Source organism: Phacochoerus africanus, chromosome 7 (genome assembly GCF_016906955.1).
Source record: "Phacochoerus africanus isolate WHEZ1 chromosome 7, ROS_Pafr_v1, whole genome shotgun sequence".
NCBI classification, from domain to species: Eukaryota; Metazoa; Chordata; class Mammalia; order Artiodactyla; family Suidae; genus Phacochoerus; species Phacochoerus africanus.
In genome coordinates this window covers 46094673-46166761 of record NC_062550.1, presented here as the reverse complement: position 1 = coordinate 46166761, position 72089 = coordinate 46094673, and the positions used below count along the sequence as shown (strand labels likewise).

At 41.3% G+C, this 72089-nt stretch overlaps 1 protein-coding gene across 6 annotated transcripts; it reads left to right on the top strand.

The window, feature by feature from the left end:
• Window positions 1-26878: 26878 nt before the first annotated feature.
• On the top strand, window positions 26879-62494 carry RESF1 (retroelement silencing factor 1). 6 transcript variants are annotated; one of them, XR_007135855.1, is made up of 6 exons: window positions 26879-26958; window positions 28263-28368; window positions 41601-41665; window positions 52281-57328; window positions 59102-59243; window positions 61755-61773. XR_007135855.1 is itself a non-coding variant. In XM_047787262.1 (6 exons), the coding sequence occupies exons 4-6, from the start codon at window positions 52339-52341 to the stop codon at window positions 61916-61918; spliced, it is 5238 nt and encodes a 1745-aa protein (XP_047643218.1). In that variant the 5' UTR covers window positions 26880-26958; window positions 28263-28368; window positions 41601-41665; window positions 52281-52338; the 3' UTR covers window positions 61919-62494. The 6 variants fall into 6 exon arrangements, 5 of the variants coding, with proteins under 5 accessions (XP_047643222.1, XP_047643218.1, XP_047643219.1 ...); XM_047787262.1 differs by having other exon boundaries at window positions 26880-26958; window positions 59160-59243; window positions 61755-62494; XM_047787266.1 differs by lacking the exon at window positions 61755-61773 and having other exon boundaries at window positions 59076-59238.
• Window positions 62495-72089: the final 9595 nt, after the last annotated feature.

Below are 72089 nucleotides of genomic sequence, written 5' to 3'. Positions count from 1 at the left end.
AAAGAAACTCTTCATATTGATTTGTCGTAGCTTCAGTCCACATATCTTGCTTCCTCTAATATCTCAAGCTCCATGAGGTCAGGGTTTATATCATGTTTTATTCCCACAGCACATGTGGTGTATGTGAGGTAGGTGAGACTGCAGTACAAAGACTGGGTTGGAACAGGAGTATGAGAGCGCCTGTTGTGGCTCAGCAGGTTAAGAGTCCGATGTAGTATCTGCAAGGATTCTGGCTCCATCCCTGGCCTCGCTCAGTAGGTTAAGGATCCAGCGTTGCTGAAAGCTGCAGTGTAGGTTGCAGCTGCAGCTCGGATTCAGTGTTGCTGTGGCTCTGGCATAGGCTGGCAGCTGCAGCTCTGATTTGACCCCTAGCCTGGGAACCTCCATATGCCACAGGTGCAACCATAAAAAGGAAAAGAATAGGAGTTCCTGTCGTGGAGCAGTGGTTAACGAATCCAAATAGGAACCATGAGGTGGCAGGTTCGATCCCTGGCCTTGCTCAGTGCATTAAGGATCTGGTGTTGCTGTGAGCTGTGGTGTAGGTTGCAGCTGAGGCTCAGATCCCACGTTACTGTTGGCTGTGATGTAGGCCAGTGGCTACAGCTCCGATTAGACCCCTAGCCTGGGAACCTCCATATGCTGCGGGAGCAGCCCTAGAAAAGGCAAAAAAAAAAAGAGGAAAAAGATAAAGGAAGAGGAGTATGAACTTTAGACTGAGCGACAACAGACCATCTGGTGGGGTAAGAGTTAGTAAAGGGTTGATGTAAACCAAGGAGAGGCTGGATGCAGGAAAAGATTTAGGAAGAGGTAACTGAGGATCCAAATTTGATAGAACTCAACTGGTAGGCAAAATTTATTCTTTTGGACAACAAATTTCTATCATATTTAAAAAAAAATCTACCTTTTATTTGGCATTAGTTCAGTGGATTGGAAATTGTAGAGTCCTCTTGTGGGGTCTTAGTAAGGGGTGATGGTTAAACATAAAGACTGGTCTTATGAAAAGAGTCCCTCACAACTGAACTTAATAAATCCCCGGGGAGGATTAGAAGACAGAGGACTCAGGTGGCAGCATTATTTAAATGGCTACTTCTGAACATAGCAGACAGGAGTAACCATAATTAGAGTGCTTACTCTAGGAGGGTCCCTAAAGGTGCATAAATCCCCAAGCCTTACCTAGGACATCCTATGGGTAATCAAAATCACAAGGTGTTTTTCTTTCCCCAAAAGATCCTCAAAAAATTTTGTGAATGTCATATTGAATTAAAAAGCAGGAGTTCCCGTTATGGCGCAGTGGAAACAAATGCAATTAGGAACCATGCGGTTGCAGATTTGATCCCTGGCCTCGCTCAGTGGGTTAAGGATCCGGCGTAGGCTGGCAGCTGTAGCTCTAGCCTGGGAACCTCCATATGCTGAGGGTGCAGCCCTAAAAAGACAAAAAAAAAAAAAAAGAATTAAAAGGCAGAAAGTCCTACCTCTCATTATGTGAACCTCTCATTATGTGAGATAATAAACTTCCTCATGATGATAAAAGAAAGGAAAGGAAAAGGGAAGGGAGGAGGGAGGGAGTGAATGAGGCAGGGAAGAGAGAAGGAAGGTAATTTTTTTGTTCTTTTCTTAGGGCAGCACCCATGGCATATGGAGGTTCCTAGGTTAGGGATCTACTTGGCCCTACAGCTTCCAGTCTACGCCACAGCCATGCCAGATCCGAGCCGCGTCTGCAACCTATGTCACAGCTCACCGCAACACTGGATCCTTAACCCACTGAGCAAGGCCAGGGATCGAACCTGCAACCTCATGGTTCCTAGTTGGATTCATTCCTGCTGTGCCATGATGGGAACACCTGAAAGATAATTTGAAAAGGAAGAGAAAAGGGAAGGGGGATTTCCTGTTGTGGTACAGCTGTTTAAGAGCCCGACTAGTGTCCTTGATGATGTGGGTTCAATCCCTGGCCTCACTTGGTGGGTAAGGATTTGGCCTTGCCACAAGCTGCAGAGAAGTTCACAGATGCAACTTGGATGCTGTGTTGCTGTAGCTGTGGTATAGGCCTGGGAACTTCCATATGCCTCAGGTGCAGCCCTAAAAGAGGGGGAAAAAAAGGGGGGGGGGGGCCAGGAAAGGAAAAAAAAAAAAAAGGGAGAATCAGGGAAGGAAAGAAAAGATAAGCAAAAGGATAAAGCAAGCAGCTTAGAAATGAAAAGTCGGGAGTTCTCTGGTGGCTCAGTAGGTTAAGAAGCCAGCATTTCACTGCTGTGGCTCAGGTTGCTGCTATGACATGTACTCTATCCCTAGCCTGGGAAGTTCCACATGCCTCAAGCATGGCCCCAAAAAAGGGGAAAAAATGAAAAATTACATTTAGTTACTTGACAGATGTAGAGAAGAGAGGCTTAGAGTCTGGATTTCCTTGAGAAAAATGCTCTGCCATTTACCGACTATTGTACAATGCTGTGACTTTAGCTTGGAAAATTACCTGGAAACCACCTAGTTCAACTCTTTGAATTTTTTTTTTTTTTTTTGTCCATGCCCAATGAATGCAGAAATTCCTGGATCAAACCTGTGCCATAGCAGTGACCCCAGCCACTGCACAGACAACACTAAATCCTTAACCACTAGAATACCAGGGAACTCCTTAACTCCTTAAATTTTTAAAGTAAAAAAAAAATCAAATGCTCAAAGGTTAAATTATTAAAGTTAGTACCAGAGCTGGAGCTATAATCTAGATCTTCTGATTCATAAACTAATGATATGTACAGTACAATATGCTTCATTACACACTCCAACCTCAATAGTGAATGGATAAGAGAGCACATCTTTGTTTAGCTACATCCTAATAATTCTGTGTAAGATGATCTCTCTGGATGAATTCCTGAGGATGTAATTAATATTTCCCAGTAGTACTAGCATCAAATTTTCAATTCCTTATACTCCTCCTATGATAAAATTTTGCTAGGCTTTGGGAAGAAGATAAATCATTTATGGATAGCTCTGATAAATATATCCTTCTCTTCCTATGTATTACAAAGTAATGAATGGATTTGCAGCTAAAGTTTTTAAGAAAAGATGGCTTTAGTGGCTTAAGCATGACTTTTCCTGTTAGGATATACTATTCATTTGCAGGGGTAAAAGACAGAAACCAAACAGGAAATGAGATTGATTTTATTTGGATCAAAGTATCTTAGCCAGGTTGTCTTGCCTTAGATTTTTTTTTTTTTTTTTTTACCTTTTGTGCCTGTGGCAAATGGAGGTTCCCAGGCTAGGGGTCAAATCAGAGCTATATAGCTGCCAGTCTATGCCAGAGCCACAGCAAGGCCAAATCCTTAACCCACTGAGTGGGGCCAAGGATTGAATTCGCATCCTCAGGGGATACTAGTTGGGTTTGTTACTTTTGAGCCATAAGAGGAATTTCTAGGAAGTGTTCTAATTATATTCTTTTACATATAGCTGTCCAGTTTTCCCAGCACCACTTATTGAAGGGACTCTCTTTTCTACATTGTATATTCTTGCCTCCTTTGTCATAGATTAGTTGACTGTAGGTGTGTGGGTTTAAGTCTGGGCTTTCTATCGTGTTCCATTGATCAATATTTCTGTTTTTGTGACAGTACCATACTGTTTTGATGACTATAGCTTTGTCGAATAGTCTGAAGTCAGGGAGCCTGATTCCTCCAGCTCAATTTTCCTTTCTCAGGATTGCTTTGGCTATTCTGGGTTTTTGTTCTTCCAAATTTTAAAATATTTTGCTCTAGTTCTGTAAAGAATGCCATTGGTATATCTTTCCATCTGTTTGTATAATCTTTGATTTCTTTCATCAGCATCTTATAGTTTTCAGAGTGTAGGCTTTTTGTTTCTTTTCTTCTTCTTTTCTTTTTCTTGTTTTTTAGGAATCACCTGAGGTATATGGAAGTTCCTAGGCTTGGGGTCGAATCAGAGCTGCAGCTGCTGGCCTACACCGCAGCCAGAGCAACGTGGGATCTGAACCAAATCTGCGACCTATAGCACAGCTCACAGCAATGCCTGATCCCCAACCCACTGATCGAGGCCAGGGCTCAAACCCACATCCTCATGGAAACTAGTCAGATTCATTTCCACTGTGCCACAAGGGGAACTCCCTTTTGTTTCTTTAGATAAGTTATTCCTAGGCATTTTATTCTTTTTGAAGCGATGGTAAATGGGATTGTTTCTCTAATTTCTCTTTCTGATCTTTTATTGTTAGTATAAAGAAATGCCATCAATTTCTGTGTATTGATTTTGTACCCTACAATTTTACCAAATTCATTGTTGAGCTCTAACGATTTTATGATGATGTTTTTAGGATATTCTAGGTATAGTATCATGTCATCTGCAAACTTCTTCCTTTCCAATTTGGATTCCCTTTTTTCTTTTTTTCTCTTAGACCTTCTAAAGTCATGTTGAATAGTAGTGGCAAGAGCAGGCATCCTTGTCTTGGTCTGATTTTAGCAGGAATTCTTTCAGCTTTTCACCATTGAGAATTATGTTAGCTGTGTTATCATATATGGCCTTTATTATGTTGAGGCAGGTTCCCTCTATGCACACTTTTTTGGAGGATTTTTATCAGAAATGGGTGTTGGATTTTTTTCGAAAGCTTTTTCTGTATCTATTGAGTTATTTATTTATTTATCTTTTTAGGGCTATACCTGTGACATATGGAAGTTCCCAGGCTAGGAGTCGAATTGGAGCTGTAGCCACTGGTCTACACCACAGTCATAGCAACGTGGATCTGAGCCGCGACTATAAACTACACCAGAGCTCGCAGCAACACCAGATCCTTAACCCACTGAGTGAGGCCAGGGATCAAACGTGAGTCCTCATGGATGCTAGTCATTTTCATTAACTACTGAGCCATGATGGGAACTCCCCTATTGAGGTTTTTGTTCTTCAGTTTGTTACTGTGGTGCATCACACTGACTGATTTGTGGATAATGAAAAATCCTGGCATCCCTGGGGAAAATCCCACTTTACAATCCTTTTAATGTATTGCTGGATTCAGTTTGCTAGAATTTTGCTGAGGATTTTTGCATCTGTGTTCATCAGTGATATTGGCTTGTGATTTTTTCTTGGGGGTATCTTTGGTTTTGAAACCAGGGTGATGGTGGCCTCAAATAACGACTTTGGGAGTTTTCTTCCTCTTCAATTTTTAGGAATAGTTTCAGAAGGATAGGTATTAACTCTTCTCTAAATTTTTTAAAGAATTCACCTTTGAAAGCATCTGGTCCTGAAGTTTTGTTTGTTGGAAATTTTTTAATCACAGTTTCAATTTCAGTACTTGTGATTGGTCTGTTCATCTCTTCTTCTATTTTTGTCTTGGTCTAGTCTTGGAAAATTGTATTTTTCTAAGATTTGTCCATTTCTTCTAAGTTGTCCCTTTTATTGGCATTAGTTGTTTGTAGTAGTCTCTTATGATCCCCCCCCCCTTTTTTTCTGTCTTTTTAGGGCCTTACCCTTGGCATATGGAAGTTCCTAGGCTTGGGGTAGAATCACAGCTGCAGCTACCAGCCTACACCACAGCAACAGCAGTGCAAGATCCAAGCTATGTCTGTGACCTACACCACAGCTCACAGCAATGCCGTATCTTTAACCTACTGAGCAAGGTCAGGGATCGAACGTGTGTCCTCATGGATACTAGTCAGGTTGGTTACTACTGAGTTATGTTACTTTGTATTTCTGTGATGTCCATCGTAACTTCTCCTTTTTCATTTCTAATTCTTTTTTTTTTTTTTTTTTTTTTTTAAGACTGCACCCACAGCATATGGAGATTCCCAGGCTAGGGGTCCAATAGGAGCTGTAACTGCAGGCCTATACCACAGCCACAGCAACACAGGATCCAAGACACGTCTGCGATCTACACCACAGCTCACGGCAATGCCAGATCCTTAACCCACTGAGTGATGCCAGGGATTGAACCCGAAACCTCATGGTTCCTAGTCAGATTTGTTTCTGCTGGGCCATAGTGGGAACTCCCTCATTTCTAATTTTATTGATTTGAGTCTTCTTTTTTTTTTTTTTAATGTGTCTGGCTAAGGGTTTATCAATTTTGTTGCTCTTTTCAAAGAACCAGATTTTAATTTCATGATCTTTTAAAAGTTTTTTTATTGAAAAAAAAAATTTAAATTATAGTTGATTCATAATGTGTCAATTTCTGCTATACAGCAAACTAACCAGTCTTACATATATATATATATATATATATTCTTTTTCTCATATTATCTTCCTGCATGTTTTTTTTTTCTTCTTTTTTCTTTTTTTTTCCTGCATGTTCTATCACAAGAGACTGGATATAGTTCCCTGTGCTGTAGAGTAAGACATCATTGCTTATCCATTATAAATGCAAAATTTCTTTCTTTCTTTTTTTTGTTGTTGTTGTTTCTTTGTCTTTTTGCCATTTCTAGGGCCGCTCCCGAGGCATATGGAGGTTCCTAGGCTAGGGGTCCAATCGGAGCTGTAGCCGCCAGCTTATACCACAGCCACAGCAACGTGGGATCTGAGCCATGTCTGCGACCTACACCACAGCTCACGGCAATGCCGAATCCTTAACCCACTGAGCAAGGCCAGGGATCAAACCCGAAACCTCATGGTTCCTAGTTGGAATCGTTAACAATTGAGCCATGACGGGAACTCCGAAATGCAGTATTTCTTGATTAAACTAGATTCCTCAAGTAACAATCCTTTATTACCTTACCTTAGGCTTGATGGAAACCTCTCAGTTACAGAATTAATTTATAGAAAACATAACAGCTTGTGAATGCTTTCAAACTTTTCAGTATCAAAGATTTTGCAATTGAAGTTGCATGCCAAGAGCTCTCAGAATGTATGGACTTGTAAAATAGCCAGGAACAAGATAAATAGGGTATAGTAACAAATCAGAGGAAGGTGGTGACTGTTTTAAGACAGTGAATGTATTTAATCACACTAAATTTTATACTTAAAGTGTTATACTTTTCTTATATATATTTTACCGCAATTCTCTCAAGTGTATAGAAAAAAGATGAAATCAAAAAGCATAATGCAAAAAAGTCTTTTCTTTTTTTTTTTTTTTTTTGACTATGCTTGCAGCCTGCAGAAGTCCAGGAGCAGGGATTAAACCAGAGCCACGGCAATGCCAAATCCTTAACTGCTAGGCCACCAGGGAACTCCTGCAAAAAAAATCTCCTTTATAACAGCAAGAGAAATTAGACTATCTAGTAAGAAAATTATAGCACTGTGTAAAAAGACTGAAAAATTATAGCACTGCGTAAAAAGGCACTGTTGTACAGTGGAAAGGAATCTGACTAGTATCCGTGAAGATGCTGTTTCAATTCCTGGCATAGCTCAGTGGGTGGGGGATCTGGCATTGCCATGAGCTGTGGTGTAGGTTGAAGATAAAGCTCAAATTGGGCGTTGCTGTGGCTGTGGTGTAGGCTGGAAGCAGTAGCTCCAATTTGACCCCAGCCTGGGAATTTCCATATGCCATGGGTGTGGCCCTAAAAAGCAAAAAATAAAATAAAATAAAATAAATTAAAAAATTAAAAGGCATAAAAGAATATCTGAATACATGGAGAGATTTTGTGTGCTCCTGGAGTGGAGGACTTAATGTAAAAACAAAACAAAACAAAAAACCAAGGAAGTTTTCTTTTAATTTATCTAGGCATTCTGTGCAATGTCTTAAAAGAATTTATACACACATATACTATAGCCAAACACATGTACACACAGTTTGTGAATGCTTTCAAACTTTTCAGTATCAAAGTTTTTGCAAATGAAGTTTGATACTGAAAAGTTTGAAAGCATTCACAAAAAAATTGATTATAATGCCACGGGAGTGGCCCTAGAAAAGGCAAAAAAAGACAAAAAAATTGATTCTGTATTATTAATTATCTGGAATGAATTATTCAGTGAGTAGTATTGTGCAAAGTGCCATCTGGAAAGTATACTCTTAGAATTTATCTTACACCAAAATTAATTCCAGGTGGATCAAGAATGTAAACATAAATCAAAATAAAAACTAAGAAAATCTAGACCTATCCTCTCCAAATGTACTAAAATCTTCTTTTTTTTTTTTTTGCTTTTTTTAAGGCCTCACCCAAGGCATATGGAGGTTCCCAGGCTAGGGGTCCAATTGGAGCTACAGCTGCTGGCATATGCCACAGCCACAGCAATGCCAGATCCAAGCTGCCTCTGCGACTTACACTACAGCCACAGCAACGCCAGATCCTTAAGCCACTGAGCGAGGCCAGGGATCAAACCCGCAACTTCATGGTTCCTAGTTGGGTTCACTTCCACTGCACCACAATGGGAACTCCCAAATGTATTAAAATCTTAAACAGGCATCACAACACTCAGAAATTCCAAATGACAGATAGACTGGTAAAGATGCAAACCAGTCCTCATAATAATCAGTAAAACCATAGTAAGGTGTGTCTATATACCCACCAGAACGGTTGAATTTTAAAAGGTTGATAAAACCACATGTTGGTGAGAAAGTCAGCAATAAAAACCTTTATGTAGGGGGATGTGCCTGGGCTGTGGGATGGAAATCCTGTGAAATCAGATTGTTATGATGATTATACAACTACAGATGTGATAAATTCTTTGAGTAATAAAAAATTAAAAAAAAAAAACAACTGTATGCACCAGTGCTGGGAATATAAAGTGATACAACTTCTTTGAAAAATAGTTTGACATTGAATGTATTCTATGACTCCAAAATTCTACTCCCATTCATTCAGAAGAATATAATTTTTTTTGGTCACACTCTCAGCGTGTGGAAGTTCCCAGCCAGGATCAAACCCAAACCATAGCACTGACAATGCCAGGTCCTTAACTGCTAGGCTACCAGGAACTTCAGAAGAATATAATTTATTAATAAAAAAAGAATATCTGGAAGAGCAGATTCATAAAAATAACTTATTTTTTCTATTTTTATTTTTTTCTTCTTAATTTTTATTTTATAAATAACATACTTCGAATAGAAGAATAAATATAGGAGTTCCCCTCATGGCTCAGAGCTAATGAACCTGACTAGTATCCACGAGGATGCAGATTCGATCCCTTGCCTTGCTCAGTGGGTTAAGGATCCAGGGTTGCTGTGAGCTGTGGTGTAGGTCAAAGATGCAGCTCCAATCCCGAGTTGCTGTGACTGTGGTGTAGGCCAGCGGCTACAGCTCAGATTGGACCCCTAGCCTTGGAACCTCCATATGTTGAGGGTGCAGCCCTAAAAAAAAAAAAAAAAAAAAAAAGCATGAGGGGAAAAACATCACGTTGAAGAAAAATTAATCAATGGTTGATCTATTGGAGAAACAGAGAATTTTATTTGAGCCAACCTGAAGATCATAACCCAAGAGACAGAGAGTCTTTCAGGAAACTCTGCACACTGTTCCACTTGTTAGAACCCAAAGGCACATTTATATACATTTCAGACACAAAGGACTGCCCATCGAAATGACACGCTGACATTTTACATAAAGTTCACCAAAGATACATAGCCTAGATCTACAGGTACCAAGAGAGCAAGAGGTCACCATGACTCCCCACCGCATTAGGAAATTATCTTCTCAGGAGTTACGTAGCTGCAGTCAGAATAAGGAAAAAGAAGTTGATCTTTATGCCTAAGCACACTTTCCCATCTTTGAGGAGGTCTAGTTAATTATAATGCAGGTGCCCATTGCACGTTAGAAGGGTCCAATATGAGCAAGGAATATGTTCTGCTTACATTTTCTTATCCTGCCTGAAAACATAAGTTTTATTCCATCAACCAGCATATCAGTGATTATTATCTGTAAGTAATGGCTTAATGATAATATTTTATTTTATCTTTCAGAATTTTTCTCATCATCTAATGAGCATTTATTATTTTCATGACAAGGAAAACAAAACAGCATGTCTCAGCATGCTCTGACTCTTTTTTCTAAGATGTGCGATGCAGTAGGTTGGCCTCCTGTGGCTTTTCCAAAGAAGTAGTAATTGGTGATCCTCCACATACTGAGCAATTTTACCTCACATAATGAATATCTGATAGTTGGGTTTTTTAAACGAGGGGGGAAAAAAAAAGAGGAGTTCCCGTCATGGCTCGATGGTTAATGAATCCGACTAGGAACCATAAGGTTGAGGGTTCAATCCCTGGCCTTGATCAGTGGGTTAAAGGTCTGGCGTTGCCTTAAGTTGTGGTGTAGGTCGCAGACGCAGCTTGGATGCCAAGTTGCTGTGGCTGTGGCATAGGCCGGTAGCTACGGCTCCAATTAGACCCCTAGCCTGAGAACCTCCATATGCTCAGGGAGCGGCCCTAGAAAAGACAAAAAATAAAAATAAAAAGTGAAGGAGGGCAAGTTCACACTTTAATCTGTGATTGAATTACATAGATAGTAGGTCTTCTGTAAATTTTTTTGTTTTTATTTTGCTTTGTTTTGTTTTTATCTTTTTGCCTTTTCTAGGTCTGCTTCCCGTGACATATGGAGGTTCCCAGGCTAGGGGTCTAATCAGAGCTGTAGCCACCGGCCTACACCAGAGCCACAGCAATGGGGGATCCAAGCTGCATCTGCAACCTACACCACAGCTCAAGGCTACGCCAGATCCTTAACCCACTGAGCAAGGCCAGGGATTGAACCAGCAACCTCATGGCTCCCAGTCAGATTCTTGTTAACCACTGTGCCATGACGGGAACTCCTATAAGTTTTGACTAGGGAAAAAAAAAAAAAATCCTGTAGTTCTCTTGTGGTAGAGCGGGTTAAGGATACTGCATTGTCACTGCAGTGTCCCAGGTCACTGCTGTGGTGAAGGTTTGATCCACATGCCTTGGGTGCGGCCAAATAAAAGAAAAAAAAAAAAAGGAAGAGAAAAAGAAAAACATTTCTGTAATGTGTTAAATTCTTCAGATGGTTTATTTGGGAAAAAATCCATTTTAACTTAGAAAGGAAAAACTCTACCTTAGATTTATTGCCTGGAAATGTACTAATTAAACTAACAAAAAACATATTAACAGGAGAAGGCACATTTTTTAAATGTGCAGAGGGGTTCACAGAAAAGAAGTGAAACTCAATGAGGCAGAGCTTATATGCCCTTTCAACCAAAAAAGGGGGGTTGAGCTTCAAGGGACAAAAAAATTGTAGGGAAGTGAAACTAATAGAAAATAAGGGCTATTTTAGCAAGATTTCGTTTATGCAAATTCGTCTTTTTAGGGTGGTACCCATGGCACATGGAAGTTTCCAGGCTAGGGGTTGAATCAGAGATGCAGCTGTTGGCCTATGCCACAACCACAGCAACGCAGGATCCAAGCTACACTACAGCTCCCCGCAACACCAGATCCTTAACCAACTGAGCAGGGCCAGGGATCAAACCCATGTCCTCGAGGATACTAGTCAGGTTCATTACTGTTGAGCCATAATGAGAACTCCTACAAATTCATCTTGGTGTAGGCTCCCTGTCTTTGATGAGAACCACTCTTCTCTCCCAGTTGGGGTGAGGGTGGAGGTGATTCTTAAGGCTTTCAGTTCAAAATAATCCTTATGCCAACATGGCATATTGGGGTGGCATATCCTGATCCTTTTCAAATGACTGTCCTACAAAATAACACAACCAGTTATTTTACCAGAAGAATAGGTTTATTCAGCAATAGCAGAAAGATTGCAATTACAGACAAACAAGCTATAGCAAAAACCATAGGCAAGACCAATTAGCAAAGGAGAGGAAAGTTACTATAAAGAGAAGAGGAAGTTGGGAGGGGTGGTTTTGAACAAAAGTGGAACAAAAGTCAGGGTGGCCCAGCTTTTCCCATTGGCTGAGCTTGTTGCTGGGCAAGAAGAAATCTTCCTGTTGAGGTCTGTAATTGATACTTCCTGTTGGAGCCTGTAACTGGTCTTGCTTGAGGGCTCCCCATTCTGGTCTCTTAACTCCATTTTAAATGAAGTTTCCTTTATTCTGTTTCACAAAAGAGAAATGAATAAAGTTGGAGTTCCCTAGTAGGGCAGTGGATTAAGGATCTGTTGTTGTTACTGCTGTGGCTTGGATTCGATTCCTGGGCTGGGAACTTTTGAATACCATGGGCACAGCCAAAAAAGAAAGAGAGAGTATAGTAAAAATACCTGTGGCGTTAAAAAAAAAAAATCAACATTCTGTACACAGAATTCATTGTTGTGCAGAGTTTATGCTCTTTGGGGAGGCAGGATGACAGCAGTTATGAACAGAAACTCTCATATTCTAGCAGTGTGCTCTGGGGCAAATTTATTAATCTTTTTGAGCTCAATTTCTTCACCTTTAAAATAGCGTTGTAAAGATCAAAAGAGATAAGGCACACTTAGCAAGATGTCTGGCACATGGCAAATGATGAATGCTGCAAGTAAAATTTTATGTTCCTCTTTAGAAGATATTTATTTCATAGCAGTACTGACTCCTTGTATCAGGCAGAGTTTTGATGATAGAAGCAGAAATACCATGAATAATTTATTAAAGAATTTATTATAGGTGTTAGACCTTAGACAGTTATGGTAACTGGTTGAGAAGTCAATGCAAGGCTATTGCCTCTGTATTGTATAGGTCTTGAAGTCATCCAGGCTGCTAATCAGGGAAGCTGGGTGCAAAGTAGGGAAAAGCAAGAACTAGCCATAAGGAAGGGGAGTTCCCAATGTGGCTCAGTGGTTAACAAATCCGACTAGGAACCATGAGGTTGCGTGTTCGGTCCCTGGCCTTGGTCAGTGGGTTAAGGATCTGACGTTGCCATGAGCTGTGGTATGGGTTGCAGATTTGGCTCAGATCCCACGTTGCTGTGGCTATGGTGGAAGCCAGGGACTACAGCTCCAATTCGACCCCTAGCCTGGGAACCTCCATATGCCGCGGGAGCAGCCCAAAAAATAGCAAAAAGAAAAAAAAATTAATTAAAAAAAAATAGAATCCATAAGAATAAACTTGAAACCACAAGGCTAAACCATGCTGTGGAGTGAACTGCAGGAGAAGTTGGTACACTTTGCCATGGAATTACCCAAGCATTTGGCCCAGGACTAGGAAAAGCTGAAGGAGGAGATATGGGGTGTGCTTGAGGAACTATGGATTGGGTGCTACTATACCCCCACAAGGCATGTTAGCAGACGGATGACAATATGTACTCACTAAGACAATGCCTGACACACTATATACTGACTTTCAATCTAAAAAACCGAGAGCTTTTGCTTAGGCCTTCCCAAACATGCCTGTAATTCTCCTGTGGCCAACCGTAACTTAGAATCATGCCAGGAAAGAAGTTCTGAGAAAGGTAGTTTGAACTTCGGTTAACACATTCCAAAGACATACTACTTGTATCATTTATGATCCTGTCAACTTTATTATTTATTTATTTATTTATTTTTGCTTTTTTAGGGCTGCACCCTCAGCATACGGAGGTTCCCAGGCTAGGGGTCGAATTGGAGCTAGAGCTGCAGGCCTATACCACAGCTACAACCTACATCACAGCTAGCAGCAATGGCAGATCCTCAACCCACTGAGCAAGGCCAGGGATCGAACCCGAAACCTTATGGTTCCTAGTTGTATTTGTTTCCACTGTGCCACGATAGGAACTCCTGATCCTGCCTACTTTAGTCTGAAAATGAAAACTTAGAGGAAAAGACCCACCACAGCATTTAGCATTCTAACCTTTTTTTTTTTTTTTTTTGGTCTTTTTGTCTTTTTAGGGCTGCCCCTGCAGCATACGGAGGTTCCCAAGCTAGGGGTTGAATTGGAGCTATAGCACTGGCCTATGACACAGCCACAGAAGTATGGGATCCAACCCTCATCTTCAACCTACACCAGAGCTCACGGCAACACCGATGCTTAACCCACTGAGGGAGGCTAGGGATGGGATACACATCCTCAGGGATGCTAGTCAAGTTCACTTCCACTGAGCCACTACAGAAACTCTTGTCCTGATTTCCTGTATGGAAATAGAAAGAAAGGTTTAGGATAAATTAGGGAGTCCAAGGATAGCAGATCTATTTAGGGCAAGGATTCAGGTGTGTCAGCTAGTTAAGATCACACAAAGGGGCAGCCAGTACAGAAAGTCAGGAATCCAATGTCTACAATATCCCGTGAGTCAAGAACTCTTCTAAGTTATGCTTCAGTAATTAGCCAGGTAAAGTTATGAAGTGCTTCCATTCTCTGAAAAGATTTCCCATTTTGTGTGATGATGTTACGACCAACATAATGCACTTTGGTCTGAAAATTGGAGTTTATCCTTTGAGAAGTTATGTTCCTAATGTGCAAATGGAGGGAATCAATTCTTGAAGACTTTCTATCTGGAGAGCATAACAGAAGACTACACATTATATAAGAGTTTTCCTATCTCTGGGTCTCATAAAGGGATAAACTAATTGATAGAGGTCAGAGATGCCATACTATAAATTTCTAAAATGGCTGTAAATTCTTCAATGAATTTCCCTTTTAGAAGGATTTAGAAAGTTCTTAACTACATCATGCAAATCTGATCTTGACCAAAGTTTGAAGCTAAAATGTCAGGTGCTTGGTCATCATTTTTACCTATGTTATGACATTATGAAGGGACATTGTTTAGTGAAAGGGGTACATTGTTTAGTTTAAGAAGGAGCAATGGGGAGTTCCTGCTGTGGTGCAATGGGATTGGTGGCATCTCTGCAGCACCAGGTGGCAGGTTCAATCCCCAGACCAGCACTTAATGTTGCTGCAGCTGCAGCATAGTTCAAAATTGCGGCTCAGATCTGATCCTTGGCCTGGGAACTCCATATACCTCGGGACGGCCAAAAAAAAAAAGAGGAAAAAGAAGATAAAAGGAGTAATGGAGTGAAGGGAAGAGGATCTAGGAAAGAAGAGGAAGAGCAGAATGAGAGAGAGGAAGAGAGTTCCCGTCGTGGCTCAGTGGTTAATTAATCTGACTAGGAACCATGAGGTTACGGGTTTGATCCCTGGCCTTATTCAATGGGTTAAAGATCTGGCTTTGCTGTGAGCTGTGGTGTAGGTAGCAGACATGGCTCGGATCCTGAGTTGCTCTTGCTGTGGAGTAGGCCTTCGACTACAGATTAGACCCCTAGCCTGGGAACCTCCATATGCAGCAGGTGCGGCCCTAGAAAAGACCAAAAAAAAAAAGAGAGGGAGGAAGAGACCAAGGTACAGGGGTTAAGGAGGAAAGTCAATCTAGGGTTAGGAAATTTTAAGGTTGGATTGTAGCTACTCCACACTGGGGTGGGGGGAACATGCCTGCCCTTGGCATATGGAAGTTCCTGGCCAGGGATTGAACCCACATCACAGCTGTGACCTGAGCCACAACAGTGACAACAGTGGATCCTTAACCTGCTGGGCCACTGAGGAACTCCAAGATCCTCCATATTTTTATTAGCCTTTCCTGAGGTGGTCATTAATGGTAGGAATTTTATAATTATTCTTTCTTTTTTTCCTTTTTTGGCCACACTCATAGCATATGGAAGTTCCTGGGCCAGGGAAAGAATCTGAGCCACATTGGAACTGTAGCTGCCAGCCTATGCCACAGCCACAGCAACTCGGGATCCAAGTCGTGTCTGTGACCTACACCACAGCTCAGGCAATCTGGATCCCGGAACCACTGAGTGAGGCCAGGGATCAAACCCTCATCCTCATGGATACTAGTTGAATTCATTTCCGCTGCACCACAACAGGAACTCCGGAATTGGATCTTTAACCCATTGCACCAGGACCAGGGAATGAACCTGCAATGCCAGAGAAGAGCCTGATCATTAACCCACTGTGCCACAGTGGGAACTCCTATTATTTTTCCTTTGGAGGCTCTTCATGCTGTTGTCTGGCTCAACAGCGATAGGTTCTAAGGGGACGGCTGATGTGGCTGTTCTGGTTGAGCAACGCAGACAAGGACATATGGAAGGTCGCTTGTGAAGCATGCATTACTAAGGCTTAACTACGGTGCCTGCTTGCGTCACTCCTTGCCCTTGGCAGGGTGGCTGCAACACATATTTGGACATGAGACACAGAGAGGAGATGTTTACTCCTTTGCTACGTCCCTCCTTGGTACATTGTTTCTGTCACATTTTTCCCACCACCAGCCCCTTATAAGCAGAACTCCTCTTCACAGTCTGGGCTGACATCATCTTGAGCCCAACCCATTTGTTCCAGATGCCTTAATATATTTCTCTTGCTTTACCGACTCCACCTTGTGTGTTCCTTCCTCAATAAACATAACAAATAGGCCCACTGCTTGGACTGCATAGCAACTGAAGTGTCAAGTACTTTCCAACAAAGCAGAAGAATTTATAACTTGTGACAAGTAAGGAGACAGGGAGAGAGTTCTCAAAGCACAGGACAGTGTTAAGCTAAGGGCACATGCATATTCTCAAATGGGCAAGTATGATCTTCCCTGCAGAGATGTTCTAGATGAACAGTGTGATAACAGGCTGGAATAGACTTTGCATGCTCAAAACAAGCCCTGCCCTTGGGGCGGAGATTTTAGCATTAAAATGAGGCAAAGGATATTCTGGGTTGATGAGATCCAGGCACCTAATTAAGTGAAGTCACAAGGGTCAGTATCATCAATCCTTAGGCTCCACTTAGTCTGGTAGTTGGGGGCTCCAGGTGGTTTGGATCCTGCAAAACAGCACAAGAATGTGCTTCAGGCTGATCTTTACCTTTGAAAGAGAACTGAGAGTCTTTGTGATAGACTTATTATCTTTTCTATTTGTTCCTGCCTTCTTTGTTCTTTTTGAAATCATTGATTACTGAGACCTATTATTTGTTTCCACATCAAGACCTAGGAAGCCATAGGTTACCTTTCCCCTAGTCATCAGTAAAGAGAACACAGAAAGGTTCTGGAATTCACACTCTGGTTCTTAAGCTTGTCCTGGGCGTGTTACTATTTCTGCCTGATACTCAACTTCTGAATGATGTGATATAGTCTTGTTTTACCCAATTCCTTCCTTACTACTGTCTCGCTAACAGTCCCATTTGAAAATAAGGATTATTGGGAGTTCCCATTGTGGCGCAGTGGAAAAGAATCTGACTACTATCCATGAGGATGCGGGTTCGATCCCTGGCCTTGTGCAGTGGGTTGGAGATCCAATGTTTCCATGAGCTTGGTGTAGGTTGCAGACTTGGCTCAGCTTCTGAGTTGCTGTGGCTGTAGTGTAGGCTGGCAGCTGCAGCTCCGATTTGACCCTTAGCCTAGAAACTTCCATATGCCACGAGTGTGGCCCTAAAAAGCAACAAAATAAAAAACTAAAATGTAGATTATTGAAATTTTGGAAACTTCCAACCATTTGTGTCTAAAATGGCAAGGAAATGGATTATATTATTTATGTCTCAGTGTCCCCAGAATAACCCCTCAAGTTCTAAAATGTTCTTGGTAAGATTCTGCCAGAGCTTGCTTTCTTTCTTTTTCTTTGTTTGTTTATTTGTTTGTTTGTTTGTTTCTTTCTTTCTTTCTTTCATTATTTATTTTTCATTACTCAATGGATTTATCACACCTGTACTTGTACAATGACAGAGCTTCTAACATTTAGTGTTATTTTTCCCCACAACTCTGAGCCCATATTCAAATGATAGGAACAAACATGAATAAGTGGGCCAGGAAAATGTCTTGGACCATATGAGCCCAATTCACCTATGAGAACCCAGATGGTGAAAACAAATGAAATCAAGAGGATTGCACCACAGACAATAAAAAGAATAAAGGTCTAGGTAGCTCTTCAACACAGACAGCAGGTCAGGAGTAGGGTTCACTCAACCATCCAGTACTTGCAACTTGAGGGGATGTGAAAAGGAGTCTCGGGTGTGTTGTTCTCTTTCACGTAGTTGGGGGCCAAGCAGCAGAGGGTCCCATCCTGATTGGAATTGAAGCACTACAATTTAAGAAAATGGGCCAGAACACTATTAGCACAAATCTTTATTGGAGAATGCTGGGTATGAGCCACCTAACTTGTGATGAAAGGCCAGTAGAAAGAAAATCCCCCTCTTGGAAGAGGCGACACCCCAAATCACTCACGAGAAGCGGTCTTGATGCAAACAGCAAGAGGATTTTTATTCCAAGAGCGCTGGGGCCCACAGTCATACGCCACGCAGGGGTAGAGGACTGCGGCCCCGAGTGCGGAGTCAGGATAGTTTTTATGGGATTCACAACAAAGCCCGGGGTTCACAGCAAAGCCCGCGCTTCACAAACCAATCATTTCAAAATATCACAAACCAATCATTTTAAAACTTCGCGAACCCGTGCTTCGTGGACCAATTAGTTTTAATTTGTTCTGGAGTTACGTGTTTGGGCTTGTACCTGGGAGGGGGAGACATATTGTCGCCAAGATATGTTTACCAGGATTTTCAACATTTTATGGCACAGCCGATCTTACTGGGGTCGGTTTAGCGATTAACTTCCCCTCCTTTCATCTTATGCAAGCAGCTTTACAGAAGCCAAACAAGCAGTTAGGGACCCTTCTCCCTGTTATCTCAAGCAGTTTCAAGAAGTTTCATGCCTAGAGGCACGTACTCAGGGACCTGTTTTCTCTTCTTTTTTTCCTCCACATAGTTTTGTACAGAACAGAAAGCAAGCCCTAAAACAGCAAGAAGTATGGTCTTTTACCTATAGGGAACAGGGTCTGGAATTCGAGGGCATTTAGAGCTTTTTATTAACTTCCTGGGTTCTGGGAGGGTTAGGTCGCATTTTCATCCTTTCAGTGAAAGAATGGCATCTTAGCAAGAGAGGTCCATCGAAGTTGGCTAACTTGGGGAATTGATGGCCGAAGATGGTTCCTTGGGAAGGAGAGGAATAATTCTTGTGAATCGGTAGCCATTGTTTGTCAAGAGGAATGGGGGTGATAGGTAAGGGCTATGGTCAAGTGCAAAAAAGGGTGAGGAGGAACTGTTGGAGGGACAAGGACCACTGTCCCATGAGAAGACCACTGTGGAAGATTCTCTGTCCTTTAGTCTCTCACCATCTTCAATATCACCTTGGATATCACCTCTGAGAATGAAAAGACCGGACACAACTGGGCTAAAGTTCAGTCCTTAAAAACCAGTTGCCTGTAGTGGCAGAATTTATCCCCCTTAACCATGAATCAGAAAAGAATGAATTGACAAGTTAGTAGCAGTCTCCAAGACTCAAAGCTTTCAGCATGTGAATTGCTGGGCTATTTCCTTTTTTGATCGGTAAATTTTGTGGCTACCTTCTCACTTTTTGTTCCTAGTTTTCCAAATTGACCTTGAATTTTGGTTTCCAGATGGTAATTCAACTCACCAGATCCTTTTGAATGCTCAAATAAACACAACAATAAGATCACTTTACACAGATTAAGAAGTAAATACTTATTGTCAATGATAGAGAAAGGATAAATTTCTTGGCATTACTGGACATTGTTATAGTCTTAAAAGGAAGTAATCTGGCAATAGCAGTTACGTTGAAATTACAGCTTAACCTACGATTTTCCTTCTGGGAATCCTTCCAATACTTACCGATTGTTCACAAGTGGCAAAAATCGAAAACAAAGCCAGTTTCACAAGGATAGCAATGAATTTTAAGTAATTATTAAAACAACTTAGAGCTATTACTGTGACATGGAGGGATTGCTAAGGCTCGTTGACTAAAGTAAGAATCAGAGAAGTGTGAATCATATTCTGTTTAATAAAATGGAGAGTAAAATCACTCTGTGTGTATATTAACACATAGTTAAATGAGCATGGAGGAAAGTAATGAAGTGCCCATGGATTAGGGGGAGCTAGTGGTTTATCCTTACACTAATACTACACTTGTTGATTATAATATATTAAGTCTTTTTTTCCTTTTTCAAAGTTTTATTTTAGTACAGTTGATTTACAGTGTTGTGATCATTTCCGCTATACGAAAAAGTGATCCAGTTATACATGTACACATATCCATTCTCTTTCAGATTCTCTTCCCACATAGATTATCATAGAATATTGGGTAGAGTTCTCTGTATACTAAGTCTTTAAATCAGTTTGTGCAAGTCCTTTAACTATTCTTCAGGATTGTTTTGCCTGTTCTTGGTCCTTCGCGTTTGTTTCCAGGCTCGGGCTTACCCATCTGGTCAAATTCAAAGGGTATTTTGCAGTTTATTCTTACTTGATCTTTAACAGGGCTGACATTTTTCACGCATGTGAATGGCTCTCCTTCTCTGCCTGGGTGATATCATTCTCCTAGTTTTTCTTCTCTCTTTCTGGCTCTTCCCACATTTCTTTAAGGTGTATCTTCCGTCACCATTAAACACTGGAGTTTTTCAAGACTTGGTTCTGGGTCTTTCCTCGTTCCACACTTGACATAAACAAATACTGTTTCATAAGTAGAGCTTTATTAACTTATGAAAGATAGCAATTTATTGCTCTGTTATTAATAGTCCAGCTGGTCTCAGTTGTTGAAGAGCTCTTCTTTACAGAACTTTCAGGACCTAATTTCCTTATGTTTTGCGCCTTAAACAAAGGAGCAGGGGTTATTTATAACCTGGAGTCCCTTATGTTGGTTTTCTGTCGCTGACATGACAAATTATCACAGACTGAGCTGGTTAAACAACACCTACTTAGCTCACAGAGTTTCATGTCCAATCTCATTCAGGTTGTTGGCAAATTTTATTTCCTTCTCATGCTTTCTCTGTAGTCCCCTCCGTATTTAAGTCAGCAAAAGTGAGTTGAGCTGTTCTCACGCTTTCAATTTCAGATTTCCCCACGTGCCACATCTCTGCCTTCCTCTCCTATCCTCCTTTTCTGGGTTTTAAGGTTCTTATGATTATGCTGGGATGGCCCACCCAGATGATTTAGGCTAATCTGCTCATTTTAAGTCAGCTGATTAGTGATTTTACTTATATCTGTCAAGTCCCTTTTGTATGCAAGTAACTTAACCATTGAATAACACCAGGAGGTGAAGGTCACAGCGACCAAGCCTACCATATCTGTTAACAGATTTCAAGAATACCATGAATTTGAATGGCCAAACAATTAACTCTATTTTCATTAACCTTTTACTGAAATATACCATTTCCTTCAATAATAAATGTTGGCAGCAAAGTGCCACAGAAATATAGAAGTATTTATAATAATTTTTTTAACCATAAAAACCACAGGTATTCTTACATCATTAGAATTTTTTAAAAAATGTTTTTTTTTTCTGGGAATTCCCGTCATGGCGCAGCAGAAATGAATCTGACTAGGAACCATGAAGTTGCAGGTTCAATCCCTGGCCTTGCTCCGTGCATTAGGGATCCAGCATTGCTGTGGCTGTGGTGTAGGCCAGCAGCTGTGGCTCTGATTGGACCCCTAGCCTGGGAACTTCTATATGTCACAGGTGCGGCCCTAAAAGGACAAAAGACCAAAAAAAAACCAAAATTTTTTTTCTACAAAAGTTTTTTGGCTGCACCCATGACATGCAAAAGTTCCAGAGCCAGGAACTGAACCATACCACAGCAATGACAATGCTGAATCCTTAAACTGCTGAGCCACCAGGGATCTCCGAATGCAGATAATCTTCAAGTATCATGTCTATCACTTTCAAAATCATAGTTGTGATTAGATCTGCTGCTAGATCTTATTTTGTTAATAAACACACCACATAGTTTAAAAAATGATTTGATAACTTTCATATTGAATTAATTTCCTTTGTAATCTTATGTATTTTTATTTTTTTGTTTTGTTTTGGGGTTTTTTTTTTTTGGCCATCACATGTGGGAAGTTCCCAGGCCAGGGACTGCTGCAGTGACAATGCCAGATCCTTAACCCACTGCATCACAAGGGAACTCTGTTATGTATTTTATTTTAAGCATTCTAAAACATGATTCTAACAAGGGGTCTATTGGCTCCACCAAACTGCCAGAAGGATTTATAGCACAAGAAAGGAAAAGAATTTCTGCCTTCAGGAATAGTTCTCCTACCTAAGGTTGAAATTGGGTTACTGCCATTTCTATTTCCAATCCAAGCAAGCAATTTCAGTGGAAGGCATTCCCTTAGGCAGAAAGTACACACAACATTTTTGCTCATATGTCATTACGAGAACTGAAATGTGGCAATACTTAGCTGCAAGGGAGGCTTGGGAACATGTTCTCCAGTTAAGTGACCTGGTACCTCCCTAAATATTCCTAACAGGAAGGAAAAGCAGAATATAGAGGACAACCAAGGAAAGAAGAAGAAAACCAATGACCTCATTTACCTTTTACATGAATAATAAGCATCTTTTGCACAAATTTCTTACTATAGATATACCAGTGACATCATGCACTTTTCTAAAACATGTTTTATAAGTTCAGGAGTTAACAAGTCTTGAACTAAATTATGCTCTTGAAAAATTGCAAAGTAACTTTGCTTTTCAATGCTGTAAAACACAGGGAGAAGATCTGCAATTTATGATGGGGACATAGCATAGAAAAATCTAATCTTTTGGGGAGGTCTTTCTCCAGCCAGACAAGTTGGACTGTTGCAGCGGAAACAGACAAAGGGGCACTCAGAGATGTGGAATAGCAAGGTTTATTCAGCACCATTGAGGGCTCAGAGGAGCTGCTTCCAGAATCTGAGCACCAGGTCTTTGTTCTGGGTAGCTTTTATACAATACAGAATTCCAGGTCTTAAGGTTTTCCCAGGCAAGCAGTCCTGGCCTTCCCCCTTCCCTGAGCAGACAGAGTTCCTGCCTAAGAAGCTGAGCAAGCAAGATTACAAAGCGAAACTGATAAGCAATGCTTGGAGCACCATTAGCAGGGCTGCTAGCAAAGACATAAGGCACGTAGTTGCTGGAAGATTACAAGAAGGTAGTATGTGGCGATCAAAGCTGCTGACAGGCACTTAGCTGCCTTTTCGGGGGTGGGGGGTAGGGGTAGGGGGTTGTTTCTCTAGTTAAGACTCTTACTTCAGGGTAACAGCATTCTTTGGCATGTTGAGTTATAAATATCTTAAAGAGAAGGCATGATTAAAGTCCAGCCCATGATTAAACAACTTTTAGGTCCTAGAGATTGTGTCCTCCCCTTGTGAGTCTCCTTGCTGGTGACCCTTCAAGGGCTGCTGTATTGACGCCTGTCAATTGTACTTTAGGACTGGTGTAAAGACCACACTTCTGGAAAATAAGACAAGCTTTTGCCTGTAGGAGACAGAAGAAAGTCAGCACAATGTGGGCAAGGATACATGGCAGAGAGATCAGCAACTTCATCTCAAATAGAGTTGTAGCTTCCTGGGAATTAAATCTTATTGGGCATTAAGGCTTTCTTAGGCTGTATAGAAGTGGGGTCCAATCAGACTTTCTTGCAACAAAGCCCCACTTTTCCTTGGTTCATTTCTATTTGCTGACCTGTGTGGCTTAGGCTCTGGAAAACCCCTTATCTGAGCCAAGAGCCACCCCCCCCGCCCCCGCAATATTCCAGGAACTGCTTTTAATTGTATATTAAATCATGCAACCATCTAATAATCCTATGAGTTAGTGTTTCTCAGTTTACAGTTGAAAAAACTGAGAGGAGACAGGTTAAGTGATTTTCCCAAAGTTGTACGTCTAGTGTGGCTAAGGCATGATCTGAACTTCAAGAGGGCAAAGGAATACCCTGCCCTCCATACTGAAAGAACCAACCAACCTCTGCCCTTTTTCATTCTTATTCACTCAGATTGGATTCCCTTGTTTACTTTGTTGACTTTCAAAATAGAAGTCAGTTATTTTACCTGCAAAAAATGAGTTTATTCAGGAATAGCAGATGCACTATAACACAGAACAAATCTTACTCCATATTGGATCTATTCCTTTAGTTATAACCTTTGTTTTCTGTTAAGGCTTAGTCATGCTGACTCTGTAACTTCACCTCATTAATCAGTAAAGAAAATGTTGCCTATAGTCTCAAATATACATGACTGCCCTTTTTCAAGGCTCTAGCTCCCAGGCTTGGACCTTTAAAGCCATAGCAATTTTCATTCTTACAGAGATTAAAAAGTTGCAGAAGAGAATGATGTTTGTTTGGGAGGTTTACAGGAATACCAAACCTACTTGAATAGCTGCAAAAACAAAGGTTTATCGTATCTCCTCAGGGGGTCTGGCCTGCCCAAAGAAGTCTGCAAGGATCCGCCACACCTCCACCCTTTAGTATAAAAAAAGTCTGAATTCTAATTTGGGTAAGATAGTTCTTTAGGACACTGATATGCCATCTTCTCTGCTGCCTTTCTGACTAAAGTCATCATTCCATCTCTGAACCGCTCATCTCTCTAATTATTGGCCTGTCAGGCAGCAAGTGGTATGAGTTTGGACTTGGTAATGAAATGCAATTCATGTCAAGTAAGCTATAGCAAAAGCCACAGGCAAATCCAACAAACAAAGGAAAGTTATTTTACGGAGAAAAAGGGAGAATTTGGAAGGAGTTCTTTTTTTTTTTTTTTTTGTCTTTTTGCTATTTCTTTGGGCCGCTCTTGGGGCATATGGAGGTTCCCAGGCTAGGGGTCAAATCGGAGCTGTAGCCACTGGCCTACGCCAGAGCCACAGCAACGTGGGATCTGAGCCACGTCTGCAACCTACACCACAGCTCACGGCAACGCCGGATCGTTAACCCACTGAGCAAGGGCAGGGACCGAACCCGCAACGTCATGGTTCCTAGTCGGATTCGTTAACCACTGCGCCACGACGGGAACTCCTGGAAGGAGTTCTTTTGAAGGAAAAGTGCATTAGTGAAAAGTGAGGGTGATGACACTTTTTCACTGGCTGAGTTGCTGTGGTAGTGAAGCAGAATAAGAATTCAGGTACTTAGTGTAGGAACATGGGCTTTGATATAGTCCCTGATTAATGTCCATGGTTTAAGGTTTGTAAAAACAAATCTAGACAAGCAGGCCTTGCTCATTGGAAGATTAACTATTGAAAGTACATCTGTTTTACTTCAAGATGGACATTAACCTCTGACCTATACCTTTGGCTGTTAGCAAAAGAATGTAAAGAATAGCAAGTCTAAGTCTAGGGAAAAGAACAAAAGGACCATAAAACTTACCAAGCATACCCTAACCCTAAGCTCCTATTGGACAAGGCCCGATTGATACAGGTGCTGGGCAAGGCCAACAGGGAGAAGGACTGATATCCGGGACCCACATTGGTACCCCTGTCTTTTTTCTTTTTTTTTCGAAACTTTATTTATGCTGCCTTTAGGGATATTCTTGGGAATCAGGAAGAAATTACTTCTTATTCATTTTTAAGTACCCAACTTTTAAGAGATAAAACGTCCTTAGAAAATTGGAGGATGGTAAATATAGAACTACCATAATGACCCAGCAATCCCACTCTTGGGCAAAGCTTTCCTTGAAAAAGACATGTGCACGTGTATGTTCATTGCAGCCCTATTCACAATAGCCAAGACATGGAAACAACCTATATGTTCACTGACAGATGAACGGATTAAGATGATGTGAGATATATACATATATAATAGAATACTACTCAGCCGTAAAAAAGAACAAAATAATGCCATTTGCAGCAGTGTGGATGGAATTAGAGACTCTCATACTTAGTAAAGTCAGAAAGAGAAAGACAAAAACCATTTGATATCACTTACATCTGGAATCTAGTATACAGCACAAAGGAACCTTTCCACAGAAAAGAAACTCATGACTTGGAGAACAGACTTATGGTTGCCAAGTGGGAGGGAGTGGGATGGACTGGGAATCTGGTGTTAATAGATGCTAACTATTGCATTTGGAATGGATAAACAAGGAGATCCTGCTGTATAGCCCTGGAAACTACATCTAGTCAGTTGTGATAGAGCATGATGGAGGATAACGTGAGAAAAAGAATGTATACACACACACACACACACACACACACACACACACACACATATGTCTGACTGGGTCACTTTCTGTACAGTAGAAAATTGACAGAACACTTGTAAACCAACTATAATGGAAAAAAATCATTAAAATAAATAAGTAAATTTATCAACAACAACAACAACAAAAGAAAATCAGGATGGTAACTCTTCCTCCCCTTCCCAGTGTCTGTGCTGGGAGCTGTCTGCCTTCCTGCAATGAAGACTTTTGTTTGCCTGTGTGTTCTCCAAGTTCATTCTTTGACTTCATGAATGAGAACCTGGATTCTGGTATCACTAGTCTATTTCTTCTTCTTCGTCTTCTTCTCTTTTTTTTTTGGTATTTTTGCCTTTTCTAGGGCCGCACCTGTGGCATATGGAGGTTCCAAGGCTCCGGGTCTAATTGGAGCTATAGCTGCCAGCCTACGCCAGAGCCACTTCAACTCGGGATCAGAGCCGTGTCTGCAGCCTACACCACAGCTCACAGCAACGCGTGATCCTTAACCCACTGAGCAAGGCCAGGGATTGAACCCAACCTTATGGTTCCTAGAGGATTCCTTAACCACTGAGCCACGACGGGAACTCCAGTGCTCTATTTCTTGAATGAGATCCAAGAGTACATCTTTTCCTGTTTGGACTTATAATTGACAATTTTTCCTATAATTAACATGGATAGATACTTACTGCATGAGAGCTCCCTCTTCTGGCCTCCCAACTTCATTTTGGTGAGGTTTCCCTTCATTTTCACAACTTTCTCCTATCAAAATCCTCCTAGAAAAAGAGCCTATTTCCTTTTTTTCAGAAGGGTCCTTTGCATTAATGGATGATCTCCCTTGTTAGAAACATACATTTTCAGCGCGGAGTTAGAATTACTGAATTGGCAATTTTGCTGGTGATGTTCTTCAGTACCGTTTTAACAAGTCCTTCGCGAGATTCTAATGCAAGCTAAAGGCGGAGGGCCACTGCTGGAGAAGTTTTCTTCATCAGATAACGTGAACATGTTCTGCAAGCTCGGGAGATGACTCGTGAGCCGGGATGGCCCGGACTCTACTTCATCTGAGTGGCACTAGGACCACAGCGTTGCGCGGGGGACCAGGTCTCTCAGCTGCCTTTGCGCACAGGGCGGAGTCCAGCCGTTTCGGGAGCCCGGCCTCTAGCTCGACACGCCCCTGGAGGCGGACCCGAGTTGACTTAAACTCCAGGGCCGCTCCGCAGACGCGTCCTCCCAGCTCGCTCTGGCTGGCTTATACGCCCATCGGTAAGTGAGAGACCTGGTTCCCGGCCGCCACTCGTTCCTATTCTCTGGTCCTCGGCCGGGCGCGGGGCTCCGGGGGCCCAAGTGCCCACGGGCGGGGGCTGGGCGCGCGGCGGGGAGCGCTTTTGTTCTGCGGTGGGGACTGGGTAGCAGTCGGGGCTGGTGGTGGCGGGGGAGACTTGGGCCTCGGGCCCGCGGCTCGCGCGCCCCTCTGGCCACCGCCCAGAGCTCGGCTGGCCCGCCGGCCGCGGCCCGCTGCTCTCCCGCGGCGCGGACGGCCTCGGAGCAGTCGAGGACGCCGAGCGCGACCGGGAGGGCGGCGCCTCGCCGGGTGTTTTCTGTGGATCGCTTTACTCCTCATGGTTGAGGTACCGGTTGGCGACCGCGAAGACGCATTTTCTTAAACTCCAAGACGATTGGTTAGGCTGGTGGATGTGAGAGTAGCTGATGTTTTTAATTGTTTCCTGTCGCCGGCGTGGAAAGAAATTTTTTGTTTTGTATGTGTTTCTCGAATGATCCTTTACTCCCCGCCCCCCATTATCCTGAACCTCCTGAAACTGAATTGCTCAGGTTACGTCTCCAAGTGGCCCGCGAACGCGATTATGCCGGGGATGCTTTCTGCTCCTGAGGAAGTTAGTTCCTCGAGGCATTTTTAAATGCCTAAATGCGCACGGATTTTAAATGTTCTCCAGGGACTGGAATTGCCGAAGCAGATGTCCTTAGGGACCCGAGTTCAGCAGCAGGCTTTCAGGGAATCGTTTCAGTGAAAACAATTTATTTGTAATACTCTAAGTGCCTACTTTCGAAATAAAGAAAATTGCAGGTGATGTGAATGAGCCTGCGTGCATTTTAATAGGCGGGTCGCAGGGCTTGTTTGCGGATTTTCCCTGATTCACCTGTTCACTGTAAATCGAAGTTTTATTGGATGTGAACATACATGAGTTACTTTTTCTTTTTGGGTTTTTTTCCCAGTGCGGCCGGATTCTCATTTACTAATCCAATGAAGAAAAGTGTTTTAGAATAAATAATAGGATAATAATGGTCCAGGAGGAGCGCATATAAATTCTCACTTAAAAAGTGAAGGTATTTTAGGGCAGACCTGGTTTCTTTGTTACTTTACCCTTTTAGTAAGAAATCAGTAAACTTAGTGTGCTTTTGGTACAGCTTTAAGGAACACATCGCTAATAAAAATACACGCTAAAACTTTTAGCGTGTATTTTTTATTGTAAGTTTAAGTGAGTTTTATATAAATAAAGTGTAAGTTTTATATTAAACTGCAGTTATAAAATGTTTATTGCTGTCCCTAGGACCAAAGAAGTAAACACTGTATGCAGGTACTGACTGTATGCATGTACTGACATGTTTGGAGGGAAATGGGAATATACAGAATAATGAAGGAGTAACTATTTAAAGGTAAGTGTGCCATCTCTGAGAAGTTTATTCTAATGTATCTGTAATGAAACAAAATTGTTAATTAAATTGGATCAGCATTGGTTAAATGTTCAATTATAGGATACAATGAGTTTCACAAAGCTTGAGAAGTAATGTGGTTGGCGTAGCAGGGGGGAATTGTTGGGAATTGTTGATCTTTACAAGATAAGGAATGGGAGATGATGGTGAGGTGGTTGATCTAAGTTACTGAGGAAGAGGTTTGCTTAAGATTGTTTTCTATGTGGTCTGCTGCTTATTTTATTTTTTAAATTGTTTGTGGCACATTGGGTTGGGGGAAGGCAGCACAGAGCACATCTCTGGGAGAAGAGAACCATTACATAAAATAACCGTTCCCGTTGTGGTGCAGCGGAAACAATCTGACTAGGAACTGGGAGGTTTCAGATTCAATCCCTGGCCTCACTCAGTGGGTTAAAGATCCAGCATTGCCTTGAGCTGTGGTGTAGGTCTCAGACGCAGGGGCTCAGATCTTGTGTTGCTCTGGTTGGTGTAGGCTGGCAGCTGCAGCTCCAATTAGACCCCTAGCCTGGGAACCTCCATATGCCGTGGGTGGGCCCTAAAGAGACCAAAAAAAAAAAAAAAAAATTCCAGGTAGATATTACATAAGGCCAGAATGATCATTTCCAGGGTTTCCATCCTATAAACTACAAGTAGTGTTAGGAAACCTTCTGTAATGATTAACACCCTGCTTCCTGCAATCAAACTGCTAAATTTCAGGTCTTGCCTCTACCATCTATGCAATCTTGAGGAAATTATTTTACGTTCTTCCTCAATTTTCTCATCTGTGAAATGGGGGCAGCAGTAATACCTACTGTTAGAACGGTGGGGAAGAAGGAGGCAGAGACTGGAGCAATGAGATCTGAAGTAGATTTATCTACCAACAGAGTGGGAAAAAGGAGCAGGGAGAACTCAGGCTCCCTGCTGCTTAGGGAGAAGTTAGTTGAATAGGAAAAGGGGTAGTTTCTATTTTTAGCACAGGTTTGTGATGGAGTGAAAAACAGGGAAGATAGAAGTTGTCACAGTGGAAGGGTTTCTCCATGAGGTTATTTTTGTTCCAAGGCCATCAAACAAAAGAACTAATAACATTTTAGTTCTTTTCCAATCTATAGTTACCACCTAACACTTACCTTGTGCTCCAGGCGGAGATCCTCAAAGAGGGACTGCACTTTATGACAAAACACACAAGAGTCTTACAGTTAGAAAGTGGGGTACCAGGGGGCACTCTGTTCTGCAGAACAAGGGTGCTAGACTTTAGACCCCCCATGACTTGTATTAGGGAAGGTGATGAGATTAGTGGGATTAAGGAAGGTGACTGAGACTAGAGCTCAAAACAAAGCTATCACTTACTGAACTACTAGCAAGGAAGTTACTGGTGCATACCCTTAGGAGGTAGTGCAGCTGTTTATAGAATCACATAGTTAATCTTATCTTGTCTTTGAAGGAGACACTGTACTTGAGAACTCTTGTTACATTTGCATACATGGCTTTTCTGGCTTTGCCACACACCAAGATTGCTTTCTGCAGAGTTCAGCAGCAGAAAGTGTTGAGGTCTCCAACACTACCTCATAGGATTGTTGTGATAAATTAATGAGTTTCATAGATGTAACACACTTGGAAGAGCTCCTGGTACATGGTAAGTGTAATGTCTTGGACACAATAGGAGCCTAAGTTTTAGGGAATTGATCTCAACTCAAGTTTTGAAAAGGTATTTATAAATTTCAAGATTCCCCCCCCCCCCATTTAAATCAGGCTTTCTCCACCCTCCCCTTTACCCCTTGGCTCCCACCATTGGCGTACTCTGAATCGGACTCAACTTGAGCTAATGAGGCAGTGAACAACCCAGTATATAGAAATGTAAGTTAAATTTTACTTTGTAATAAGCCTCGTAAAGAAGTAATCTTCTGAGGAGTTCCGGTCCTAGCTCAGTGGTTAACGAATCCAACTAGGAACCATGTGGTCGAGCGTTCGATCCCTGGCCTTGCTCAGTGGGTTAAGGATCCAGCGTTGTGAGCTGTGGTGTAGGTCGCAGACATGGCTCGGATCCCAAGTTGCTATGGCTCTGGCGTAGGCTGGTGGCTACAGCTCTGATTAGACCCCTAGCCTGGGAACCTCCATATGCCACAGGTGCAGCTCTAGAAAAGGCAAAAAGACAAAAAAAAAAAAAGAAAAAAAAAGAAGTAATCTTCTGGACTTTTGAAGAGTTCTAAATGCTCTTGGGAGGCAGCTATGTAGTGTCTATCCTTGATATCCTAAGTGTGCTTGTAAGTGGAAAAACAATTTTGGAGGCTGGCCTGCTGAGGTAAATGTCTGGAGTGAGATTTTTGTTTATACTTCTATGATGATTGCAAAGATTTAATGACAGTCACTAAGATTCTCTTGAGATTTGTGTTAAATTACAAGACTTCATTTGTAAATAAAATTTTAATTTGTGGTTAAAATTGCAAAGTGTTAAAAGAAATTGTCCACTTAGGTTTTATTTTATTTTATTTTTTGTCTTTTTGCCAATTCTTGGGCCAGTCCCAAGGCATATTGGAGGTTCCCAGGCTAGGAGTTGAATCGGAGCTGTAGCCACTGGCCTACACCACAGCCACAGCAACTTGGGATCCAAGCCGAGTCTGCAACCTACACCACAGCTCATGACAATGCCGGATCCTTAACCCACTGAGCAAGGCCAGGGATCGAACCCGCAACCTCATGATTCCTAGTCAGATTTGTTAACCACTGAGCCACGACGGGAACTCCCACTTAGGTTTTAAGAAATAAAAAATCACAAGCAAATGATTGTTTTTTAAGCCCCAGGGAGAATTTATTGGATCACATAACTTGAATTCATGTAGCTTAACCTTTCAGGTTTGGCTGGATCCAGCATTTGACTCTGAAAGAAAGTTTTAAAGGCTTGAGACACTATCCTTGAGTTCTGCTGTCGTCTTCAGCATCAGCTTCATTCTCAGGCCACCTCCCTTCATTGGGTGACTCTAATATCTCTCAAGTATATAGCCAGTCACCTTCAACTTGCACAGAACATACCTTTTGTCCAGTTGCTCTACCAAAAGTCTATAATGAATTTCATTGGCCTGTGTACATGTCTGTTAGCAACTGGGATTTGTTGTTGTTAAAGGGCTACGCCCACTGCATGTCTTAGTTCTCAGGCTAGGGGCTGAATTGGAACTGCAGCCGTCAGCCTGCACCACAGCCATGGCAGATCTGGATCTGAGCTATCTGCAGCCTCAGCTCATGGCAACCCCAAATCCTAAACCTCACAGAGCGAGGCCTGGGATTGAAACCGCATCCTTATGGATACTAGTCAGGTTCTCTAGTCAGTTTTCCAGTTTTTTTTTTTTTTTTGTCTTTTGTGTTTTTTTTAGGGCTGCATCTGCAGCATATGGAGGTTCCCAGGCTAGGGGTCTAATTGGAGCTGTAGCCACTGGTCTACACCACAGCCACAGCAACGCCAGATCTGAGTCACGTCTGTGACCTACAACTGCAGTTTACAGCAACACCTCATCCTTAACCCACTGAGCAAGGCCAGGGATCAAACCCTCAACCTCATGGTGCCTAGTCGGATTTGTTTCTCCTGTACCATGATGGGAACTCCCAATTTTACTTCTTAATTTCCAGTCTGGATGCATTTTACTTCTTTTGACGGTTTCCATGGCTAGAACCTCTCAGTGTTGAATAAATAGAGCAGATAATTCTTGATTTGTTCCTGATCTAGTCAAGGGAAAACATTCAGTCTTTAAAGCTGTAGAGTTTTTGTAGGTACCATTTGTCAACTTGCAGAAGTTCTCCTGTTTCTACTTTTAGAGTTTTTATTTGAAAGGGTGTTGGATTTTAGAATTCACATGATTTCAGTCGTAGTAAATGCTTTTGTTACCTCTGCTTGAGATTGTGTCTTTATATTGATGTATTATATAACATTGGTTTGACCTAAAAAAAAAATCAGTCTTGTGTTTCTGGGATAAGTCCCACCTAGTACTTGGCCATGGCATATAATTATTTTTATATACTGTTGTATTTGGTTAGCTAGGATTTTGTTGAGGATTTTTGCCTCTATATTGGTCCGTAGTTTTATTGTGATTTTTTTTTTTTTTTCCAGCTCTTGCTATTAAGGTTACCTTGCCTTAAAATTGATTTGGGAAGTATTCCCTTTGTTTAGGTTTCAGAAGGGTGTTTGGAATGGGTTTTTAAATCTTTAAATTCTTGGTATGAATCACTGGAAAGCCATCTGGATCTAATAACCATTTCTTCTTGGGTTCTTTTTTCATCACTGATTCAGTCTCTTTATAGGTCTTCTCAGATTTCCTCTATCTTCTTGAGTCAGTTTTGGTCAGTTTGTCCTTTTGGTTTCTGCTTCCATTTCCACTGTATGTGAGGGAGGAAGTTTACTCCCCACAGCACCAACAAGCAATTCTCTGGGGACACGAGTTGGGTGTCCTGTAGTTCAACTCAGTTCGACACTGTCTACCTGGAAATGGCATCGGATTCCTCAGATTGAGGTCTCAGTACCATAAATTGCCTCACCCCCTACTCCAGACACACAAGCCCACATTGTCATCAGTGCTTCTGACTGGGTACAGATTGGAGGTTCCCAGCACCCACTCCTTGCAATTCAGAGACCCATCTCAAGTCAAGGTTGATACCTGTACTTTTGGTTTTTTGTTTGTTTTTTATGTTACCTGTACTTTTGATCAGCTGATGGATGAGAGCTTTCCAAGACCCTTTCCTCTGTTCAGTTAATTTGCCAGAGCTGCTTGCAGAACTCAGAAACATTTTACTATTCACTAGAGTACTTGTTTATTGCACAAGCTATTGTTACATAGTATTCAAGTAAATTTGAATACCTAACTGGTTTTATTCAGTAGTTCCTGAGTTGAGGAGCATCCCCTCTAGTAAATAGGAGCTCCAGGGGAGAGGTGCAAAATGGCAGGCTTTTATAGAGACAAGGAGGTTACTGGCAAAAGAAAAGAAGTATTGTTTCAGGCAAGGTTACCTCACTAGTGTACAGCAGGAAATTCCAGAAATGTAATTCCTGAGAGATGTTGAAACTAGAGTTAAATCCTGGTTTGTTATCCTGGGGGCATGTGGCTGCAACCTAGGGCCTGGTTGGTCTTTGGGGTTTTTTTTTTTTTGTCTTTTTAGGGCCGCACCTGCGGCACATGGAGGTTCCAAGGCTAGGGGTCGAATTGGAGCTGTAGTCACTGGCCTACGCCACAGCCACAGCAACTCAGGATCCAAGCCGTGTCTGCGACCTACACCACAGCTCATAGCAATGTTAGATCCTCAACCCACTGAGCGAGGCCAGGGATCGAACCCACAACCTCATGGATATTAGTTGGGCTTGTTAACCACTGAGCCATGATGGGAACTCTCCTCTTTTTTTTTTTTTTTTTTTTTTAAATACAATAGGAATCATCAGCCAGATGGAAGAGATGTGTAGGGGGTGGTATGTCAGAAGGTGTGTCTCCCCAGATCATGTGTTCACCAACCCTGTCCTTTTGGGTTTTTATGGAGACCTTTTTACAGTTACGATTGATGAAACCTTTGCCATTGGCTATTGATGCATCCTCCAGCTCCTCTCCTAATCCTGGTGGGGGAGGGAAGGGTGGGAGTGGTACTGAAAATCCTCTGGTAGGTTCTCCTCTGCATCCAGCCCCCATTACCTCGTTCACTTAATGAAAGTCACCTCATTGACATAACAGAAGACACCTTTATCACTCGCTACTTGGGAAAATCACTCCTCACTACTCAGGAAAATCCAGCGGTTTTAGGAGCTCTGTGCCAGAAGTGGGGATGAACACCAAATAACATTTCTTACTATAAATTACTGTATCACAGGGGGTTGTCCATTTCATCCACATGATCGAATATATTAGCATAGAGTTGTTCATCATATCTCTCGTAGTATTTTTTGTTTTTGGTTGCCCCACTGCATATGGAGTTGTCAAGCCATGGATCAGATATGAGCCCAGCTGTACTTGGCAACCCAAGCTACAACTGTGGCAATGCTGGATCCTTAACCACTGGGCCAGGATGCTGCTGATCCCTTGGTGTCTCAGTAGGAACTTGAGTAACTTTTTTTTTTAAATGCCTGAACCCACAAGATGTGGAAGTTTCTGGGCCAGTGATAGAATCTGAACCACAGCTGTGACCTACTGCCACAACTGCTGCAACTCCAGATCCTTTAACCCACTGCACTGGGCAGGGAACAAACCCTTGCTTCCACAGCCACCTGTGTCACTGCAGTCAGATACTTAACCCACTGCACTACAGTGGGAACTCCAGTATCTTTTTTTTTTTTCTTTTGAGGGCCACATCTGCACTGAATGGAAGTTCCCAGATTAGGGGTCAAGTTAGAGCTACAGCTTCCGGCCTACTACATAGCCACAGCAATGCCAGGTCTGCGCTGTCTGTGACCTACACCACAGCTCCCAGCAACGCCAGATCCTTAACCCACTGAGCAAAGCCAGGGAACAAACTCATCAGCCTCGTGCTGAGCCACAGTGGGAACTCAGTTTTTTTAACGTAAGGTTGGGTACTAAAGTCCTTATCCCTGATTTTAATAATTTGAGTCTTGTCTTGGTCAGTCTAGCAAAAGTGTTATCATTTTTTTGTTGATCTTTTCAAAGACTTGTGGATTTGTTCCTTTTCTCTATTTTTGTATTCTGTCTAAAGTTTATGACAGCAAAGGATACAAATAGGATCAATGGAAAAAAGATATGCATAGACAAGAGTTCCCTTGTGAAGCAGTGGGATAAGGATCTGGCATTGTCACTGCAGCAGCTTGAGTCCCTTCTGTGGCACAGGTTCAATCCCTGGCCCAGGAGCTTCCACAGGCCTTGGGAGCTGGGGGGGGTGGGGGGAATGTGCATAGGCAAGGTCCATAGAGGTCAAATGCGAGCTTCCAGATTGTCCCTTCATGAGAGCTGCATGGACATGCTTTCTGTACATCTAGAGACTGCAGGAACACATGGTTTCAGGAAGCAATTATGTACAGTAGAAATTCAAGACCCCAAACATTTGTTTACATAGGTTACAGCAATATTTGCTGTTAGAAACTAAAACAGAAATATTTCTAAATTATTTTATTTAAAAGAATAAATCCTTACATGTTAATGCAAATGTTTTCCAAAACAGCAGAAAAACAGTAGTGAAAAGAGTGGCATTGCTTTGTATTTTTGCAAATCTCTTTGGTGTCTGGCTTAATTAAAAAAGAGTTGGATTCTCTTTATCTGCTTCTGCATTCAGTTTCTTGCTGCATAGTAGTTGAAGTAGACAAAGGCTATTTATTGGATGACAGAAATTGATGTCTGGTAGGTCACTGCTTCATTATGTCTCTAAAGATCACTGCCGCATCTTCCATCAGCTTTTAGAGTTGCCCTCTGTGTGATCATGGTCTTTGGACAAAGTGTTGTGGCTGGGGTGGCTTAGAGCATGGGATTGTCCATTTTACAACCGAGCAATTGCCATTCCTTTTCATCCAGCAAAACCTGAACAGCTCCTCTTTGCTGCTGGGGAAGGAAGACAGTGCTGATCATGGGGGCTGGGGGTGCACAGGAACAGTTAATCTAATTTACCCTAGACTGTTGCCACCATCTTCAGTATATCCACTGCCCAATGGAACATCTTTTTGTTTCTTGGGGGTGGGGCGCACCTGTGGCACAGACATTTCCGGGCTAGGGGTCAAATCAGAGCTACAGCTGCTGGCCTATGCCACAACCACAGCAACATGAGATCTGAGCTTTGTCTGCGACCTATGCCACAGTTCATGGCAATGCCAGATCCTTAACCCGCTGAGTGAGGCCAGGGACTGAACCAGTGTCCTCATGGATACTAGTTGAGTTTTTAACCCCTCAGCCACAATGGGAACTCCTGGAAGATCTTAATCTAAGGACACTTACACACGGAGCACCTGCTAACTTTGGGAGTGGATGTCCTTGGAGCTGTGTCCTTGGGCAAAGGCCTGAATAACCTCATCCTGTTGGTCATGATTTTTCATGGATTCCTGATTAAGGGGAAGTGGAATGCTTATATGTATTTTCTAGACTGGAGCTGGCTCTGAATTTTAAGTGTTTGCTGGCTCTCTCTCTTCCTTTACCTGACCTTGTTAGATTCTGTCCTGTATTTCTCTCTCTTCTGGTCCTTGAGATCTCACTCCATCATTAATCTCAACCCTTAGTTTATGAACTGTGAATCTTAACCCCATGACAACAAAATGCCTGTTGAGGTTCTTGGGGTCCTGTCAACAGAACCTGGGATGACCAGAGCAGACTGGTTATAACATGCCTCTGATGACAGGAGTCGCTAACAGCAAGGAAGAGATTTGATCACATTTCTCTTCAGAGGCATTTCAGCATGCTTCCCGAGAACAGTTCAATTCTACTTGAGTTTGTCTACCTCAGGAGTCACAGAATTGGCTCATTCATGTTGTAATAAGTGGTAGTTGTCTTCTGATACAGTTTGTAGGCTAACAGAATATAGCAACTTGTTCCTGCCTAGCAAACATGAGTCCTGTGTACTTGAGGCAGTCGTCAGATTTCCGGATCTTTGGAACATGTTTCCTCGAGGTGGGTACCTGGAGGGCTCTAAAAATGGGTTGCCAGGCAGAACTCCAAGAAAGGACAACTGACTTCTTCCTGTGTGTTCTCTGATCTTTAATTCCCATTTACAACTATAAAAGATAGTCTGAAACTTGTCTGACCTCTGCTATAAAGACAACAAACATAGTATGAACCTTCTAGCCCCAGTGATATAGTCATATTGCCCTGAACTTCTTGCTGCCCATCGTGATATGTGATAGCCAGCAGCCCAAGCTAGACCTCGATTAATTAGTCAGGAAAAGTAGTGCAATTTATTTGCACTTCTCCTTTCTCCCAGGGAAGAGAAAGTTGACGGCATCTGGAACATCTGGCTGTGGCCTGATCATCCTGCCAAGAGCTGCTGTCTAGTACCACGTACCCAGTGTTACCTAAGAGGAAGTGTAATTAAGCAGGGTTTCTGATTGAGTTGACCTGTGCTTCTGGAGCCAGATAACCTGAAGGGTGGGAGGGTAAAGATGTTGGTGAACAGCTTCACCACCGTGGTGCCCCATGAGCTTTTTAGAGGGCTTCACAGGCAAAGCTAATCTTCCTCTGACCCTTGCTTTGGCACAGGTCCTGCAAAAGTTGATAAGCAGCTTCCTGAGAAAAGCAGCAAAGTAGTTTCTCCTCTGCCTAGTCAGCCTCCCTTCCCTTGGGATATAGCTGCAGGCTATGAAGTGACTAGTTCTCAGCAGCCTATTTTCTATCCACCTCAGGATTGCCCTGGGGGACTAGGAACACTATCCCTGATGTTGATTTTTCCGTTTCAGTAATAATTCATTCGGTCGGGTGTCTGCAGCAGTATAAGGAGCAGACCTTAGATTAGGACAGTGGGACTTTAAGCCCTTCAAGCCACATTGCGCATGCTTAGGACTGCTTGGCTTCCAGCATTTGTTGTGACCCTTAAATGTCATAGTGTATCAGAGCATTCAGCACAGTTTTTTTTTTTTTTTTTTAAATGGGCCACACCCACATCATGTGGAAGACTCCCAGGCCAGTAATTGAATCCTAGCTGTGATGCTACACCAGGGACCAAACCCTCACTTCTGTAGCAGATTCTTAACCTGAACCTGTAGTCACATTCTTAACCCACTGTACCACAGTGGGAACTCCTCTGCACAGTTCTTTTCTGCACAGTAAGTTTTCAAGTGTTAGCTGTTCTTAATTATAGAGTTGTAGTAGAAACATAGTTTGGAATAATCTATTGTCTTTTGGTTGTGCCCTTAGCATGCAGAAGTTTCCAGGCCAGGGGTCTAATCCATGGGACAGCTGTAACCAGAGCCACAGCAGTGACAGTGCTGGATCCTTAACCCACAGAACCACAAGGAAACTCCTAGAATAATCTTTTTTTTTTTTTTTTTTGGTCTTTCTAGGGCTATACCCACTGCATATAGAGGTTCCCAGACTAGGAGTCAAATGGAATTGTAGCTGTTAGCCCATGCTGCAGTTACAGCAATGCTAGATCCTTAAGCCACTGAGCAAGGCCAGGGATCAAACCTGTGAACTCATGGATGCATGACAGGAACCCCAGAGTAATCTAATTCTTGAAAGCCTATTCAAGGACTCATAATCTTAATTTCTTCTATGACTAAAGACACCAAAAGCCAAAGCTAACTTGGTTGAGTAAATCTTGATACGTTTGGAATTTCTCAGGAGTTTAAATAAGTATCCATAGCTTTTCCCATTGCAAATCACTTTCCAATGAAAAATACTAGCTTTCCTCAGTTTAACCACATAAGTGGTTTTAAAAACACATTTAGATGTGTAACTAATGCCGTAAGGGATAAGGTACCAGAAGAGGCCTTTCACCTTCTGAGACAGCTCACATTCTAGTCTATGGGGTGTGTGTCTATCTAAATAAATCCACTTCTTAGCTACCACAAATTGGAACAGACTTTTTCAGGTATGAGAGAGTTTTTAAAGAAATGCTTACAGAAATGATGTGATGTTTATGGTTGATACAAATGTGAAGGGAAGGGTGGAGACTTTCCCATCTACAAGTTTAAATAGGGCTTCTCTTTAACTTAGTGCTCAACAATTATGTATACCTTTTTAATAATTTAATTTTGTTGGCTGTACCCGCAGTATATTGAATTTCCCAGGTCTGGGATCAAATCTAAGCTGCAGGCTCAGTGGTTAATGAACCCGACTAGTATCCATGAGGAAGCAGGTTTGATCCCTGGCCTTGCTCATTGGGTTAAGGATCTGGCATTGCCATGAGCTGTGGTATAGATTGCAGATGGCCGCTTGGATCCCTCATTGCTGTGGCTGTGGCGTGGGCTGGTGGCTACAGCTCCAATTTGACTCCTATATGCTCTGGGTGTGGCCCTAAAAAGACAAAACAACAGCAAAAAACAAATCTAAACTGCAGCAGTGCCACATCCTTAACCCACTCTACCACAGTGGGAGCTCCAACTTTTATTCATTTGACATTGATCAAAGCCTGCTAGACAGTTGTCTAGATACATACCTTTTGGGTCGCCCTGAGACTGTATTTTTAAAATCCTCTGTCATCTTGGCTTTTAAGAGCATTATCTTTCGCTATAGTAATGTTAGAAGAGTTCCTTCATGGCTCAGCAGTTTTAAGAATCTGGCATCACTACTCTAGCTCTGGTTATAGCTATGGCATGGGTTTGATCCCTGGCCTGGGAACTTCTGCATGTGTGGCCAAAAATGAAAAAAATATACCGTTTTCTTTGATTAAATTAATGGTTACCCTTGCATATAAAATAATTCTTAATGTGGCCTAATTTTTCCTTGTATGTCTCTTTCTTACTATTTCATCTGACCCAATGTACCCCTGGCTATGGCAAACCATAATAGTGTTAGGTTTGTTGAAGGAGGAACGCATGAGGCCAAAATTGGTGCAGCAAGAAATTAACTGAAGCATCTGTGAGAGGTGAGCTGAGCTCAAGATAGCATCAGCCCCGACTGTGAAGGGAAGTTAGTCTTACAGAGTCATGGTGGAAAACCTTGGCAAGGGTCTATGGTGGGAATTTGGGGCAAGGACAGTGAAAGGAGGGTTACTCATTTGGATTGTTTAATCCATTCACTTTTGTTTTTTTTGGCTGCACCCACAACACATGGAAGTTCCTGGGATAGGTGTTGAACCCTCAACACAGCAGCAGCCCCAGCCACAGCAGTAATAATGCCAGATCCTTAACCTGCTGCACCGCAAGAGAACTCCTAATCCTCTCACTTTTAATGTTGTTATTGATATAGTTGGATTCATATTTTCTGTTTGTACCTTTTGGTGGAGGGGCACTCCTGAGGCATATGGCGGTTTCCAGGCTAGGGATCGAATCTGAGCCACAGCTGCCTACACTGCAGCCACAGCAATGCAGGATCCCAGCCACATCTGCAACCTACACCACAGCTCACAGCTATGCGGGATCCTTAACCTACTGAGCGAGGCCAGAGATCTAACCCGCAACCTCATGCTTCTTAGTTGGATTTGCTAACCACTGCACCACAACGGGAACTCCTGTTTGTGCTTTTTAAATTTTCTGTGTGTCATATCTTTTACAGTCACCATTTTCTTTTGCATTAAATGAATGTTTTCTAATGTAGCATTTTAGCTTCTTTAATAATTTTTTCACTGTATTTTTTTAGTCATTTTATGGAGGCACACATTACTTTTTTTTTTCTTTTAGTGGTCACATTCACAGCATATGGAAGTTCCTGGGCCAGGGATTGAATCCCAGCTGCAGCATCTCAGGATCCTTAAACCTCACCTCTGCAGCAACCCGAGCCACTGCAGTCAAGATTTTTAACCATGCCACAGAAGGAATTCCACATTAATTTAATTTAATTTTAATTTAATTTTACTTTGTTTTTGCTTCTTAGAGCCGCATTCGTGGCATGTGGAAGTTCCCAGGCGAGGGGTCAAATTGGAGCTGCAGCTGCCGGCCTACACCACAGCCACAGCAACACCATATCCGAGCTGCATCTGTGAAGTTTCCCACAGCTCAAGGCAATGTCGGATCCTTAACCCACTGAGCAAGGGCAGGGATTGAACCTGCATCCTCATGGATACCAGTGAGATTCGTTTCCACTGAGCCATGACAGGAACTCTAAAAAAATTATTTTTATTTCTATCTTTAAAGATGTTAAGCATTTTTAAAATCTGACTTGTTATGTTTATGATTTTTAACCAAGTTAAGAGACTCACTGGTTGGTGGAGAGTTGACGAATATAAGTTATATGTTGCATTTTTTGCATAACAGCAGTCCTGGAATATGTGTTCCTCTGCTTGTGTGTGATTGACTTAATCCAGTAGGAAAAGGTTGATACTGGAATAAAGGGAAGGGGAGTAAGATTTTAAATATAGAGATTTGATTCTGCATATGCAGATTGCATTTACAAGGATGTGTTTTAAAGATTTGGTGAGAGTAGGATGGCAGTGCTATTCTTTTTCCCTCGGAAATAAAAGCTGAGTAGGTGGAGTGTGAGTCTGGGTTGCAGAGAAGAGGTTTTAGAGAATGGAAAAGTGAAATGACCGACTTTAATAAAATAACAGTTTTAACAAAATAAAGTATGATTTTTGGACACTGTTGAGTTTGACGTTTGTGTCCATGAAGTAGACTCAGCTTGTTGACATGTGTGATTTGTTTTCCTCAGAAAACTTTGGCTACTCCTGTGCAGATAAGGGGATTTTTAAGTTGAGCCTAATTGGAGTTTGCCCGGTAAGTGCCATGGCTGTCACAGGTGAGGGGTGGTAAGAGGATGCGGTGGGGATTTGGAGGCAAAAGAGACCATGGAAATAATAGACCATGGAAATCCTGTCTGTGGTAATCACCAGTACAGTGAATTGCCAGTTCATTGGGTCTAGGAATATATTATATCCAAAGGTTGAGATTGCAGATAGGAAAAATGTCAGAAAACTTTTAACTTCTTCCTTTTAATTTAGGTAGTTCAAGGTTGATTTTCTAGGCTTCAGTTTTCTGTGCCAACAAAGGAGGAGGATGCATGGAAAACCCCAGTTACTCATGAAGTGCATTCTTCTTCCTACCAGTAGCCTCTGTATTAGTCCCCAGAGGTTCCCTAACAAAATAACCACAGCTTTGGTAGCTTAAATGACTAGTTTCTTAGAGTTTGAGGGTCTGGAAGTCTACGATCAAGGTGTTCGGTTTCTCTTGAGGTCTCTGTCCTTGGCTTGCAGACAGCTAGCTATTTTCTCTTTGTCACCTCATGGGGTCTTTCTGGTATGAGCATACAACTGGTATCTCTTAGAAGGATATTAATCCTATTGGATTGAGGCATTTCCCCCCCCCCCCCATGACCTATGCAACCTAAATTGCCTCCTTAATTAAAGGCCCTGTCTCCAAATATAGTCATTGGAATTTTCCAATTTCCTAATTGTGTTTTGGGGGAGACACAATTCAGTCTGTAACAGCTTCCCACAATCCAAGCTCACATAAGGATTAGGGGGAAGGCGTTTCCATTGTGGCTCATAGGGTTACGAACCCAACTAGTATCCATGAGAACATGACGCAGGTTCGATCCTTGCCCTCGCTCAGTAGGTTAAGGATCCGGCATTGCCATGAGCTATGGTATAGGTCGCAGATGCTGCCCAGATCCCAAGTGGCTGTGGCATAGGCTGGCACCTGAACCTCCAATTAAACCCCTAGCCTGGGAACTTCCCATTTGCTGTGCCTGCAGCCCTAAAAAGCAAAAAAACAAAACAAAACAACTAAGGAGATTAATGGGAAATTATTAACTATTGTAGCCCTTCCTTTTATATTTGTATTACACTTCTACCTGATAAGTTGTCTTCTTAAGGAGAAGGCATGTAAGGAATGAATATACTGAGGCATATGGAGTCCTGTTGGAGCTACAGCTGCCAGCCTACATCTCAGCCACATCAATGCAGGATCCAGCCCTGTTTTCAACCTACACCACAGCTCATGGCAGTGCTGGATCCTTAACTCACTGATCTGAAGCCAGGGATAGAACCTGTAGCCTCATGGTTCCTAGTCAGATTCGTTTCCACTGCCCCACAGTGGGAACTTGGGACCTGTTTTTAAACCAAAATGTTGATGCTGTCTTGCTAGATAAGGTTCATCTGGCTTCCTGACAAATTAAGTGCTCAAAGCGTAGACAGTTTCTTTATCACCTCGCTCAAATGACAGGTTAGAATAAAGCATTCACCATTGGTTTCGACGACTTTGCACGAAAGGAAAAAGAAACAGTAGAGAAATAGAAAGCAAAGACGTCTGTGAAAATGCAGAATGAAAGTTAAACCACTTGAGCACAAAGTGCTTGTAACGAACCAAGTCCATGCGTTCACAGTGGAAAAGTCCATTTGGCCCAGAAGACCAGTCTCCTGGAGGAGGCACGCAGCCAGGTCCAAATTACTGCAGAATTGCAAGCAGTGAGGTGAAGACTGTCCTTTTACAAAGAGATGAAGTTACAGCAAGACTTCTATCCAAGTGACAGTCCAGCATACCTGTATTTACAGCCTCCAAGACCAAATGTTCAGTTTGGGAAGAGGAGAGTCCCAAGACCAGATGTTCAGTTTGGGAAGAGGAGAGTTCCTTTTTTTTTTTTTTTTTTGTCTTTCTCTCTCATTTTAGGGCTAGGGGTCCAATTGGAGCTGTAGCCACTGGCCTACGCCAGAGCCATAGCAATGCTGGATCCGATCTGTGTCTGCAACCTACATCACAGCTTATGGCAAGCCAGATCTTTAACCCACTGAGCAAGGCAGGGATCGAACCTGCATCCTCATGGATGCCAGTCAGGTTGTTAACCACTGAGCCACAACGGGAACTCCAGGGAGAGAGTTTCTAATGCCAGCCTTGTCACCTTAGGTCACCTGGCAGGATATCCCTAAAATGAGGGCCTCTTTCTACCAGCATGCAGAGATCTTGGTTCAGGTGCAGCAGTGATTAAAATGAAACCTTCTGGAGTTCCTGTCGTGGCGCAGTGGTTAACGAATCCGACTAGGAACCATGAGGTTGCGGGTTCGGTCCCTGCCCTTGCTCAGTGGGTTAATGATCAGGCGTTGCTGTGAGCTGTGGTGTAGGTTGCAGACGCGGCTCGGATCCCACGTTGCTGTGGCTCTGGCGTAGGCCAGTGGCTACAGCTCCGATTCAACCCCTAGCCTGGGAACCTCCATATGCCGCGGGAGCAGCCCAAGAAATAGCAACAACAACAACAACAAAGACAAAAAAAGACAAAATAAATAAATAAATAAATAAAAATAAAATAAAATGAAACCTTCTAAGGCATGGAGTCACTCTCCAGTCAAGGCTTTATTCCATGCTTGACAACAGGCCTCAAAAGGCTCCCACTTTTTGTTTTTGGGGTTTTTTTGGCTTTACCTGCGGCCTGTGGAAGTTCCCAGGCCAGGGATTGAACCCGTGTCACAGCAGTGACCTGAGTTGCTACAGTGGCAATGTTGGGTCCTTCACCCACTGCCCCACAAGAGAACTCCTCTTTTTGTTTTTATAAGCAAATACCTAAGTCAAACGTATATAAAGCACAAGAATCACATCAAGAAATCACAACACACACCTTCTTCAGTGTTAGTTTGAGTACACTATGACCCATAATTTATAGATCTACAGATTTTTTTTGCATTTTCTACATATCCTCTAGCAATAGTTTTTATATTTTCTTTCCTAATTCTTTCTAGGATTTCCAGTGCAACAATGAATAGACAAGGGGTGATGGTGGCATTTTTGTCTAAACTATTCATTGTTATTAATAAAGCCATTCTAGGTAGTTCCAGTTGTGGCTCAGTGGGTTAGGAATCTGGCTAGTATCCATGAGTTATGCAGTTTCAGTCCCTGGCCTTGCTTAGTGTGTTAAGGATCCAGTGTTGCCACAAACTGCAGCAAAGGTTGCAGATGGAGTTTGGATCCCACCCATATTGTTGTGGCTATGCGTAGGCTGGGTGTGGCCCTAAAAAGAAGAAAGGAAAAAAAAATAATGCTGTTCTAAATTTATTAATTTGACCATTTATCAAAATTAAGGAAATTTCTATTCTTGGTTTGGTATAATAGTCCTTTTTGATTGAATTTTATCAAAAGTTCTTAAATGTATTGAAATGATCATAGGATTTTTTCCTTCTTTTTTTGGCCATACCTGTGGCACATGGACATTCACAGGCCAAGGATTGACTGTTAACCTAACTGTAACCTACTGTGCCACAGCTGTGGTAACGCTGAATCCTCAACCCACTGTGCCACAGTGGGAACTCTATATGCTTTTTAAAATAATTATAATTACTTTCATTCATTTTCAAATGACAAACTCTGTATTCCTGAAAGAAACTCAATTTGAGCATGATGTTATCCTTTTCATGTATTACCCCATTTGGTTTGCTAACATTTTGTGTAGGACTTTTCAGGTTTGTTTCTGAGAGAGATTGACTTCATTGTCCTTTTCAGCTTTGGTCTGGTAGCCTCAGTAAATAAGCTGTGTACTATCCTGTCTTTTAACCTAAAGACACTTACTGTATTATTTCTTCCATAAATGGTAGAATAGTCCAGTAAAGCCACATAGGTCTCGTGGTACATTTCTTTGTGAAAAGATACTTAATTACAAATGTAATTTTTTTTCTGCTTTTTGTTTTTAAGGGCTGCATTCATTCCAATGTGCCACCACGGGAACTCCCAAATGTAATTTCTTTAAAAAAATAAAGTATTTTTATTATGACAGCTCTGATTAGGGTATTTTTTTTTTCCAGAAATCTTTCTGTGCCACCTAAAATTGAAATTTATTGAAACAGGAATTCCCCTCGTGGTGCAGTAGAAACCAGTCCAACTAGGAACCATGAAGCTGTGGGTTCCATCCCTGGCCTTGCTCAGTGGGTTAAGGATCCCACATTGCTGTGAGCTGTGGTGTAGGTTGTAGATGTGGCTCGGATGTAGCGTTGCTGGGGCTGTGGTGTAGACCGGCAGCTGTAGTTCCGATTAGACTCCTAGCCTGGGAACCTCCATATGCTGCAGGTGTGGCCCTAAGAAGCAAAAAAAGAAAAACAAATTTATTGAAACATTTACTCAAAATAATCATTTTAATGTCTGTAGGATCTAGTAATAGACTCTGTTCCCAATATATCATTTTTGGTTTTTTTTCTTTAAATGGGCTGTGTTACCAGAGGCTTATTGTTTATTTATTTATTTTTTAAAATTCTTTACCAACTCATGACATGTCTAATCACTATACTTTTATTCATTGTTTGGTTTATTTCACTCTTTTCCCTTAGATTAACTTGTTACTCTTAACTCTGTATATAAATGTAGAGTGTGTTTCTCAGTATTTTTGTTTTTTTTTTTTTTGGCTGGCATATGAAAGTTCTGGGGCTAGTCATCCAAGCTGGTGCACTGACAATGAATCCTTAACCCACTGTGCCACAAGAAACCTTCCTCTGGGTCTTTTTTTATGTTATAAATTATTTTCAAGTCTTATGAAAACATGGGGATGGTAGCCTGTTATGGATTGAATTGTGTGTAAGTCTCCCCCTGCCTCTCCTCCCTATTCATACCTTAAAGCTCTAGCCTCCAATGTGACCACATGTGGAAATGGGGCCTTTAGGGAGCTAATTCAGGTTAAACGAGGTCATACGGGTGGGGCTGTGATCCAGTTGGACTGGTATCATAGTTAGAGGAAGAAACAGCAGAGCTCACTGCATTCTTGGGGCAGGGGTGCCATGCCTTTGGCATAGTAAAGTTCCTGGGCCAGGGACCAAACCCAAACCACAGCTGTAACCCGATCCACAGCAGTGAAAAGTCCAGCATCCTTAACCTACTGAGCTACAGGGGAACTCACAGGAAGGCAGAAAAATAACTCAGGCACTCAGTGTAGGAGCATGGGTTTCAATGCATTCTTTGATATGGCTATTGATTAATATTTCTGGCTTAAGTGCTCCAGAAAGTAACATCCTCATAGGTCTTGTTTACTATAGGGAGTGTGTCTACCTCCATTCTCAGTTTACAAGAAGAAAAGGGCAAAGAAACCATAAGACTTGGGGACATTTCCACCCCTAAGACTGCTATTGGACAAGGACTGATATAGGTAATTGGGCAAGGCCAATGGGAGAAATCCAAATATTTCTGGAGCTCACATTGGTACCCCCATCTTTAAGGGATAAAAACCTCTTTAAGACAATGGGGGGGCTCTCCCCCACCGCCCAGCTGTCCTAAGAGCTATTTGTTTTCCTGTAATAAAGATTTTGCTTGCTGGCTGCCTGTGTGTTCCAGAAGCTCATTCTTGAGCTACATGAACAAGAACCCAGATTTTGGTAACATCTTTCTGGCATCACCAGGAACTCAATGCATTCTTTTTTTTTTAAGGAGTTTTCCCTGTTATTTTCTTCCTTTTTTCTTTTCTTTCTTTTTTTTTTTTTGGTTTTCTTTTTGTCTCTAGGGCCACCCCCACGGCATTTGGAGGTTCCCAGGCTAGGGGCTGAATTGGAGCTGTAGCCACTGGCCTATGCCAGAGCCACAGGCCAAACTATATCTTTGACCTATACTAGAGCTCATGCCAACACTGGATCCTTAACCCACTGAATGAGGCCAGGGATCAAACCTGCATCCTCATGGATGCTAGTCTGGTTCATTAACCACTGAGCGGCAGTGGGAACTCCTTCCCTGTTATTTTCAAGATTAATTCCACTGTGGATTAATCTGAATTATTTTAATCCTTCAAAAATGAAATTTACTTCTCTCCTAGTTATAATGTCATTAAAAATTCCATGTACATTTGGGATGAATATGTATCTGCAATTGTGTGCTATTAATATGTTTAAGTTAACTTTGTTTATTATTTATTATGGTTATAGATTTGTTCATTTTTAGAGATATCAGTATACCATTGGTGTAAGTGTAATTATTTTTGAAAAGTAATTTGTCACTACTTACACTAATAGTTTTAATGTCCTTTGACATTGTTTTCACTTGTAGGAATTTCCAGAAACATTTAGGACATCTATAAAAGCATAAATACAAGAATGCTTAGCATAGGGTAATTTAAAAATTATGTGTGGAGTTCCCATCGTGGCGCAGTGGTTAACGAATCCGACTAGGAACCATTAGGTTGTGGGTTCGGTCCCTGCCCTTGCTCAGTGGGTTAATGATCCAGCATTGCTGTGGCTCTGGCATAGGCCGGTGGCTACAGCTCTGATTAGACCCCTAGCCTGGGAACCTCCATATGCCGAGGGAGCGGCCCAAGAAATGGCAAAAAGACAAAAAAAAAAAAAAAGAAACAGTATTGGGTAAAAAGGATAAAAAAGTAAACTGCATTTAAAAAATAAAAAAAAAATTATGTGTGCACAAACATAAGAAAACCCAATACCCGTCCAAAGAGGAATGGTTAAATTGTGATAAACCTATAAAGTGGAAGGTTATGCAGTGAGATCGATATATGTATATCAGAAATAATGTGTCCTAAGTATGGTATAATGAAAATTAGGCAAACTGTTAACAGCATATTTTGTAGAATTCTGTTGGTCTTTGGAGTTCCTGTTGCACAGAAGAAACAAATCTGACTAGTAACCAAGAGGTCCAAGGTTTGATCCCTTGTCATGAGCTGTGGTGTATATGGCAGACTCTGCTCAGATCCTGCATAGCTGTGGCTGTGACATAGGACAGCAGCTGTAGCACCAATGCAACCCCTAGCCTGGGAACTTACACATGCCACAGGTGTGACCCCAGGAAAAAAAAGCAAGAAAAAAGAATTCTGTTTGTCTTAATCGATAAGGATTAAATGGGTTTTTTTGTTTGGGGGGGGGCAGGGTTTGCTGCATCCACATTAAGCAGAAGTTCCCTGTAGCATGGGTGGGCCAAGGATCCAGCCCATGTTACAGCAGTGACCCAAGCCACAACAGTGATAATGCCAGGTCCTTAAACCCACTAGGCCATCGGGAAACACCTGTTTTAGTGGTTTTTTTTACGTAGAGAAATTTTCTGAAAGAAAAGGTAACAGTCAATACCCTTAGGAAGTTAGACATTAGAGATGGCGATAGTAAGAGTTTTTTTAGCATATACTTGATTTTTTTTTAAATAATGATTTTTATTTTCTCCATTATCACTGATTTAGTTTGCTGTCAATTCTCTACTACACAGCAAAGGTGACCCAGTCACACATACATGTATGCATTCTTTTTTCTCACATTATCATGCTCCATCACAAGTGACCATAGTTCCCAGTGCTATACAGCAGGATACCATTGCTTATCCATTCCAAAGGCAGTAGTTTGCATCTACTAACCCCAAATTCCCACTCCCTCCCTCTTGGCAACAACAAGTCTGCTCTCCAAGTCCATGATTTTCTTTTCTGTAGAAAGGTTCCTTTGTGCCATATATTAGATTCCATACATAAGTGAAATCATATGGTATTTGTCTTTCTCTTTCTGACCCACCCCACTTAGTATGAGTCTCTACTTCCATCCATGTTGCTACAAATGGCATTTTGTTTTTTTGTTTTGTCTTTTTTTTTTTTTTTTTTTTTTGCTATTTCTTGGGCCGCTCCTTCGGCATATGGAGATTCCCAGGCTAGGGGTTGAATCAGAGCTGTAGCCACCAGCCTACGCCAGAGCCACAGCAACGCGGGATCCGAGCCGCGTCTGCAACCTACACCACAGCTCACAGCATCACCAGATCGTTAACCCACTGAGCAAGGGCAGGGACCGAACCCGCAACCTCATGGTTCCTAGTCAGATTCGTTAACCACTGCGCCACGATGGGAACTCCCGCATTTTGTTTTTTAATGGCTGAGTAGTATTCTATTATGTATGTATGTGTGTATATATATATATATATATATATATATATATATATATATCTTATACACACCACATCTTCTTAATCCATTCATTTGTTGGTGGACATTTCGGTTGTTTCCATGTCTTGGCAATTATGAATTGTGCTTCACTGAACATACGGGCGCATGTGTCTTTTTCAAGGAAAGTTTTATACAGATATATGCCCAAGAGTGGAACTGCTGGGGCACATGGTAGTTCTATATTTAGTTGTCTAAGTTACCTCCATACTGTTTTCCATAGTGGTTGTACCAATTTACATTCCCACCAACAGTGCACACCCTTTTCTACACCCCCTCCAACATTTGTTATCTGTGGACTTAATGATGGCCATTCTGACTGGTGTGAGGTGTTATCTCATAGTAGTTTTGATTTGCATTTCTCTAATAATCAGTGATGTTGAGCATTTTTTTCATGTGCTTGTTGACCATCTGTATATCTTCTTTGGAGAAATGCCTATTCAGGTCGTTTGCCCATTTTTCAATTGGGTTGTTGGCTTTTTTGCTCTTCAGTTGTATAAGTTGTTTGTATATTTTAGAGATGAGTCCCTTGTCGGTTGCATTGTTTGAAACTATTTTCTCCCATTCTCTAAATTGTCTTTTTGGGTTTATGGTTTTCTTTGCTGTGCAAAAGCTTGTCAGTTTCATTAGGTCCCATTTGTTTGATTTTGCTTTTATTTCTGTTGCCTTGGGAGACTGACCTGAGAAAACATTTGTAATGTTGATGTCAGACAGCATTTGCCTATGTTCTCCTCTAGGAGTTTGATGGTGTCTTGTTTTACGTTTTAAGTCTTTAAGCCATTTTGAGTTTATTTTTGTGCATGATGTGAGGGTGTGTTCCAGTTTCATTGGTTTACATGCAGCTATCCAGTTTTCCCAGCACCACCTGCTGAAAAGAGTGTCTTTTTCACATTTTATTTCTTCCTTTGTTGAAGATTAGTTGACAATGGGTGTCTCAGTTTATTTCTGGGTTCTCTATTCTGCTCCATTGGTCTATATGTCTGTTTTTGGTACCAGTACCACGCTCTCTTGCTGTGGCTTTGTAATATTGCCTGAAGTCTGGGAGAGTTAAGCCTTGTGCTTGGTTTTTTTTGTTTTTTTTTTTTTTCCTTTTTTTCCCCACTTTAGTGCTTGGTTTTTGTTCCTCAGGATTACTTCAGCAATTCTGGGTCTTTTTGTGGTTCCATATAAATTTTTGGATTGTTTGTTCTAGTTCTGTGAAAAATGTCACGGGCAATTTGATAGGGACTGCATTGAATTCTGTAGATTGTTTTGGGTAGTATGGCCATTTTTACAATATTGATTTTTCCCATCCAGGAGCATGGAATATCTTTTTATTTCTTTGAATCCTCTTTAATTTCCTTGATTAATGTTTTATAGTTCTCAGCATATAAGTCTTTCACCTCCTTGGTCAGGTGTATTCCCAGGTATTTGATTTTTTTGGGGTGTGATATGTTTTTGTTTTTCAATTCCGTTTTTAGGTCCGCACTTTCGGCATATGGGGTTGAATTAGAGTTGCAGCCACCAGCCTAAACAACAACCGAAGCAACTTGGGATCTGAGCCACATCTGCGACCTATGCCACAGCTCACAGCAATGTCTTAACTCACTGAGCTTGGCCAGGGATTGAACCTGTGACCTCATGGACACTGGTCAGGTTGGTTACCACTGAGCCGAAACAGGAACTCCAATGCTCGATTTTTTTTTTTTTTAATTTAATTTTTTTTCTTACAGTTGGCATGAGTTAGTTAAATAGGTAGGTGAAATAAACAAAAGCAGAAAGTAGGTGCAGTGGTTAACAAATCCTACTAGGAACCATGAAGTTGCAGGTTCGATCCCTGGCCTTGCTCAGTGGGTTAAGGATCCAGCATTGCGGTGAGCTGTGGTGTAGGTTGCAGATGCGGCTTGGATCCCGAGTTGCTGTGGCTCTGGTGTAGACTGGTGGCTCTAATTAGACCCCTAGCCTGGGAACCTCCATATGCCGAGGGAGCAGCCCTAGAAAAGGCAAAAAGACAAAAAAAAAAAAGCAGAAAGTAGTTGCCTTGTTAGTGTAACAAAATACTAACTATGAAATCCTGTTAAGCACCCTAGAAAATTTTATTGTCATTTGCCATATTTATTGTAACATCTTCCTTTCTTCTTTTACTGTTCTTCTTACCCAAATTAAAGATGAGGCTATAGGGGTTCCCGTCGTGGCGCAGTGGTTAACGAATCTGACTTAGGAACCATGAGGTTGCGGGTTCAGTCCCTGGCCTTGCTCAGTGGGTTAACTATCCGGTGTTGCCGTGAGCTGTGGTGTAGGTTGCAGACGCGGCTCGGATCCCACGTTGCTGTGGCTCTGGTGTAGGTCGGTGGCTACAGCTCCGATTCGACCCCTAGCTTGGGAACCTCCATGTGCTGCTGGAGCAGCCCTAGAAAAGGGCAAAAGACAAAAAAAAAAAAAGATGAGGCTATAAATAAGTGTTGATAAGGTGAACTGATACATAAATTCTGTACAGACAGAACAGCTTTTTAATCAAAAGATCTTTATTTCCTACAGATTCCTGACATTCAAAACAACTGGCTTTTAATAACACTACTCCTGCATTGAATCAACAATGAATTGGAATGCAAAACCAGAGAGTGTCACCTTGCCACCACAGTATCCTAGAAAACAGACATCTTTTTTGGAGCAGGCTTTAGTAAGCACACTTACTACAACATCTCAAAGTACTTTAAACCACCCTGGAAGTAACCAAGAAGCATGCCTATTTCTCAGTAATTCAAATCCAGTTTCACAGCCATTGCTCAACAACAGAAATTATAAAACTCCTCAACAAATCCCTATTTCTGATATGCATAGTGGGACAATTGTGACCTCCCAAACTTCAGTAGAAAGAATAACATACACAAATGTGAAAGGACCCAAACAATTAAATCAGGATTTGCAGATGTCTTCAGGAGTTACACAAGATATGTGGCTGAACTCACCAATGAGGAATTCTATGCTCTCTCATACAGGGGCAACTGTATCTCATCAAACTGGTTTTGGCACAAATCCGCCCAATGTACATGCACTACAGAATCAGTTTGTGACATCAGACACGTATTCTATGCAACTACAAATGATGCCTTCTAATTCTGGAAGAGCTCCCATAACTTATCAGGACAACCCGAGACTTAACCCACCTTTATCAGAGCAACAGGTTGACTGGCCACAGCAGTGTGCCTCCAGTGGACTGGCTTACCCTAATTACAGACCACTTCCAAAGCAATATGGTTACTCATCACGAAGCTTTGTGCAAGGTCCTACTCTTCTGAAACAAAACACTATGTCAGCTGGGTCGTTACAAGTTAAAAATAGTCCATCTGCAAATCCTGCCCTCCCTCTACAGTCAAAGCAGATTGCAACCGTTCCGTCCTATCAATATGCAGTTACTCACACTGACGAAAGACCTCCTCCTCCTTATGACTGTAGATATCCAAGCCAGCCCCTGCAAAGTATTCAGCATGTTGTTAAACGCTCTTGTATGGATGGTCCCCAGACTCAAGAAATGTACTTGCCTGAAATGGGGAAAGACTTTTGTAGAGGCTTTCAACAGCAGTGGCAAAACTCAAATGAAAATTTCAGCATGATGGGAAATACCTGCAACTTGAAAGTAAACACCAATGTTGGTCAGTCTTTTAACAGACCTGTTAGATCTTCTCTGGATAGTGTCCAGGCTCTTGGTCAGAATACTCAAGAGAAAAGAGTAGATTCTGGAAACCTGACTTCAAATCAGGTATTGGACACACGTGCCACAAAAGAAAAGTTAGTGAGGGACATTAAAACATTAGTAGAAATAAAAAAGAAGTTTTCGGACCTTGCAAGGAAAATTAAAATTAATAAAAGTCTTTTGATGGCAGCAGGTTGTATTAAAACAACTAGTAGCCCTTATAGCGATTCAGCTCAAAATTCTCAGTTTTCTCTGAAACAAACTGCCGAAGTACAGTGTGGGCCACAAGTAACCATAGTCACTCCAGAAACCATGGAGAATAAATCACCAATAGTAATGGAATCTTCAGAAGTAGCAAATAAAACACACAGTCCATCGAATTCCAACCTTCAGGACAGACATTTTAACCAGGTCAGTTCTGTTTTACTAAATTCTGTCCCTTCGGAAAAGTTGCCAATTCCAGAACAGTTACGTGATTTGAAAGTTGTGACTTCTTCAAAGATGTCAACTGTTGAGATTCCCCATGCCACATCAAATAACATCCAGTTTTCATCAGGAAATCTTGTCAATAGCACAAAAAATGTGCCAGCACATTCTGAGACAACTCCTCTTCCTCAGTTCATGACTTTTGAGGAATATATTTCAAAACATCCAAATAAAAATAGGCTAGTGCTTAGTTTACTTGCACCTGGAGGTAAAATTGAGAGGAAATTATTAAAAGACACTATTGAAACTGTTAAGGATTCCAAACTGCGTGGTTCTGACCTGAATCCAAATACCACTAACACTGGTAACCTACTGAATTTGAAAACTGCGGAAGCTACAAGTACTTGTAATATAAATGCCAAGATTTCAGACAACTCTTCTGGGTTTGAGCATAAATCCTTAAATGGAATGTCTTCGAAAAGTGATGGTCACTTTTCCATGGAATTACTAGCAACATGTCTCTCTTTGTGGAAAAAGCAACCTTCAGAACCTACAGTAGAAAAACAGTCAAACGAGTCAAAAACAAACAGAGCCGCAGCTGGAGTTTCAAAGCCTGTGGAAGTTTGTGAGACGAGTCCATTTTCAGCTGTGGGGAATTCGCAGAATAAGGTCACCAGCAGCTCACAGGAAACAGTTTTGTCAATGGTAACACAGAATTTCGAGTCTTCAGGTTCAACTACTACAAAAGGAATTGCCGTAGTGTCACCCTTAATTCTTTCAGATGTCAAAACATTGTCTGTCAAAGGTACAACACCTGAAGCCTTACCTGAAACGGCATACCCAGTTATTAAAGAAGGCAGCATTTGTAGTTTACAAAATAAGTTAGAAAATACTGCTGCTTTGAAGGTTAGTGTTCATGAACCAGTGGCAAGTACTACAAGCACCAAGATTTTCCCACCGATTCAGAAGGAAAAACAAAATGAGTCCACTAATGCTAATTCAGAAGGCACACCTAATACCAGTCAAGGGAAGCATAATGAAACAGAACCAGATGTCCATTGTCCTGTGAGTGATCAGCAGACCTCATATGTATCAAAGGACAGTGATGATGTGCACAGTGATGTATTGCAGATTGGTAATATTTGTTCTCTTGTTGAAGGTGATACCTCTTACAATTCCCAAATAGCAAAGATATTCAACCTGCACCCTTTGGAAAAGGTTGAGCAACAGAAACCTCTACTGAGTCACCAAGTGACGAGTAGTAGACAACAAAATGAACAAGTAGACGTCACTGAAAGTAAAGACTTTGATTGTCAAAAAGATAACTTTGTACAGTGCACAGATACTTCCCATGAAACAATTGATCAGTCAAAGTTACTGCAACCTCCAGAATCATCATCTTTGAAGTACACTGAAGCAAAGAGGGGCATTCCAGAGGAAAGCAGCTTGGAACAAATCACTGAAATCGAAAGCCTGGCTGATGATGTGGTTTCATCAGCTGCTATTCAGCAGGATAGCTGCCCTCAGGAAACTGACATGTCCTGCAGTTACACTGCGCAGGATCCTACAAAAAATGAGCTTCTTGATGATGAGACATCCATCCTCTACCTACAAGATCAGCTGTCAGAACTTTTAAAAGAGTTTCCCTATGGTATTGAACCTGTGAACATGCATGAGGGTTGTGCGGTCCAACAAATGGCAGACCCCATTTCAAAACCTCACACTTGTGAACACACTGGTTGTGACTCCAAAGACTCAACAGACCAGATACAAATTACAATACTAAACTCAGAGCAAATGAAAGAATTATTTCCTGAACAGGATGGTCCACCCAATGAGGTAGACGGATTGACAGAACTTCAGGAAGAAAAGCCTGTCACAAAAGAAGGGAACCAGTGTGACCCACAGGCACGTACCATTGAAGAAAGTTGTGAGTCTGTCGTACTGGATTCGGGAAAAGATGATGTCCGTTGCTGTGCCTTGGGGTGGCTCTCTATGGTTTATGAAGGAGTACCTCAGTGCCAGTGTAATTCCATTAAGAACTCGGCTTCAAAGGAAGAAAAAGGGAAAGATCCGTGTTCTCTGGAGGCCAATACCAACAGTTATAAACGAGGCGAGAGGACCTCTGATGGAGATGACTCTGTCACATCTGAGAATCCTCCAGATAATCAGAAACTTCCTCTGACTTTTCCAGTTGAGGAAAAACATTTTCCTGAAACAGAGGGAGGCCGGAACATAAATGATAAATCAGAAACAGAACAGAACAGCTCACTAAGGACAGAGCAAGAATTACCTGGTCAGTTTTTATGTAAAGGTGGTAAGAGACTAGATTCCTTGCAGAGACACAAAAAGAAACCCCTGCAATTTCATGAGGTCACTTTTCAGTCCACTAATAAAACTATAAAAATTTGTCAAGAGAGCTTGCAGAGGAAGCTTATGGCACAAAATTTACGTCCGCTCAAACCAAAGATGGGGTTTTTGACGAGTAAAGATTTGCATGTGAAAAATGCTTCTTTAGTACAGTCAATAACACCAGAAAAGAGAAAATTGAAAGCAGGTGGCTCTAAACACAAAGTTTTGGAAAAAAGGAAGTTGGATGATGGGAGCATACATGATTCAGAAGTAAAGAAGAAGAAGTATGATAAACAAGAGCAGAATAAAAATGTGGGAAGTGGTACATTTAAATTGTACAATTTCTCAACCCCAAGTGAAAGAGCTATGACTAAAGAAAAGACAGTTTCAAATGTTAAGTCTTCAGGCTCTAAGGATGGTTCATCTAAAATTAATCGAGTTCTGACAGCAAAGGAGTACCTAGCAAGGCAGAAGCATAAAGAAGCAGTGAGTGGCAAAATGTTAAAGAAAAACTGTCTGAAAAATCTGCCGTGTGATTCTCAGTACAAGAAGTCCAATAAAGTTACTGCGCATGTGGGAAGTTATGGGAAATCATCCGAGAGACAAAACAGCAATGTACAGACCTCTAAAGAATCATTACCTATTAGTTCCAACCATGGTAAAAGCCTCAAAATCCATCATTCCAGGGACTCTAAAACCCACATTTTGAGGAATATTAAAGGAACAGTTGGTGGAAAGCAACCTGATAAAACATGGATTGACAAAACCAAATCAGACAAGAATGTAAACAATATAAATAATGAAGCTGAATTCAGCCAAATGTCTTCCCAAGCAAAGGATCAAAGGAAAACGTACCTGAATAGAGTTGGATTTAAATGCACTGAACGTGAACGCATTTGTCTCACAAAATTAGATGGTTCACCCAGGAAGCTCAATAAAGAAAAAAGAGCAGAAAATAAGCCCAAGAACCATGTACCTGGGAAAGATACCTCAGAAAAACTAAGCATGCTGGAGTTTAAGTTATGTCCAGATGGACTGTTTAAGAATCCAAACCCTGTTGAAGACCAGAAGGATCTGCAGCCTTGTCCTACGAAAGAGCAAGCTCCTGTGCAAGGTCCAGTATGATTTTTTTGGGCCATTGTGACGCATTGTAGGTCAGCAAGTGGTGAGCACGTCTCTTAACACCTGGGTAGCTAGAAAGACTTAAATGCATGGTGCTTTTACCTAGTACTTGCTTTTCTTACCAGGTTAATTGTTCATTGGGCACTGTTTGTTAAATTTAAGTTTGTGTCCTACTGGTTGTAAATTGTGCTGCGTTCACACTAATGACAAGAGGTACATAAAATTGTAAGCTTTGGAGTTTTCTCATGGCTCAGTGGGTTGAGGATCCCGTGTTGTCACTGCTTCAGCTGTGGCATGGGGTTTGATCCTTGGCCTGGGAACTTCCCCAAGCCATGGGCACAGCCAAATAAAACCAAAAAAAAGAAAAAAAGCAAGGTTTGCCAAATACAGATTTCCTTTTGTACCCAGAAGTGGGAAATATTCTTTGTGGGAAGTTAGTAAAGTATCAGATATACATTATTTCATGTCTTTGCTTTTGTTTTCTGTTCCTTTGGGCTTGGATTTTCAAAGCCCTGTGAGTTTGAAATTTGGGTCTAAATATTAGGAGATACGTAATGATTGTTAATGAAATATTTTTATATGTATACAAGTGGTTTGATGTCATTGTTGAAGTGGTAACTGTTATCACTAAAGTTACAGTGGTACATTCTAATCTACTTGTCAGATATGCAATGTGAGGATTGTGGAAGCGGTATTGTCCAGTGTTGTTACCAAACCCAGCATGGCAATCATGACTATTGGTTAGCTGAAGGATAAAATTCTCAATGTTAGAGTTCCCATTGTGGCTCAGCAGGAATGGATCTGACTGGCATCCATGAGGACGCAGGTTCGATCCCTGGCCCTGCTCAGTGGGTTAAGGTTCTAGCGCTGTCGTGAGCTGTGGTGTAGGTCACAGACATGGCTCGGATCCCGTGTGGCTGTGGCATAGGCCAGCGGCTACAGCTCTCATTCACCCTCTGGCCTGGGAATCTCCATATGCTGCAGGTGTGGCCCTAAAAAGATTAAAAAAAAAAAAATTTAGTGTAGTGCAAGATAGGAGAAAACAAGAGGACTTAGTATTTGTAGTAGTAAACACTTAGAGGTTGTGATATTACCTATGAAACATTGTGTTGAGAAACCCAGATTGGAATTCACTAAAGGATTTGAATGGAATCTCTGCTGTTCAGACAGTGTCTCTTGGGGTGCATAAAGTTACAATGCAAATGACTTTCTTGGAAAGTGGTAGGGATTTGTGGTTAAGTATGTAATCATATAAAGAGTGCAAAGTTCATTTTGCAAAGTATTGGTGAGATTACACTTGGTTCTTATAATTAGATCCTTAGAATCTGAGGGCCTAGTTGTACCAGAAACATTGGAAGTGGGTGCAGCAGCGTGAGGTGCCTTCCCTATCTCATGTATCCTTAAATACCTTGAGCTGTGTTAGTGTTCAGTCCAAGTGGGAGATAGAAGTTTTAAATTATGAGATTCAGGCACTTACAGGAGAAAGCATTTTTCTAGGCCTCTTTTAAAGTTATATGTGAGGAGTTCCCTCTGTGGCACAGTGGACTAATGGTCTGGCTTGTCTCTGTGACTTTGCAAGGATCTGGCATTGCTGCAGCTCTGGTGTAGGTCACAGAGGCAGCTCCAATACAGTCCCTGGCCCAGGAACTCCCATATGTGGGGGATGGCCAAAAATGAGGGAGGAAAAGGAAAAGAAGTTATGTGTGAATATATCTGATGCCTTCTGAAATCTATTTTAGGCTTACATGGTTTTCCTTGGTTATAGCAGTACTAAAAGAGATGAACAGCAATATCTAGAGCTCTGAAAATGAATATTTAAATAGTTTCAGGAATAAAAAGTACAAAAGAAGACTGGTTAAAATGTGTGACTGAGGAGAAAAAGATACCGGAACCCAATCAAGAAATAGGTAAAACCATCTATGTTTTTGTTTTACTCATCTGGCACTCTGTCATATATAAGCTGGACTCTATTTATGAAGCTATTATGAAGTTTGGTTTTTATCTATATTCTTATTTAAAGGATGATTTGGTGTTAGTATGCCTGAGTAGTAAGAGGCCATTTCGCCTTTTTTTCTTGTTATGCCCTGGACAGAGAAGTGATGATTCCATTTCACTTTAACAAGAAGATTCTCTCCACAAGGGCTTGGCATACATTTTCTCTATAGACGCTACACAGTAAATGTGAGGTTTTGCGTATCATAAGGTCTCTCCTAAATACTCAACTCCAACATTGTAGTGAGAAAATGGTTGTAGAGTAACGACTGGGTATGGGCTATGTTCCAGTTAAACTTACCAAAATTTGCTAAAGTCTGGGCTCTAGGCCATACCCTCATAGCCAACCCCTAGAATAAGATAATTTGCAAGTTAATTCATTTAATTATCAGACCAGGCAGGCAAAGATATTGCCATTTATCACTGAGAGAATTTAGATCAAAGTCATTTCATTAAGTGTAGAATTATGAGTTATTTTGTTGATGAAAGACTGGTGTTCCTCATTAGATTCTTTTCTTTCTTCTTTCTCTCTTTTCCTTTTTCTCTCTTTTCCTCCCCCTCTCTCTTTCTCTCTTTGTGGCTGGGGAGCGATTTGGGCTGAAGTCCAGACAGGAAAACCATAGTTTTCAGTGTCTGATTTAATTACTGGATTGACTTTTTTTTTTTTTTTAGGGTTTTGCATTGAGAACTGGAAGCCTAGGGTTCAGGAATTTTATGTTACTTTTGGTTAATGTATACACAGAAAAGAGTTTATAGTCCTTTGAAAATGGAGAGGTGCAGAATTTTGCCACAATCAACGATAAAGACAAGCATATTGTTTGAAACAGAGGAAGTGTGAGAAAGGTTGATAAGAACTTAAAACAAATGTACATGAGCAGGCATGTAGAAATTTGAGTCTTGCATATAGGGGGAAAAAAAAAAAACTTGGCTGAATCAAAGAATCAGAAGAAATGCGTCCTTAGCTGGAACAGGAAGACAGCCCAGAGAGGGGAAAATTTAATTAGTGAGAGAGTAGAAAACACTTCAGAGTTGGAGCACAGGAAGTGAAAAATGAGAAATATGGAAATGGGTGTAGAGGTTGGGACAAGAAAAGCCCTTGGAAACAGCAGGGACATAGGTTTTGACTCCTAGAGAGATGAGAGGCATAATTGGAATCTGAATCTTTTTTTTTTTTTTTTTTTTGGTCTTTTCTAGGGCCAGTGCATGGCATTTGGAGGTTCCCAGGCTAAGGGTTTAATCAGAGCGGTAGCCACTGGCCTACGCCACAGCCACAGCAACTTGGAATGCAAGCCGAATCTGTGACCTACACCACAGCTCATGGCAACACCAGATCCTTAACCCACTGAACAAGGCCAGGGATGGAACCTGTAACCTCATGGTTCCTAGTCGGATTTGTTAACCACTGAGCCACGATGGGAACTCCGGGATCTGAATCTGAATATACTTTGAAGATGTGTGCACAGACTGACCAGAGAGGCTCATGGAGCAGCACGAGAGTTCCCTGGTGCCCAGTGGCTAAGGATCTGGTGGTGTTGCTGTGGCCCCAGAACTTATGCATGCTATATGCATGGCCCCTCAAAGAAACAACAGACATGGAGATAGCTGCAGACAGCATGAGTGATAAACAGTGGAAGTGGATAAGGATGGGGTTGCAGAAGTGACAGAAATCCAGTGGGGAGCAGTTTAGTGTCCCAGCTCAAACATCAGCATTCATGACAGAAAGCTAAAGTGGATGGAGAAGAATGTGAAACAAAGAGAGTAACCATCCTCTGCTAACAAGATAAATAAGAATGAAACAGGGTACTTGACCCACCCAGACAGAAAGGTAAAATGAGACTTTTTTCTAGAAAGGAATGGCTAGAGCAGGAATGAAAAGTGTGGGAATTTAGAATTGGAAAAGCTTCTGAGATAAAGAGGAATATCTAGACATGCATAGAAAGCGAAGAAGCTGGCTGGGCCCATCAGAAAAAGGACAGTGAAGCTAAAGACAGCACTGAAATGGTCTAAAGAAAGAAAAGTATAGATGTTTCTTAGAATACCTAATGCACAGCAGGACCAGAATCTGTAAACTGCTTTGCATTCATTCTTTGGAACTGGCTTGTGTTTGTGCTCCTGATATTGCTAGTTTAGATGGCTGTTAAGAAAGCCACATTTAAAATACATATAAATAACATTCATAAGAGGTTTTTATTGGGCAAGGTATAGGTAGAACAGAAGCAAAGGTGGAGAGGTTAGAAAACAGCCCCCAAAGGGAGAGAGGCAAGATGTCTTGTGTATATACTTGATAATTCTGTAGCCATGGTTCTCACACTTAACTCTTGTCATAATTTTCTGTCCCAGAGAAGAATTCATGTTTTCACAATTTATATTGATTGTATACTGACTAACATTAAGAGTAATAAGAAATAACATTTTTGTTTACTTAGATGATGTGTTGGCTAATTCAAGACTCTCCAAGAGAAGCTTCAGTGCCGATGGATATGAGACACAACAAAACCAAGTAAAAGATTCAAAAGCAATGTTTCAAACCTACAAAAAGATGTACATGGAGAAGAGGAGCAGAAGTCTTGGTAGCAGTCCTTTAGAATAATTTTGAGACTTAATTCTTCTCATGGTCTGTAATTGCCATCAGAAGATTTCACTTTCTGTTCAGAATATTTTTCTGGAAATACTAAGTGTACCATGATAACATTTCTCAGTTTGGTTACCACTTAGGTTATGTGTATCTTTGAAATTACTAACTAAATTGGCTAGAGAGCCTTATTTGTGAGTTGCAAACATAAGAAATAGGTGATAGGTGATATTTGTCAGGGGAACTGTAAGGTATTGAATTCTGACATTATTGAACCAAGTTTACCATTATTTTAAAAGGAATTTTTATACTAATCTTGTTTTGAAATACTAACAATTCATCCTAAGGGAGACCTATTCCTTAAGGACTTATTTCCACTGGGACTGTATATTTTTGTTTCTAAAACTTAGTAGCAAAACATATTTTTCAGAAATGCTCACTGTGAACATAAAAGTATATTCTTAAGTATTTTATACTGAATTGTAAACTTTTTGTCAGAAGTCTTGTTTTATACTTGTTGAACTGCACACAATTTTTGGATAATGTAAACATTACTTTTCATACTTGAAATAAACATTTATTTTTAAAAAAATATATTTGAAATGGTATGCTTTGTGTTTGATTTCCTACCCTCACAATAGCACATTTTAGAAAAGTGTTTTTAAAAGGAGAAATGTTGGAGTTCCTGTTGTGGCTCCATGGGTTAAGGACCTGATGTAGTGTCTGAGGTTGCAGGTTCAATCTCTAGCCTCACTCAGTGGGTTAAAGATCTGGAGTTGCTGCAAGCTGCAATGTAGGTCACAGATGCCACTTGGATTCAGTGTGGCTGTGGCTGTGGCTGTGGCTTAGGCTCTCCAATTCAACTCCTAGCCTGGTAACTTCCATATGCCACAGCTGTAGCTGTAAAGGAAAAAAAATTTTTTGATAAAGCTGTCACAAGTAAAACCTTTTCAGGTTCGTACAAAATTTTAATATGTTTTATAAGTTACATATCATGTTTTAAAACTAGTAGAAATGGGGAGTTTAATGGGTGTGTAGTTTGAGTCTTACTAATGAATATTCTTATCACTAACTGAACTGTGCTTAAAAGTTCTTCCTAAGATAGTAACTCATGAATATTTTATTGTAAGTTTTAAAAATACATTCTGACGATTTCAGAAGGCTGGGCTTTCCAAAGTATTAAGCACCATGCTTCCATAGGGAAAGCACCTGTTCTCATCCAAAGAATTTGATGCTTTAGGTGTAAATAGAAGGTTCATTTACTGATGCCCTAGCACCAGTCAGGTCATTGCCGTGGTTCCAAATTATTAGTGGTTGTTATATTGGTCATTGTGTTCTTTACTGATGGAATCTCTCAATTTAAAAAATCTCACTTAAGAATGTCTTTAATAAAGTAGTGATAGTCGTCAACTAAGTCTCAACCTCTGAGTATACATATTTAAGTATCCTAAGTAATGAAATAGCAAGAACATATAAGAAATTTGCATTCCAGAATGATCCGAACCAAGAAGAGATAACAGAAGCAGTGTATCTTCTCTGTGTGTGATGGTCATTGAGATGAAACGCATGTAATTGTTAAATTCACAATAAACTGAAGTCCCATGGAATATTTTTACCTGAAGGAATCATTGACACCTGTCTCTAATGACATCGTCCTTATATTTCATCCGGAGTAAAAACACTTGTTGCTCATAATAAGACTAGAGCTCTCAAAGAAAAAATTGAATTTTGGAAAATTTGTGTCTGAGACCATGAGTTTGATGGTATCCCCACTACCTGGACCTGTAATCAATTCAATGAGAATATCAGTAAACATTAATTATTTTTGAGGCATGCTAAAAAGTGTCAATATTTCAAAGATCTAACGTGGTGAACCAGTATTTCTGATGACCAATGCAAGATGACCATTCAAAATGCCACGTAGGCCAATGGATTTTAATAGAACAGTGAAGATTCCTTTGTGTTATCTGCTTCCACATTGCAAGTAATCTTTAGGAAATGAACTGTCAACTTTTGGCACAGTATTGAAGAATAATGCATGATTATCTGAAAAGGCTGTGAAAACACTCCTGTGTTCACATAAAAAGCTACATCTGTGAGAATGGATTTTTCTGGCATATTTCAAAGCAACATAGCTCAACAACAGAAGGCACAAGTAAATAGAATTCAGCTGTACAGGAAGCACAGAGAGCTCCAAACAAGTTCAACCCAAAGAATCCTACACAAAGACACAGTAAAAATGGCAAAAGTTAAAGAAAAGGAGAGGATTCTAAAGGCAGCAAGAGAAATATGTATCAGGGAACCCGCATAAGGCCATCGGCTCATTTCTCTACAGAAACACTACAGGCCAGAAGAGAGTTGCAAGATATATTCAAAGTTCTAAAAGGGAAAAATGTGCAGCCTAGAATACTCTATCCAGCAAGATTATTGTTTAAAATAGGAGAAATAAAAGAATTTCTCAAAAACTACAGCAATTCTAAACCTATTCTAAAAGCAATATTAAAAGGTTTCCTACAAATAGGAAAAAAGACATAGGATGGAGAAAATCACAGTTGGAAAGTAATAGAAAATCACAGTTGGAAAGTAATCACTTAAATAAGACAGTATACAGATCAAAAAGAAAAATAAATATCTGAAAGCAACGATAAACACAAGGAACAGCAAAAGGATAAACGAAATGAAAAAAAGACATCAAGATGATTAAAAAAAAGACATCAAAATGTTAAAATGTTCCCGTGTGGCTCAGCAGGTTAAGAACCTGACCAGTATCCATGAGGATGCAGATTTGATCTCTAGCCCGACTCTGTGTTAAGGATCTGGTGTTGCCTCAAGCCATGGCATAGGCTGGCAGCTGCAGCTCCAACTGGATCCCTAGCCTGGGAACTTCCATATGCCGCAGGTGTGGTCCTAAAAAGAAAAAAAATCAATCAAACCAAGAGCTGGTCCTCTTTGAAAGGAAACAAAATTGACAAACCTTGGCCAGACTCACCAAGAAGAGAGAACTGAAATAAAAAAAATCTCAATGATACTGTGGAAATATTAAAAAAAAAAATCCATAAGAGAATACTATGAGCAATTATACACCAACAAATTTGACAACCTAGAAGACATGTTCAACTTTCAAGAAACGTATAGCCCACCAAAACTGAATCAAGAAGGATTAGATAATTTGAAACATTTGATCCAGCAACCCTACTCCTCAGCATCCAGAGAAAACTATGACTCAAAAAGATATATGTACCCTAATACTCATTGCAGTACTATATATAATAGCCAAGACATGGAAGCAACCTAAATGTCCATCGACAGAGAAGTGGATAAAGATTTGGTACATATATACAATAGAATATTAGCCATTAAAAATAAATAATGGCATTTCCAGCAATATGGATGGACCTAGAAATTATCATGCCAAGTAAAGTTTTTCAGACAGTGAAACACCAACATCATATATTATCACTTACATGTGGAATCTAAAAATAGGACACAGTGAACTTTGCAGAACAGATACTGACTCACAGACTTTGAAAAACTTACGTTATCCAAAGGAGATGGGTTGGGGGGTGGGGATGGCCTGGGGGTTTGGGATGGAAAGGCTATAAAATGGGGTTGTGATGATCATTGCACAAAAATTAATGTAATAAAATTCATTGAGTTCCTGTCGTGGCTCAGTGGAAATGAATCTGACTAGCATCCATGAGGATGCAGGTTTGATCCCTGGCCTCACTCAGTGAGTTAAGGATCTGGTATTTCTGTGAGCCGTGGTGTTGGTTGCAGATGTGGCTTGGATCTTGTGTTGCCGTGGCTGTAGTGTAGGCCAGTGACTACAGCTCTGATTTGACCCCTAGCCAGGGAACCTCTATACGCCGTGGGTGCAGCCCTAAAAAGACTAAAATTAAAATTAAATAAATTCAGAGTTAAAAAACATTAGATAATTTAAACAAAGCAATCACTAAAAATGAAATTGAGTGTGGAATAAAAAACAAAACATACAAAAAAACTCCCTGCAAACAAAAGTCCAGAACCAGATGGCTTCACAGGCAAATTCTACCAAACATACAAAAAAGAACTTATAGGAGTTCCCATTGTGGCTCAGGGGAAACAAACAGCTAGGATTCCATGAGGATGCAGGCTTAATTCCTGGCCTTGCTCAGTGGGTTAAGTATCTGGCATTCCTGTGAGATGTGGTGTAGGTTGGAAATGAAGCTTGGATCCCACATTGCTGTGACTGTGGTGTAGGCCAGCGGCTACAGCTCTGATTTGACCCCTAGCCTGGGAATTTTGATATGCTGCAGGTGTGGCCCTAAAGAAAGGGCAGAAAAAAAAAAAAAAACTTTCACCTATCCTTCTTAAACTTTTTGAAAAGACTGAAGAAGGAACACTCCCAAAGACCTATGAAGCCACCGTCACCCTAATACCAAAACCAGACAAAGATACTAAAAAAAGAAAATTATAGGCTAATATCTTTTTTTTTTAATTTTTTTATCTTTTTAGGGCTGCACCTGAGGCATATGGAGGTTCCCAGGCTAGGAGTCAAATCAGTTCTGTACCTGCTGGCCTACACCACAGCAATGCCAGGTCTGAGCCATGTCTGTGACCCACACCACAGCTCAGGGCAGCACTGGCTCCTTAACCCACTGAATGAGGCCAGGAATCAAACCTGCATTGTTATGTTTAATAATCAGATTCATTTCTGCTGTGCCATGATGGGAATCCCCAGGCCAATATCTTTAATGAATATAGATGCAAAAATTCTCAACAAAATTTTAGACAACCAAATCCAGTGTCCATATTAACAAAAGAAAAGTGAAAAACTAAACTCTTACCAAAGTCGGTGTAAGGGGAACATAACTTAACATAATAAAAGCCATTTATCATAGACATCCAGCCAATATACTACTCTAAGGAGAAGAGCTAAAGACTTCTCACTAAAATCTGGAACAAGTCCAGGATGCCCACTCTCACCAATTTTATTCAATATAGTATTGAAAGTTCTAGCCATGCAATCACACAATAAAAAAGAAATTAAAAATATCCAAATTGGAAGAGAAAAGGTAAAATTGTTCACTCTATGCATATGACATGATATTTTATAGAGAAAACCCTACGGACTCCACTAAAAAACTACTCAAGCTGATCAACGAATTCAGCAAAGTAGCAGGATACAAGATTAACACTCAGAAAGCAATGGCATTTCTGTATACTAACAATGAAATACTAGGAAAAGGATATTAAAAACCTTTTAAAATGACATCCCCCAAGATTAAATACCTAGGAATAAACCTGACCAAGGAGGTGAAAGACTTACGCACTGAGAACAATTAAACATTAATAAAAGAAATTTTAAAAGATTCAAAGAAAGGGAAAGATATTCCATGCTTCTGGATTGGAAGAATTAATATTGCTAAAATGGCCATTCTACCCAAAGCAATTTACAGATTTAATGTGATCCCTTTCAAATTACCCATGACATTTTTCACAGAACTAGAACAAATAATCCAAAAATGTATGTAGAACCATAAAAGACCCAGAATTGCCAAAGCAATCCTACAGAAAAAAAACCAACCCAGAGGCATAACTCTCCCAGACTTCAGACAATATTACAAAGCTACAGAATCAAGACAGTGTGGTACTGGTACAAAAATAGACACACTGATCAATGGAACAAAATAAAGAGCCCAGAAATAAACCCACACAGCTACAGTCAATCAAACTTCAACAAAGAAGGCCAGAATGGAAAAAGACAAATCTCTTCAGCAAGTGGTGCTGGGAAAATTGGACAGCTGCATATAAATCAATGAAACTAGAACACACCCTCACACCATGCACAAAAAAACTCAAAATGGCTTAAAGACTTAAACATAAGACTATAAAACTCCTAGAAGAGAATATAGGCAAAACCATACAAATGTTTTCTTAAGTCAGTCTCACAAAGCAATAGAAATAAAAACAAAAGTAAGCCACAGGGATCTAATCCAATTTATAAATTTTTTGCACAGTAAAAGAAACAAAAAAAGTGAAAAGACAATTTTTGGAATGGGAGAAAATAGTTCTGCAAAGGATGCAACCAACAAGGGCTTAATCTCAAAGGATACAAACAATTTATACAACGCAACAAGAAAAGCACCCAATTGAAAAATGGCTTTAGAAGACCTAAATAGACATTTCTCAAAAGAAGACATATGGGTGGGCAGCAGGCACATGAAAAGATGCTCAGCATCACTAATTACTAGAAAAATGCAGATCAAAATTCCAATGAGGTACTATCACACACTGGTCAGAATGGCCATCATTAATAAGTCTATAGGAGTTCCCATCATGGCTCGGTGGTTAATAAACTTGACTAGTATCCATGGGGACACTGGTTCCATCCCTGGCCTCACTCAGTGGGTTAAGTATTCCTCGTTGCCATAAGCTTTGGTGTAGGTCACAGATGAGGCTTGGGTCCTGCATTGCTGTGGCTGTGGCTGTGGTATACAGCCCCGTGGCTACAACTCTGATTTGACCCTTAGCCTGGGAACTGCCATATGCAACAGATGCAGCCCTAAAAACACAAAAAATAAATAAATAAAAATAAATCTACATAGCAAATACTGGAGAGAGTGTGGAGAAAAGGGAGCAAAAAAAACTATTGTTTTTTGGGGTTGTAAATTGGTACAACCACTAAGGAAAACAGTACAGAGGTTCCTCAGAAAACTAAATATAGAACTACCATATCATCTAGTAATCCCACTCCTGGGCACATATCTGGACAAAACTGTAATTCAAAGAGATATATGCACCTGTATGTTCATAGCAGCTCTATTCACAAAAGCCAAGACATGGAAACAAGCTAAATGTCCATCAACAGATGAATGAATTAAGAGGTGGATTAAGGTGCATATATACAATGGAATACTACTCAGCCATAAAATGAATGAAATAATGCCATTCATGGATGCATCTATAGATTCTCATACTACGTGAAATAAGTCAGAAAGACAAAGACCATATGATATCATTGATTTGTGGAATCTAAAATATGGCACAGGAATTCCTCTTGTGGCTCGGTGGTAACAAACCCTGCTAGTACTCCTGTGGACACAGGTTCAATCCCCGGCTCTGTTCAGTGGGTTAATGATCTGGCGTTGCTGTGAGTTGCAGTGTAGTTCATAGACACAGCTTGGATCTGGCATTGCTGTGGCCATGGTGTAGGCCAGCAGCTACAGCTCCAATTCGACTCCTAGCCTGGGAACTTCCATATGCCTCGGGTGCAGCCCTAAAAAGATAAAAAAATAAAAGTCGCAAATGAACCTATCTGCAAAACAGAAACAGACTCACAGACATGGAGAAAAGACTACTGGTTGCCAAGGGGAAGGGGTAAGTGAGAGGGATGGACTGGGATTTGGGGTTTGTCCTTGAGGGGGCTCATATTGCTCATATTGCTGCTGTGGTGCAGCTTCAATCCCTGGCTCAGGAACTTCCTCATGCCAGAGGTGGGGCCAAAAATAAATAAATAAACCACAGGAGTAGTGGTACAGGAAGTTTCAGGGCTATCTAAAACTTCTCACAAACCTCTTTTAGGAGAATCCTAGGAAAACCCCTAGCAACCTGCAGCATATGGAGCTCCCTGGCCAGGGATCAGATCTGAGCTATGGCCTGCAGAGGCACTGCCAATCCTTTTGTGCCAAAGTGCAGTGTCCTCTTTTGCTAACAGGTATTCTCCATTTGAGAAGAAGCTCCTGGGTTAATTCTGGGCCCTGTTCTTAGGACATGAATTGACTACCCAACTTGAATTACCTAGAAATGGAGTGTTACCTGATTCACAAAGCTCTGTACCTGGACTGGTGCAGCAGCATTTTACTGTTAAGTGAAAATTGTATGTACATTAGCCCACACAGGTCTTGAAGGCATAATTAAAACATATAAGCAGGTAGCCCAGCATTCTGGCATACCTGCTCCTTCTGCACTGGCTTTCCCTAATTCCACAGACACCCTCTTAAAGAGTGAACAGAAGGAAATAAAGTAAGGTCCAGGTTTACAGATTGGTTTTTTATAGTATGCTGACTCCAACCAGAAGTGTTTCGTAGCTCTGCTCAAAGATGATACTAAAAGACAGAGATGAAGCTAAAGCCATTTTAGCCTGTCACCAGGAAGAGAGAAGAATCAATCCCTAAATCATTTTTAGCTACTTAATACTCCAACACCCCACAGCCTGTACAAGAGCAAATTCTTGGTTGTGATTAAACATGAAACAGAGACAAAGTTCTGCTTCATTGACCTGTGTGGCATCTACAAACTGATTAGTCCAGACAAATCAAAACCAACATTAACTACCATAACATATGTACAAAATGCTATATCTGGTTTGATAAATCTATTAAGCAAGTACCAGCATGGCTAAAGAGCCGCTGTATTGGGTTATTAACTTTGGAAATGGATCGATAGGTATCCTATGTAGGAAGCAACGTTGATTCATGTATAGCAGCTAATGGGTTGATCTGCTGGTTGGAAACTTAGGAAGAACAAGATTGGAAGATTGCAGTCTAGGAGAAAAGATACTATGGCCATAGTGGACTTCCCGCTGTGGCACAGTGGGTTAATGATCCATCGATGTATCTGTGGTGGCTTGTGTTCGATCCTCAGCTAGAGAACTTCCATATGCTAAGAGCATGGCCGAAAAAGGGGAAAACATGGGGCATAGAATGAAATATCTGTGACGCACATATGTTCACCAGAGGGCATCTACTGCAGAACAGGTGCCCAGTAATCAAGCAGACTGTACATTCTCTTCTATGGATGTCAATCAACCTCTTTCCCCAGCCGCCTGGTACTTGTTTAACAGGCCCATTTATAAAGTGACACGGCAACAGGGAAGGAGGGTCTGCATGGATTTCTCTTCCCCGAGGCTAACTGCTTTCTGCCTCTGCTGGATCCCCATGTGATAAGAGTTGAAGCCATGCTGTGTCCCTGACTGAGCACACCATTCTTCAGGGAACCAGTGAGCCACTTGAAGACAAATTGATACAATGGGCACTTTTTTTTTTTGCCACATCCTCCACACTCGGGTATTCTGGGGCCAGGGCTCAAACTGGAGTCACAGCAGCAACAACACTGGATCCTTAACCTGCTGAGCCACCAGGGAACTCCACTGGACACATTTCATCATAGAAAGAACAGCTATTGGTCTTCTTGGGACTAGAAACATATTACAGATATGGATTTGTTGTTCCTGAGCAAAACACTTCTACTGGCACTAAACAGAAGGCCTCATTCATTGCCGTTCGTATTCCATTCATTCATATTCCATACAAATCACCTCAGACTAAGGGATTTGTTTACAGGGAAGGACAGAATGGAATGAAATTACACTCACAGAATTCACTAGCATTATCACAACTCCAACAACCCAGAGGCATCAGACTTGGCAAAAGGGTAGAATAACCTGCTAGAAGCTCCATTACTACTATATCAGCTAAAAGAAAGTTACCTTATAGGATTGGGGTGCTGTTGTAGAGGATGAATGTGTGACTTAAACCAGTGGAAACACACAGCAACATCTCCCACACAGCCAAATACAGGAACCAAGGGGTGGAGGTTCAGAAAGGTCCTATTCACTTTTTTCCCTTGCTTTTTAAAAATTGAGATATGATTCACATATACACATAAAGTGTACAGTTCAGTGATTTAGTGTTTTCACGAAGTTGTGTGACCTTCACCACTTTCTTTCTTTATTTTTGCCCCCAACTGTCCCTGCAGTATATATTGAAGTTCCCAGGCAAGGGATCAAATCTGAGCCAGAGCTGCAACCTATGGCACAGCTGCAGCAACACTAGATCCTTAACCCACTGTGCCCAGCTGGGGATCAAACTGGCACCTGTACAAAGACAAGCCAGATCATTAACCTACTGCACCACAGTGGGAACTCCCCATCACCACTATCTAATTCTAAAATACTGTCATCACCTCCAAAAGAAACCCTATACCCTTAGCAGTCACCTTAATCCTCTCCTCCCTCCAGCCGTAGGTAACCACTAATCTACTTTCTGCTTTATAGAGGTTTTTTTGCCTATATATGAGGTTGAGGGTTCTATCGCTGACCTCGCTCGGTGGTTTAAGGATCCGGCGTTGCCATGAGGTGTGGTGTAGTTCAAAGACACGGCTCAGATCTGGCGTTGCTGTGGCTCTGGCATAGGCCGGCGGCCACAGC

Excerpts from the sequence above, each read along its gene's own strand:
- RESF1 (XM_047787263.1), top strand. The coding sequence starts at position 52,339 with ATGAATTGGAATGCAAAACCAGAGAGTGTCACCTTGCCACCACAGTAT. Across the intron at positions 57,329-59,159 it reads AGAGCAAGCTCCTGTGCAAG|TTTCAGGAATAAAAAGTACA; the intron begins GTCCAGTATGAT and ends ATATTTAAATAG. Across the intron at positions 59,244-61,754 it reads GGAACCCAATCAAGAAATAG|ATGATGTGTTGGCTAATTCA; the intron begins GTAAAACCATCT and ends TTGTTTACTTAG.